A 72,089-nucleotide genomic window follows, 5' to 3' on the forward strand; every position below is an offset into this window, starting at 1 on the left:
GGGAAAAAAAGTGCTCCTTTATTTTTAGTCAAGGTGGTAGGGCGTGTGTGTGTGGGGAGGAGTGGTGTGGGGAGAGGTTGTAGCCTTCCTGGTGAGAGGCAGCAATGTCAGGGTGGTGCTCAGGGCCACGGTTGAGGGGTTGAGCTTTCTGCTAAGTTAGAGGACCGGGTCCTCTTCTCCTTCGAAGGTCTGAGACTGGACGGCTCCCAGTCCCATCTCCGAGGTGTCTGTGTGGATGGAGAAGGGCAGGTTGAAGTCGGGGTTCCGAAGTATGGGGCTGCGGATGAGGGATCATTTCAAGGCCTAGAACACTTGCTCTGTCTCATCAGTCAACCGCACCCAGTCCGGCTGGCCCCTTCTGATGAGATTTGAGAGGTGGGCAGCTAGAGAGGAGAAGTTAGCACGAAGCCCTGGTAATATTCCGCCAGCCCCAAAAAGGCACTTACCTGTTTTTTCAAGGCTGGTCTGGGGTAGTCCCTTATGGCCTCAGTCTTCTTCTCCTGAGGTTTCAGCAGCCCCGGCCGATGCGATATCCCAGGTACTGTGCCTTGGTCAAGCTCAGGTGGCACTTCTGTGGATTAGCAGTCAGCCCAGCTTCCCAGAGTCTTCACAGTACTTCCTGGAGGTAGTGGAGGTGATCAGCCCAGGTGGTGAAGTGAATGATAATGTCATCTAGATAGGCTGCGGCTTACTGTCAGTGGGGCCAGAGGACGATGTCCATCAGCCACTGGAATGTTGCTGGCACCCCATGCAGGCCAAATGGAAGAAACTGGTACTGCCAGTGGCCGCTGGTGGTGCTAAAGGCAGTTTTTGCCAGAACATACCAAGGTATTTTCTGCAGGCCTAGGGGACACAAAGGAAAAAGCAGAGACTAGTGATGCAGGCCATATCCATCTTTTTAACAGATTGATGTGATAAATCTGAGTGTCAGGGTGCTTACCGGGCTGTTGCAGGCAGTAGTTTACTGGTCCAACAATCTCCAGGATCGTGTAGGGATCATGCCAGTGGGCTAAGAACTTACAGGAGGTGGGATCAGGAGGAGCTCCTGGTCATGCGGGTGGAACTCCCGGGGCTGGGCCGGCCGGTTATAGACCTGCTGTTGCTCTTGCTACGATGCCTCCAGGTGCTCTTTTACAATGGGTGCGACCCTGTCGATCCCCTCCTGCATCTCTTGGACATACTCGACAAGGAAACGGTACGGAGAAGGCTGCTCCTCCCAAGCCTCCTGAGCCACACCTAGTAGGCTCCGGGGTTGCCTCACAAAGAGGAGCTTGAACAGCATAAAGCCAGTGGAGGCCTGTGGGGTCTTCCAGATGGCAAAGAGCATGGTGTGCAGGAGGTGGTCCCAGCTCCTCCCCTCCTTGTCTACCACCTGGTGCAGCATCCACTTTAGGGTCTGGTTGAAACGCTCCACTGGGCCATCCGTCTGGGGGTGGTAGACGGAGGTACATAGGTGTTTGACCTGCAACAGCTGAAACATATTGGTTATTAATGTTGAGCCAAAGGGGGTACCTTGGTCAGTGAGCAGGTCCTTGGGGATGCCGACACAGCTGAACAGCAGCATGAGCTCTTTCACAATGTTCTCGGAGGTGGCTTTTCATAGGGGGACCACCTTTGGGTAGCCGGTGGCATAGTCTAGGATGACCAAGATATATTCATGGCCACAGGCGGATATTGGGAGAGGCCCCACCAGGTCCATGCCTATCCACTCAAACGGGATGCCAATGATGTAAAGTGAGATGAGGGGCGCCAACGGGGGCTTCCGCAGTGCAGTGCGCTGGCACTGGGGACACTGCTGGCAGAAGGCCCATGTTTCTGCCTCCATGCCTGTCCCTCAATTTTTCCAGGGTTTTCGGGGCCCCAGGTTACCACCTAGCAGGTGTGAGTGGGCCAGGTGCAGCAGCAGTTGTGTCTTGGAGCAGGGTATCGCCAGTAGATCACAGACCTCTCTCTGACATTCCGTTCAGTGGTATAGGAGCCCATTTTTCATTAGGAAGAAGGAGGCAGGAAGTAACTGGTGGGGGTTCTGGTAGATTCCTTCTATCTGCCGCACCTGGCCCCAGCAGTGCGTCAGCCAGTTGTCCTCCTTCTGCTCGTGGCCTAGGTTCCCCTCTTATGTAACCTGCTGAAACACAGATGACACAAAGTTAGGAGGACGATCGGGCTCACCTGAGACTCTGGCATTGGCATTCTCTTCTCCTTGGGCCATGTAGGCCAGCCTGGGTCATCGTGGTGGGATGGTCGGTGGCATTGCTGTGGCCTCGTGGGGAACCCGGGCCAGTCCTGTCTAATGAGCAGGGGAATAGGGAGCTCAGGGATCAGTCCGACGAGGAGGGGCCACTCCCCAGTAGATGTATATAGGCGGATGTGGGCAGCGGGAACCTCCTGGATGTCTCAGTGGATGCAGGTCACGGGGAGGGTCCCCACAGACTGGCAGTCTCATGGTGGCCAGCCATGCTAGGGTTACAGTGCTACCAGAGTCTAGGAGGGCGGTTCAACCATTCAGCTTGACAGCCAGTGTCAAAGCAGGAGGCAGGTCACTTGGTGTAAGGTGCACCCCACTAACCATGGCTTTGGTTAGCAGATGGGCAGGCACCGGGTCAGGCTCTGTGGGCATCCGGTGCGGCGATCCGGCTGGCTCCTCTTGCTGGAGGAATTCGGTGTCAGGCCGACTGGGCCCCAGGGTTCGGCATGGTTTTGTAAAAACCGTAATGAACTTCCTTTTACTTTCACCCTATCCGCCACCGTTACCCAGATGAGGATGTGTTCCCTTCTGAGTCTGGTTCCTCTCAAGGTTTCTTTCTCACACCATCTTATGGAGTTTTTCCTTGCCACCGTCACCACCGGCTTTCTCAATAGGGATAAATTCACTTCCTGCCAGCGGCAGCAGTGTTGGTGACAGCAGTGTCGGGGTGGTGTCCAGGGGCACGGTAGAGGTGCATAGGTGCCGTTGAGTAGCACGAGGAGGCTGGAGAGCGTTTTCTTCTTCTTCATCATCATCTTCATCATTGGCAGCTTCTGTGTCGGACACAGAGAGATGGGATCAGTCACACATATAAGAGAGAACTCACTTCCCTTCCTATGGCTGCGGCATTCTTTTATACTCTGCCGGTGTGTACTAGACAGTGAGGAGCTGCTCCTGCAATTATCTCCTGCCAGCCATGTGTGCTTTGGCCATCCCGCCCTGTAGCCATTTGTGCTCTATTTGTTTACAACCTGCGTGGTTCTGAAGGGGCAGTTGCTGGCAGTTGTGTGAGGAACATCATGTGTCCAAGGTGTGCGTGCTGCAGGCCCGCCATCACACTGGTATTAAAGTCATTTATATTATTCACAAATGTGTTTAATTAATCATATAATGAAAAATAGGCTTGTTAGATTTCTAAATTTACATTAATGGTACCATATGAATATGCCTATTGCCTTAACTATCATGCCAATAATAGAGATTAAGGTATACTGGATTTCTAAATTGTTGACATTGTTTTCGAGCCTTCCCCCGTCCCCCTCCCACTGCTCCTCAACAAAGCAGACATCAAGGTTATACTTTTTTGTGCACTTCCAGCCTAACTTCTGCTGTGCAGAAGTTTGTTTTGTTTGGTATGTGGTGTGTACAAGAATGACATCATGCTCTCAAATATCTACTCTCTAACATTCACATTCTCAGACACTGCAGTGCTCAAAATGTGCCAGATATATTTCAGTAGCTGAGAGAGAAGACAATGACAATTTATTATGGTGACATCTTCCACATGGGAATCCATTTTTAGGAATGCAGCAGGCAAGTATGCATGAGGGAAGCACTAATCTAACAATCCAAAGTTCCAACATTGACATACAGTTCAAAGCTCTGTAGTTTGAAGTAATCTTTATGCTGTAATACTGAAAGCTGTTGTCATTATCTATTCATTTTGCCTCATTTGAGATGACAGGAAAAGGAAGTACAAAGCATTATAGTAAAAATAAATCTTAGCTTCCTATTAGTGACATTTGTGGCGCACACAGCCCTACCTTTTCACCATTATTCCTCTGCGTATACCTTCTGTGAGAATTATGACTTTTTTAATGAACCACTGCTGAATCTTACAAATGGGCTACATTTACTTTTTTGGATGTTCTTTCACTGATGTTGACAGGAGTAGAATATAAGTGTCAAAACTCATCATCTAATTTTCTCTTCTAATCCTTTTAATCAATTTATTAAATATACCATCAGTATGTGAATATCTCACAGCCTCCTCTCCTCTCACTCTCAGGTTAATTGTACTATAAAAAGAGGCATACTATTGCTTAGTATTTCACAGACTGATTTTTAATCATTGCTAGATTTTGGCATTACTTCACTCTAGTTAGTACAGGCTTTGTTTAGTAGTTACTTGATAAGAATGGCTGTTCCTCAACCATAATCCTTTATTCCCCTCTTCCCTGATTGATCAACTTTGTGATTTTGCCTCAGTGTATTCTCCCACCATTGTCTCCTTAGACTTTCTTCATTTATCATTCACACAACTTTAAGAAAGCCCCATTAGTGGGGCAGATGTTCCATTCTTGAAGGACTTGCTCGATAATATAAGTGTCGTAATGCAGATTTGGAGTTGGGAAGGTGGGGGGATTGTTGGAGAGAAGCTTCTTCATGTTTCCCAGCCTTTAGGATAATAAACATGTTCTAGGGGTCTTGCAATAGCCCCAAGTTACTTCTATTGACTCCATGAAGAGAGCACGGATGGGGAGTTGGTGTCAGGGTCAAGGTGGCAGACCGAAGCTAATGAATATGGATGCCTTAGCCCATCTGCTGCCTGCAGTGCATTTAAAAACCAACTTTCTGGCTGGGAGAGGGAAGCCACACTCCAGCAACGTGACCCTTATTGAACATGCTGGAGTGAGGATCACAACTTTCCCAGCCTTGGAAAAGAAGAGCACGTGATGAGGTATGAAAAGCAAATGCAAACTGCATGTGCACATTATTCAAGGAAGCCAGGTCTGCATTGTTTCAGCCCAGCTACACACTGCAGTATTGTCATTTTCTTTTTGTGTGATTGTTCTAGTAATGATAAATCTTTAAGAAATTTATTTTTTATATGTATACATTGATACCTAATCAATTTGAAAAGGTTTTGATCTGTGATCTTTGTATTGACAATCTACTACTGAAAATTTTTCCTGTGAGGTTGTTGTCCATAGAAAAAATCTACTGTTATGATGTTCCGATTTGAATAGTTTTTCAGTCTCAGAAAAGACTGCAGTGTACAATAAGTGGGTTTAGGTAACATATGCAAGAGAATTTGTCTGTACTTATAGTTGGTGGTTATTGCCATTCTTAATAACATTGCATATGTTTAGATAGCAGGTCTTATCTGTTTTCATATGCTGTGGGCAGACTGGACCTCATTACATATTTACATATATATATTTTTTTAATAAAAAAGTAGGACTGTGGATATTTAAAGGCTGTAATTATTTAAAAAAACATATTGCAAAAATATGAGTAATACAATTTAGCACTGAGAAATATGTCTTTTTAATATTACACACTGTTATAGAAAATACAGGGGCAGAGCACTATGTTGTCTTAATATTGTTTTGTTCTGCATTGTGGTCTGTGCAATGAGGCACATCGAAGGAATAACCAAGACAGCTCAGAAAAGCAGTCTCTCTCTCTCTCTATTTCTACATTCACATGAAATAAAATGATTAGGCTTGGTACAATTTAGATTAATTCTGTGTGGTGTGTGTGTGTGTATATATATATATATATATATATATATATATATATATATATATATATATATATATATATATACATATGGATGTGTGTGTGTTTGTGTGTGTGTGTATTAGTTGTTGGTTATTGTCTTTTCTCTACGCTCAAAATGTATGAGCATTGCAGTCTAATAAAATTCACTGAGTGCACATATGGAAGATCTGCTGAATATTTAAACTACATGTCTGGGCTTGCGTATGAGGAGCCATCAGTGATACAGCAAAAGAAGTAATCTCTCTGGAGAATAGATGATTCCTGATGTACATTGAAAAGCTCCTGTGTACAAACAGAACGGTTATCCATTTTTACATTGCTATGTACCATTATAATATATTATGTTTTAGTCCTTTTGTATCTTCATTTATAAATGTATTTTGATATTTACGTGAAATTTGACAGGAGGTTTTGGGACCATGTTTAAAAAAATAAATGGTTCCCACTATGTGTAAGCAAAATCACTCTGACAACTTCTACCTTTGGGAATTTGTTGATGAGATTATTGTGGGAAACGACTAGCCCTAGGTGGACTGTATTGATTTTCAAATGCTATTTTTTTTTTTTTTTTAAATATACAAAAAATAAGTAATACAAAAAGTTTTTGGTTTTTTTAAAGAATTTTTAAAAAAATATAATAAGGATTTTCGGTGTGATTTTCTTTCTTTCTTTCTTTCTTTTTTAAATGACTACAAAACATTTTCAATCAAGCATTCACAGTTCATCTGACTAAAGTGGTGTATTGCCAGATCTATAGGGTTTCTGGTTTGAATCTTTAGATACCCACAGTCATTTAGATTTATACTGTTAGTGGAGAACTGCTCTTAAAATAGAGGCTCCTTGTTAAAATGCTTACTTTTTTCCTTGGTTGTTTTGTTCAAACGTCATTAATGTAGCATTTACGCAGTTGTCCAGTCTGGTTAATGAGGCAAACATGCATGACTGCTCTGTATAGTTCATGTACATTCATATACATACAGCCATCTCACTTTAACAAGCATTAGTGATGAAGCAGGTCACCCCATGCTGCAGTCGCATATGGTAAGACAGAGAGAGAGAGAGAGAGAGAGAGAGAGAGAGAGAGAGATGTCCTAAATGTTTGAATATTTCATGATTAGGAAACACAAAATTCTTCCAGCTAATCATAATCAAGCCAGCCAATCGTCCTGGCAACAGATTCTGTCAGTTCAGTGCTCTGTGTGTGGCTATATATGCTATGTGTGAGAATTTCTCCCCCTGAAAGCATTTTCCCTAGCTCCTGTTTAACCCTGTGTCACCACCCTGCCCTATCGTCTATAGAAGAGGTCAGCACTCTCTTTTGACCCCAACACAAGAGACATTGCCCTTGTCCCCTATTCATTTCTATCTGCATCTTTTTGGGAGGTGTCTGAATGAACAGACACATACAGCTGAGTGGAACAACAGGGCACCTTTTAGAAATCTTTTTTTCACTACCTTCCTTATACCACAAAGAATTAATCTAAATTGTACCAAGCCGAATCATTTTATTTCATGTGAATGTAGAAAACATTATGGCTGTTAAACATGGGCCAAAACATTTATACATTTACATGCAAGTTGGTTCAGACATATTATTCTAAAATAGATATTATGAAGAATCTATGTTAAAATACTCATGAAAGTGAACTTTTTTTGCTTCATTTTTTTTTATTTGACTCTATTATTAATAGCAGTCAAGCACCCCCATTATTTAAGAGTGCTAGCTTTCCTGTAATTAATTATGGGCTGTATTTTACACCTAGAAAAACAATGTGCAACCATACAATTCCCAGATTGAACAAGGACTCCTGACCAGACACATTTATTACCCCCATTTTACCTGACACAGTGCCAGTGCTGTAGCCTAGAACTGTGTCCTGGTTTTAAACGTGGGGTGCTAAAGTAGGGGCAAGACCAAGACAAGTGGGGGCAAGAGGTGGAACAACATAATTAGAAGATTAATGATTTATAATCACACAATCGGGTGTTTTCCGGATACGGATAGTTTCCTTTTTGAGTCTGGTTCCTCTAGTGTTTTCCTCATGTCATCTTGGGGAGTTTTTTTCATTATTACTGTCACCTCTGTGTTGCTCCATATTGATAAATTTAAATGTGAATATTTGCTGTAGATCAGGATTTCTGTAAAGCTGTTTTGTGACAGTGTCCATTGTTAAAAGTGCGATAATGAATTATTAAACAAGGTTGCATTTTCAGTTTCTCGGTGCAAAATTAATGGACACAAAATGCCATTACTGTATTGGTTTCACAGTTCCACTTAATAGAAATCCTCCCTCAATGATGGTCTAGATCTGATCCATTAAGTCTGCATGAATTGCATAATATGTAATAGAGCTCTTAGACATGTGATCTGATGACCAAGTTGGGGTAGCATGGAGGGTAGCAAAGCTTGTGTCAAGGAGTCAGTTATCATGTGGTTATGCTCAGGGGAGCAGCAAACATTTTTAAGTGTCGTTTCACATTTTTTCCAGTTTAAAAGCCAAACCATTACCTTGTGATGTAAATTCCATCAACAACTATATACAGCATAATGATCAGTGCTCTTCTCTGTGCTGGCAAACAGGTGGTGGGACAAGCTTGCCCTGGCTGTCCGAACAGCAGACCCTAAGTACTAACTTCTCCCTAAAAGGATTTAGCTTGATGTTATTCGTAAACCCCGACTTATTGCACTAGCATTACAGTATATTTTTGATTACATAGCACTTCTGAGAGTCATTCTGGATAAAAGCGTCTGCTAAACTGTAATGGTGAAATGTTTCAGTTGCTTGAAGCTATTTATTTTGTATATTTAAACAATTAGCATGCATTTGATATTTGGTTTGTTCCAATTTCCAGTTACATGAGTTTCCTCTTCAGACCACTAATATTCGATTTTTTTTTCTCCAGAATAACAATATTTAAAAACATACAATAAACATCAAACATCAACAACCATATTCTTTGTGTGTTTTGTAATGGTGGTCATGTAAAATAAAAAATAAAAAATAAAAATAAATAAAAATTGAGTTGCTTTTCTCCCCAAGCCAGAATCTCTAACATCCATTGGTTCTGGAACCGAGATGGATTTTCTAGCCAAATTACTGCCCTGCTGAAAAAGCAATAGAAACCATTACAGAAATTTTAATGGTTTCCATTATAAATACTTTTAAAACCATATTCTATTAGGATTTAATGGTTCGTGTTGGTTTCCATTAGATGTAAACATGCCACCAATAGAACCCAACACATTACCAGTATAGACCCACATGGACCATTATAGATTCCAGTAAAACCAATATAATTCCCATTATAGCCATTAAAACCATTATAATTTCTTTAATGGTTCCTATTGGGTTTTTTCAGCAGGGTGGTCCTTTTGTGGTGGAGATTAGGAACTCGATCCAGTAACAGGACAGACACTGTGTAGCTTCAAAAAGGATATACAACTCATTATTAAAACTATCTTACCTGGCAAAAAAATATTTTTTGAATAAGCAAGTACCAAAGTTGTTGTTGTTGTTGTTTTTGTCTAAGACAGTATAACCCGATGCCTGCTTTAACACTGTTTTAAAAAACATTGCAAGAGTGTGTTTTTCACAGCCTTCAACTGGCACACAGAAGCATGACATTGAGCTTAATTTATGCACAGCTGGTTTTAAAGGTTATAGCGATGTTAACATTGTTTTCATGCCAAAAAAAAAAGAGTGAAGCAAAAACACTAAAGGACAAACATTTCCATCTTAACCTCCCACTTGGTCACTGTGAATTTGCTGTATTCTGAATGTCAGATCCACCATGCAGTTGCATGTGTTGCATTTGTAATTTTTACATAATGGTCAGGAGTTCTGAAGAAATACAAACCAGGAACTTTGTAGCTCTTGTTCAGGATAGTTCAGGAACCTTTAGTTCTGCCAAAGGGAATTTGCCTATAAATAAGCACTAAATCAATCTTGACCCAGTCATATTTAATCTTCTCATCTATCAACCTTGAGTGGAGGGCACAGATTCCCACACCTCTTAATCTATCTTCATTACAGATTGTGATGGACAGCAAGGGATGAGAGATCTGTGACTGCAGTTTCTGCTGTTTGGTCTATCTGTGCCACATGTCACAGAGAGAATAGCAACAGAGAACAAAAAGGGCTTTGTGTGGGTGTGTGTGTGTGTGTGTGTGTGTGTGTGTGTGTGTGTGTGTGTGTGTGTGAGTGAGTGTTTTGTGTGTGTGTGTGTGTGTGTGTGTGTGTGTGTGTGTGTGTGTGTGTGTGTGTGTGTGTGTGTTGGGGGTGGGGGTGTTTTGGCATTATGGAAATGATGCTGAAACAAGATGAGATCACAAGAAGATGGATTCCTGTGGTATGATGTGGTGGTCTAACAATTAAATAGATAATTATTTCAGGTATAAGATAAATCAACATTCTTTACTTTTTATTTTTAATTCTGCAAAAAAAAAATAATTATAATAATAATAAGTTTTGCACTAAGAACAGCATTTACACCTGACTTGCTTTCAGAGTTGAGAACTAAAGGAATTTTCATTTGGCTTTCCTTTATTCAAATCAATTACAAGGCAGAAACCATTTCAAATGTAGTATTGTTATACTGTTAAAGGAGCTAATGTGTTTTTGTTGTTGTTGTTGTTGTTGGTGGTGTTGTTTTTTTTAACCAGACCCGAGTAGTGGTAGGCATGAGGAGTAAAATACTACTCAAAATATAACAAAAAAGAGATAAATGAATGAGAATGAGAAATTAGCAGCACTGTCTAGCGGAAAAGTACAAATGGTGACTCAATTAATACTGTATGCTATTTCGCTGCTCTACTAACATTTGTCTGTTTAAAGAAGCATCAATTTGTGGGGAGTCCTCAATATATTCAAGTGCGGGGAAAAAAATTACGTTTACATTCTAGAAACCAGCAATTATTGCTGTGTAAATCTGACCTATCAGGAACATTCTGATTTGGCAAAGGAATCTGGTTTACTGATTACTTTCCACTATTTGACTAGTGGTTCTAAACCCCAGTGGCTCAAACTGTATTGAACTTTACTGAGGCCTTTTTTTTTTTTTTGTCTAGTCATGGTTAGAAAGAAATTAAACGACAGCACATCACTGTGAGAGATCCCTGTGGACTGATCAAGATGCAGTTTAACATTCACAAGGAAATCTTCTCTGCAGACGAGAAAGAGCTTGATAAACAGCACTGTTTAGCCCTCGTCTTATTGCAACCAATCAATATCTCCTATCAATATGCTTAAGTGTAATAACATGGGCATTAATGCTGGGCAGGCTTCCAGAAGAGTCCATCTCTGCTATTTCAGCTAGTTACAGGTGGCATAGTTATGTGAAGTATATACTATGTTTTATTGCTTTGTGTGTGGGTGTGTAATGGGAGACAGAAGCTGAAGGCATTTTTCCCAGAGCACCTGCACATTAAAGCTTTCAGGTTATGCAGACACCCACATTCACAGCAATATCTGACAGGCTGCCCATCTGTCTCACTGTTGTTTCAAGGCAAAATCATTGGTATGAGGAGATGAGATTCAGGTATTCATTTGCTTCTGAAAAAAAAGTAGATTATGGGTCAAATGAATACATCTTGAAACAGCCAATATAAACAGAATTGTGTTGAAGTGATCTGTGACTGTTGCATGTCTCCCACTTCATCCCTCTTAAACTCTAAGACTCAGATCTTATCATACTCATAAACTGCTCATGTATATCCTAGCTAATATGAGGATCCTGGGTGTGGCTCTACCTCTTCCATGTGCATACACTAGTGTGACAAAGGCAGTTTAATCTTGTAGGATTATTCACACCATATGCTTAAACATTCTTCATTTTCCACCACTAGATTGCTAATATTGGCGCAGCATGTCAGGTGCTTCTCATATAGTGTGCTGAGTAAAAGATGATTATGCCTCACCATCAGGACTGCCAAAGCTCTGGCTTCCTGCAGATTTACTATACAGTGTGTCATGGAGCAATACTGAGTTCTCACATGCTACACATAAAAACAGTGTAGTTTTTATTACTTATCTGAAAGCATGCTTAGATTGCATATACAAATTCATAAACAATGCCATCATCTGTACTTTTTTGTTTTGTTTCCTTAGCTAGCTGTATGATGGTGCCATTGTATTGAGATTTAGTTTTGTATATCAGCTTCATTTCTCCAAGTTGTAATATAAATTGATACAGATTGCAGTTTTTTTGTGTTCGCCATGTTTGTCAGTTTTCAGAAATAGCTGAAGGGGGACGTTTAGTGGTGGGGGGTGGTGTTGTTTGTGGGAATTCTTGTCTCCTACACTAGCTGGGAATCTCATGAATATTAATTAGGTAATGAACAGACTGAACATGTCATTGGCAGAGGCATTTCTGAGGCAACTGCTCCTCACTTAAGTTTGTTTTGTTGACTGACAGCAATCTCACAAGGGAAGGAAATGTGTTGCAGTGAAATAATCCAAAAGGAGAGTAGCACAAGGGCTTGTGTGAAAACTGAATAAGAAATATGAACAGCCAGTAAACAGTTTTCAGAGAAACAGATGGTGGAGCTGTGTGAGTTGCTCAATGGAACAATGATACAGAATGCACAAGCTGGCAAATAACATCAAAAGGTTGTTAACAGTAACAATAAAAGGGTGTCTAATCTCATCACACTGGATATACATAAAAGAATGATATTTTTCTACAGTAATCTGATGTGGAAACATCAGCAAATTTGTATGTTTGTATATTTGTATGTATTTGTTGTGCGAGCACATTATATGGTATATGCTCAATATACAGGTATGTGAAAAAATAACTACACTCCATGGAAATTGTTGGCTTTTTTCACATATTTGGACAAGCAAACATTTGATCATCTTTGAAAGAATACCTATTAATAAAGTTGATACACTATCAAATGACACATAAAAGTGACATTTTGTAGTAATTTTCACCATTTAAATTAACAAAAAAACAAAAAAAACCCGAATCAGTCACATGGAAAAGTAAGTACACCCCTACATTTATCACACCATCAAGTACATTAAATTAGAATCAGGTGTTGAAGATTGGGTGCCAGTGATTAGAACCTGCTTAGGGAGTGCAGGTGGATCCTGTCTTATTTATACCCATCTCATATCTAGTGTCTGGTGTTTCCTTTGCTATTGAGGTGTGTGGTGTCATCATGCCAAGATCTAAAGCGTTCTGTAAGTCCTTCAGAAAAAAAGGTTGTGGATGCCTGTGAGTCTGGCAAAGGATTTAAAAAGATCTCCAAATGATTTGAAATACATCATTCTACTGTAAGGAAAATAATCTATAAATGGCACAGATTTCAAACGACTGCCAATTCAGCCCAAGAGCAGACCATCTGATGCAAAAAGTAGTCTCCAAGAACCCCAAAATTTCATCACAGGATCTGGTAGTAAGTCTTGCAACTGTTGGAATCAGAAAGAGATTCCTCAAATTTGACTGGCATGGGAGATGTGCCAGGAAAAAGCCAAACAGCAAGACTGCAGTTTGCCAATGATCTTATAGGCAAAGACCAGGCCTTTTGGAATAATGTGGTGGAAATGTTATGGTTTGGGGTTGCTTTGCTGCCTGAGGGACTGGACAGCTTGCATTCGTTGATTGAACTATGAATTCTGCATCATATCAAAGAGTGCTTGAAGATAATGTTAGGCCATCTGTCCGAAAGTTGAAGTTGAACGGAAAGTGGACCTTTCAGCAGGATAATGATCCTAAGCACACTAGCAAATCCACCAAAGATTGGATCAAGAGAAGAAATTGAGGGTTATGGAATGGCCTAGTCAAAGCCCGGATTTGAATCCATTGAAATGTTGTGGGAAGATTTAAAATGGGCAGTACATGCAAGAAAACTTTCAAACAACTTGCAACTGAAAGAATATTTCATGGAAGAGTGGTCAAAAATTCCAGCAAGCCTGGTGGACAATTGTGCGAAACACCTACAAGAAGTTATTTGTGCTAAAGGTGACAATACTAGCTTCTGAGGCCAAGGGTGTACTTACTTTTTCCACAGAAGAATATCACATCTATTGACATTTCTGATGAACAAAATGATCGAAAAAGCAAATTTTCCTTGTGTTATTGTTCAAGTATATCAACTTTATTAATAGGCACTGTTTCAAAGATGATCAAATGTTTGCTTGCACAAATATGTCAAAAAAGCCAACAATTAACATGGGGTGTACTTATTTTTTCACAATAATGTATATTGTTAGAAAATACTGCAGAAAAATATTGTGTGTATTAAATTTAGTTTGAAAAGGGCGCTGTCTCGGAGGCTTTCCAACAACTCAGAGGTCTGCCAGATATTTCTCTGAAAAAACATCCAAGGCTGTTGGAGGAAGTATTTGTCTCTATATATTTAGTAGTTTCTCCAGTTCAGAGATGACAAAAAAGCTCTTTCTATTTTTACATGCGATTTTACACAGCCTTTATTTTCATCACACATAAGATTAACTGAAACACTAGAATAACTCACTGCGATTGGCTTGCTGCTGGAATCTAAACAGTACAAGTGAGTGCATTACAGAATAATTCTGTTATCTGTGATTGGCCTAGCATGGCCATCACCATATAGCATAACTGGCACTCAATTGGAAGAGCAGAGAATATCAATCTAAAACAATTTAATAAAAAATATAGAGTGTTTTATGAGTAAAAAAAATCACTTGTGTTTCACAGTCACCCAAGACTAATGGAAATGCCTATGATATAGGCTTTTATTGACTGGCTTGCCTCAAACAGAACCTCACTGATTATTCCCAGTTCATTTCAGACAATTATTTTTATCTACTCTTTGATGTCTTACTGAGTGTACAGTACAACATTTGTGAGAACACATCTAGATTGCTTCAGCAAATAAAGCACAGGATGCTGTGGATGCATATGCATAGTTCGCTTCTATGGATACACAGGATAGACTGAGCTTAATATAACCTTCCCACCTCCACTTGGAGTAACATCCTTGGCACCGAAGTCCCCCATTTTACTACTTCCAGGAATAAAGAAATGAACATTGTACCGTGAACAATGCACACCCCTGAATTTATAGCCTGAATTCTATTTATGGTATTTGGATTTTTAGATCAATACAATAAAGTATGCTATTATACATATATACATGTATGCTAAGTCCACTAAGAGTATGTGTTTATCATCAGTGGGCAGTTAATTTTCTTTTAACGTCAGCTTTGTTGTAGGACCATTTCTTTTTCATTTCTGCCACTGTGTGATTTCTTGAACTGACTGCATGTACTTCCACAAATCTTGGAGTGGACAGGCTCATGCATGTGCACAGAATTTCACATTGATTGAACAGCTTTGTGTATACATGCCTTTATAAATCCGATTTTTTTGTGTGAGTGTACTGAATATGTGGATGTTGACTAGCGAGCTAACACTGAAGCTGATTTTTGTGATCTGTGGTGCAGCAAGTAACTTTACTGCCTTACAGCTTTAAGATCCCTGATTCTATCCTGAGCTTAGGTTACTATCTATGCAGAGTTCTGCAGATACGGTGTACCCCCTCCGCCTATCACCTTCTTCCTCCTAACTCCCAGAAAATGCTTATAGGTAGATAGGTAGGCTATACTAAATTGCCTCTAGGTGTGATTGTCTGTGGTGCCCTGTAGTTGACTGGAGTATCATCCAGGGTGTATTCCTGCCTCAAGCGATCATGAGTCATTCCTTTCATTCTCCATACTCTTCTCTTTCCATCATTCCAGTACAAGTTAATCTGGCATCAGAACTGATCAGGCAGTTTTTAGCAAAGTCTTATCTGGCCTTTCTGTTCTTGAGTGTTACCAGTGCTTTACATCTTGAGGTAAACTGCCTGTATTTACATTCATGAAGGCGTCTCTGTGATTCTACACATTGTCAATGATACACTTACCTCAGGGTGTTCTTAATTTGACTAGGTGTTGTGAAGGGGTTTGTCTTCAACAAGAAAATAACTCTGCGATCATTCACTTTAGTTGTCTTCCGTGGTCTTCAATGATTTTTGGTGTTCCTGAGGTCACCAGTTCATTCCTTCTTTTCAAGAATGTACCAAATTTTTAATTTGGCCACTCCTAAAGTTTCTGCTGTCTTCATTTGAATCGACACCTCTTTGGACTGCATGATGAGAGTTCCCACGATCAGCTACCAAATGCAAATTCATCACTTGGAATTAACTCTAGAACTTTTATCTCTTTTTATTTGAAACTGAAACTGATTATCAGTCAACTGTCCAATTACGTTTAAGCCTGTGAAAATGGATTTTGTAAAACATGGCTTTTATTCCTAAACAGGTAATGCAACATTTTTGTTAAACCCCTTGAATTAAAGCTGAAAGTCTACACTTTAAACATGTATTGATTGCTACATATTGAAAGCACATATTGATTGATCTATTGTGGTGGTGTACAGAGACCAAATTACAAAAATTGTGTCAATGTTCAAATACCTATGAGCCTGACTGTACATAACCATCAATGTTTACACTAGATGTCAAGTTTAGAACTACCATAAACACTGTCATACCACAAGTATACAGAAATGATCTAATTATCTACAGTATAACTTCAGACTCTGAAGTTGAGATATGGATTTGTCTGATCGTAATGACCCAATCTGATAAATATTCCAAATTTGGCAAAGGTGACAGTGTGAGTTCATCTTACCTGACTTTATAACATTAATGCCAACGAGTATTCATATCAATACGGTCATTTATATGCTTAAACTGTTCATTAAGTGATGCTTGGAATAAATACATTTAAATGAATGAATGAATGAATGAATAAACAACTCCGACGATCAATAACAGGGTTAGGTTAGAGGACACCTTTCTGTAAAAAAAAAAAAAAAAGTGCTTTCAACGGTTAAACAAAGAGATGCTGTCTCATGGGGACTGGAACAGCACGCATAGTCTTCCATCACAGCGACAAGGAACAGAGGAGAGGAGAGGAGGGGAGGGGAGGAGGAGAGGAGGGGAAGGGGGGGCAGCGACAGAAGGCTTGGAGGACGCTTTCAGTAGCCTTATATTGCCCTTTTTTCGGCATTATCCCCTCCGCGCGTCTTTGTTCGAATCCCAGCGATTCTTGCGAAACAGATGGTGTCCCGCACGCGCTCCCTTCGTCCAATCTCTTGTGCCAGAATCAGCTGACTCGCGTGGACAGCGCCAGGTGCGCGAGCCCGTTATTTTCTCTGTGAAGCGCGTGCCGCTCCAGTGTGCAGACACCACCGGTGGCATATCGCCGTTCTCTCTAATCGGACCATGCGGAAAATCCGTGTGGACATAACTAAGGGGTACCCAAATAAAACATATGGCTGAAGGGTTCGCGTCGTATGGAGTTGAGGAGCAGCACGGTACTAACAAATAAGTCTCACATCGCCTTCTGGATTGTTCCCCTTGTTTATTCACGTTTCTCTCTGTAAGGACATTGCACGCACTGAGGGAGGAGGCCGGTGCAACTGAAACGTGCACGCCAAAGAGGTAATAACCTCTGTATTTTTTATTTTTTTTTAATGAATATAGACTAGTTCTTTGTACGCATATTATGTTAGATTTAATGTACCAAAATGCACCAAAATCCACATAATATGCATGCAAATATAAATCCTCAGAGGCTTAATTTCGATAACAGATAGATTCAGCTTACATTATGCTACCCTATTAAAATCAAATCTCTTATCGGTTTCAGATATCAGATAGGTCCATATGTTTTGGGGTTTTTACCCTTATCCATCTGCAGTTGAGGAATTGTTTTTCCCACGCAAGTTCACAGCCTTGCATTAATTGTAGTTACCTTTGATCTTCATCCGTAATGTGATTTGCATCCAAATATATGATGGCACTAGCAGATGCCTTGTTCGAAATTAGGAGATGCAAGAACTTTGGAAGAAAGAGAAGGACCACAGACCGTGTTAAACGTGGGAAGGCGTGTTTAAGTGCAAGGGAAGGATGCATAATAATAAGGAAGGACTGTGAGTTGTTTATATTGTCCTTGAGGGACGCCTCCGCCTAGTTGCAGCTGTTGCGTCTGCAGAGCTTGCACAACTTCTGGGAGGCGGTGACGAGCATATTAATGAAACTGGCGTCCCGAGCAGCTGGTCATATATAAACACTGCTGTGTAGACTGTATAAGAAAAGTGAGAAGTTGCACAAAGGAGGGCATCATTTATTTATTTATTTATTTTTCTTTCCTGAGCTATTTTTGATGACGTTGCTTAGTTTCTATACTTAACAGAAGCTAGTATGTGTGGAAGAAAATTCAAGAATGCGCACAACAATAGTAAGGCATAGAAATGCAATAGTCTTTCTACTAATACCAAATGACTGATAAACTGTGGTACACTATAAATAATCATAATTATTTGCGTAGACTGGGCTACAACAAATGGTTGATTTTCTTTTATAATAGATTACTTTATTTTGATGTTTAATGATGGATCTAACAATTATTCAATGTTCCAGTTACAATAACACATCTAAATCACAAATAGAATTTGACGAAATGATTGACAAAAAACAAACAAACAAAAAAACAAAAACAAAAACAAAAAAAAACAGATTTTCAGTATTCAAATGGATTGTGTTCATCTTTTTATGTAAATACTACCAAACCAATAGCTTACACATAGACATTGCCTTATCATTTGAGTATTTTTGAAAATTTATCGAGCAGCTTTCATGACACATTAGTATGAGCATAATGATGACGTGTTACTGTATTCACGTCACTTACAAAGCAGGTTTTTGGCGCATTCCTTTTAAATGTCCGTGCATCATGAATGTGGTGGTATGGAAGGAGTCTCCATGCAGTGCATCACAATAGATTTTTTTTTTTTTTTTGTAAAAAAAAACTTTCAGTAGTAAAGCTGTAACGTTTTAGATATTGCCATCTTTGACTGCTCTCTTGATGACACTTAAATTGCACATTCAGAGCGTATGATATTCTATTTTTTTTCTATGCTATGTACGTTTTTACGCTGATGGAAGTGGTCATAGCGCCTAGTGCTGCATGGAGAAAAGAAACAGCAGAAGCAGAGCCACCGCTGCTCCCAAAAGCTTCAGTATTGTATTACATTCTAACCAAAAATAGAGGCCTGTGTGGTTTTACACTATAACATGCAGGCTTAGTATAGACATAGTTAGAGTGTATTGATATCAGCACTATTGTACTGTAACCTCACAAGGATATGATATGATGTGGATTTATGTGTTTTTATGTATGATTGTCACATCTACACTTTTTTGGAAACCTAAGTACCTCATAAAGAAAAATCCACAAGATTTCAAACCCTAAGAGTACAAAATGAGGAGGTGACAGACTTCTAGTATCCTATTCTCTTCTTGTTTTCTCTCTCCCTCTTTTCTTCCAATATCCCCACCAAAGGTTAAAGGCAGGGTGTAGGAGGCAGCCAACAATCCGGGCTTTATTTTATTATTTACCTAAAAACATAGGGGGTGGGTGGGGGTCGCAGAGATAGTGAGTAGAACAGGCCAGGCAGCAGTCTGATTAATTCTGCCACCATAATGTGGTTGAGAAGTCTTCCTGCTAAGTGTAACTCAAAACACAATGGTTCTGGCAAGGACATGTCACTGCACAATCAACTCCAGAATAATTTGCACCATTTATTACAATGAGCTAACCAATTTAACATTCAATAAACATATTGTATTGTTAACATTGTAGTATTAGTTTAACACAATATGTTTGTGGGGAACCCGTAAAGGTTCTATATGTAGAATCCTACTACAGAATGTTTCCCTCTTAGGGTTAAAATGCTTCTAAGAGAGTAACAATACAGTATATCATCAAGATTCCAACAGTAAATATTTGGTCTTCATTGGACTGAAAACTCTCTTCCTTTAATGTCTAACAAAGTTAGAGGCAATTGTAGACGGATCTTGGAACCTCCTCCAGGCAAAACATTTTACATTGCTTCATATGTTTATGTTTGCACACATGGAGTGCCCTTAAAAAACAGTTAAAAAAAAAAAAAATAGGGTTTAAATCTAGAGACTGGGATGGCCATTCTAAAATGTTGATTCTTGCTGTTGGTCCTTCAGCTATTTCTGTATGATTTGTATTTTAGTTTGAGCTCATTATTTTATTGATATATTCATCTATGGACAAGTCTTAATCTGGAAAATCCAGGCAACCGTGTCCCAGAATTTTTATGTCCCGTCCCGTCCCGTCCCGTCCCCCACATTGTTAGCCCCAATTGTGCTTAATAAATGTTATGCATTCTGTACAGTACATTTTACCAGAATTGAAGGATGCCAGTAGTTCTGGAGTTAAGATCAGTTCTACTGGAATTAAATTACAAAATTCACTTTAGGAGATGAGGAGTTTACATTTCTCAAATTCCTCCAAATGACAATACAGGTTTTATACAGCCTAATCATACAATCCTGACTCCTTGCTTTTGGTAACATTTTCAGTATCTTATCATGTACAAAGTGTTTGAAGACTCCAGGGATAGTAATCAGATAGCTGATTTTGTAAAATAGCGAAACCCACATTGTGAAAAAGAAATCAGTTTCGGACATTTAGAGATCCTTGGGACCTGCCTGATCTCCACTTTACCCTCCAATTCTGATGGTCTCTTGTCATCTGTAATCAATAATGTTATGCAAATTCCTATACTCTCAATTAGCAAATGCACCATCTCACCAAACATAATTCTAGTATTTAATACTTTAAAGTGTTAATCAATGTTGTGCAGGCCTTGAGAATCACACATAGATACACTATCTGCTCTATTCCCCATGGCAAAGCCTCTGGGATGCTGAACAGATTTCCATTAACATTCATTTCACAAACTACACTTTTCTGGAATGCTGGTATCAGCTTCTACCGTGAATTCCTTTTTTGTTCAGGATGTGCTGTAGATCCTCCCTGGATTTCATTCTCTCTCACTCTTTTTTTTTTGCTTGCTTAGGCATTGTATCAGTGTTTTATTTTCAAAACATTTCTGCCTCCATGGATTAGTGTTTATACAGGCATGGAAAAAATACTGCTTCTTGGGAAAGGTGAAACGTGTGCTTTTAAACCTGTTCAACGTTATTTTTGGATCTGACTAGACCATGATTCCTCAGCACCTTTCTGCCCATAACTGCAGTGTAGTTTACAGCTCAATCTGCCATTCTATTCACAAGTGACTTACTAAAAATGTGCTTGGGGTGTGTTTTCATTACAGTTCTTCTCGCGCAAGCTGTTTCACTTGTGTGTTATAGTTGACAGATACAGATTATTTGAGCCCAGTGTAACAGAAATTCCATACATTTTACTTACCAGAGATAGTCTGTTAAGCATTGTCTGTATGCATTTCAAAATTGGGAAACATTCCATTCTGCTGAAGCTTTGCAATCTGGATGCATTGCATTTATACAATGTTTACAATTACATACACAGCACATTCGATTAAACAATTACTATGAAGTTAAAGTCCAGACTCTTCATTTTAATTGAAATGTATGTACATCTGTGCTGAGTTTAAACCATATCAGAATCAGAGGCCCGAATGCATATTTTTTTAGGAGCACCATAGGCGATTGCTCACAAGAGAGGTTCTAATGGATTTAGAGATGATTCTAGATGCATTTGGAGCCTGCTGCTGTTGTTTTAAAGATGTGGAAACAAGACTCATTGCCAGTTAAGTATTCATGAGTTTATCAGTCAGAAAACTCTGAATAAATCAGTCCTAGGCACATACCATGTCATGAGTTCAAAACAACAGTTCTGTACAGTCTATAGAACCAAGAACTTATTGGGATTTTGTTGATGCTACAGATCAAATCACAACCAGACTACAGTAGTGGGTGTCTTGACTACATTGCGCCAAAAAGGAGGGCTGTGACGGTGGCCATGACAAACTACCACCGCGGTGGTGGAGTTCCACCTGCAGTGGTGTCACATCTTAATGTTTCTGCTTGAGTGGGCACTATGACAAGTACAAAGTACAACATTTTGTATGCAAGTCTAATAATAATAACAGTTGCAAAATTAATTTGTATTTATAGCCTACCATATAGTGGGAGGTTTTATATTAATACACAAATTACATAATAATAATAAAACCTGGGGCTTAGTGGTTAGCACGTTCACCTCACACCTCCAGGGTCGGGGGTTAAATTCCCACCGTGGCCCTGTGTGTGCGGAGTTTGCATGTTCTCCCCGTGCTGCGAGGGTTTCCTCCGGGTACTCTGGTTTACTCCCCCAGTCCAAAGACATGCATGGTAGGCTGATTGGCATGTCCAAAGTGTCCTTATTGTATGAATGGGTGTGTGAATGTGTATGTGATTGAGCCCTGCGATGGATTGGCACCCTGTCCAGGGTGTACCCCGCCTTGTGCCCGATGCTCCCTGGGATAGGCTCCAGGTTTCCCCGTGACCCTGATATAAGGATAAGCAGTGTAGAAGATGGACGGAGAATAAAACCTTATATGGTGTTGTCAGTTAGTTTTGTAGCGGGTTTGTTTGAGCGCAGCAAAATCCAGTTAGGCGAATTCTGCTATCTCATTTTGGGTTCTGACACTGCAATTGATCTTGTTGGGTAACAATATGTTACATGGGCAATCTGGGAACATTTTGGATGCGTGCCTAATGAGAAAGGTGAACCAATAAATTTGGATGAATATTTTGGCTTTGTGGGAAAAAAATACGTGTTAAACAGGCAAACACTAGCCTACAAATCTCAGGAACCATCTCCAGGCATGTCACCCATTTTTTAAATTTTATTTAATATTTAGATTTTTAATATTTTATTTAGGTTACCGTCCTACTGGTATTTATTTAAAAGTTTTATAGGCTTGTGGTATACTACACTTGTAAAAGAAATAAAGTATTCATCAGAGAAATGTGCGACTGTGTTTCACTCACTTCTCCTTCTTCTCCCCTTGTGTGAAATCACAATACCGTATCCCACAGTACTATTTTTAGCTTGAATTAGCAGCATTGTTTAAATTGCCATTAAGGATGGGCATACAGTCATCATTAGAACACAGGCACTTGGACAGACGTTGTACTTGTGTTCTATTTAGTACTTAAATTTGGGACATGATTGAAAATGAAAATGCTAGTTACTAGAGAGAGAGAAAGAGCAGTACATATAGAGTGAGATTCTCTGACACAGCCTGGCAGTCATTTGGTATTTATGTGGTATACTAAACCACAAGTCTGACAGACACAAGGTGGATGATCCCTCACCACCCTCCTGAGGGAGACAGAGTTTTGTCTTACAATCAAATGGCAGATGGTGCCAGCAGATTTTTATGGCTGTCAATTATGATTTAAGGCAGAAAGATGCAAAGGAAAATGGACATTACAGCAGGCAGCCATGGTCTGAGTAAAAGACCAGCCTAATGAAGTGTGAAAAGTATAAACAATCAGCTGTTGACTGTATGATATGAACAGATATTTATGAAAAGTATAAACAATCAGCTGTTGACTGGATGATATGAACAGATATTTAAAGTGGCATTTTAGATATCCTCCCTTTATGAGGTGACCAGTGATACAGCAATATATTATACAGTACATATATTTTAGAGTTGCGTAGATATAACAGTGACCTTGTGATGTACTTTAGACTTTTGTCTTGTTACTTTAGGCTTTAACTACTTCACATCACCAAAATTCTATGTTCACATTGTCTACTAACAGGTTTGGATTGAAGTCCAAATAAATCAGTCAATAGTTCTTTCCAACAGAGCAGTAAAAGCTTTTTTTCCCTCTGGACTGCTGCCAGACAAGTCCAGCCTCCAGGCTCACACTACATAACTACAGATCTTAACTATATGTTTTATCATTACTATATATATATATATATATATATATATATATATATATATATATAAAAAACATCTCGGCCAAACCTCAGGACACACTGGGGGGAAGGGATCAATTTGCTTTCTTGTACCATTGCATAACATATTGTAATTTATTATGGTTTAAAAAACATATATTTATGCATTAGAGATCCAGAATAATCTAGAAACACTGAACATTTTCTGTTATTGTTTAACTGAGCTAGCAATGATTGGTGAAGGAGCGTCTTATTACCCATTAAACAGTGTCTTATTAACCACTGTTCCTATTTTTCTACTAAAAGTATTTGTAAATAATATTTGTTCTATTTAATTGTTTAATGGAATAATATTTTTGGTTAAAATATTCTGCATTATTAAGCTATGAACCAAAAAGTATGATCCTGTTCCAACCAAAATTGTGTGGGATGCATCGCTATTGTTTTCTCCTTCTGAGTGTGAAGGCTTTGTCCCATTTTGTAGTAAGCACCTGGGTCAAGTGCTGAATCTGAGGTTAACCTCACTATGAAGATACAGTATCATGATAAATTGTGAGAATAACAGACAGTGAAAAATAGATACTTTGAAGACAAACTTATGTCTATACAGTGGCTTGCAAAAGTATTCACCCCACTTGGCATTTTTCCTATTTTGTTGCATTACCACCTGTAATTTAAATGAATTTTTATTTGGACTTCATGTAATAGACAAAATAGTCCAAATTGGTGAAGTGAAATGAAAAAAATTACTTGTTTAAAAGAAATTCTAAAAAATAAAAAAACGGAAAAGTGGTGCATCCATATGTATTCATCCCCTTTGCTATGAAGCCCCTAAATAAGATCTGGTGCAACCAATTACCTTCAGAAGTCACATAATTAGTTCAATAAAGTCCACCTGTGTGCAATCTGTCACATGATCTCAGTATGTATACACCTGTTCTGAAAGGCCCCAGAGTCTGCAACACCACTGAGCATGGAGCACCACCAAGCAAGCAGCACCATGAAGACCAAGGAGCTCTCCAAACAGGTCAAGGACAAAGTTGTGGAGAAGTACCGATCAGGGTTGGGTTATAAAAAAATATCCGAAACTTTGATCATCCCATGGAGCACCATTAAATCCATCATTAAAAAATGGAAAGAATATGGCACCATAACAAACCTGCCAAGAGAGGGCCACCCACCAAAACTCATGTACCAGGAAAGGAGGGCATTAAACAGAGAGGCAACAAGGAGACCAAAGATAACCCTGAAGGAGCTGCAAAGCTCCACAGCGGAGATTGGAGTATCTGTCCATAGGAACATTTTAAGTTGTACACTCCACAGAGCTGGGCTTTATGAGAGAGTGGCCAGAAAAGAGCCACTGCTTAAAGAAAAAAATAAGCAAACACATTTGGAGTTCTCCAAAAGGTATGTGGGAGACTCCCCAAACATATGGAAGAAGGTACTCTGGTCAGATGATACTAAAATTGAGGTTTTTGGCCATCAAGGAAAACGCTATGTCTGGCACAAACCCAATACTTTGCATGACCCCGAGAATAACATCCCCACAGTGAAGCATGGTGGTGGCAGTATCATGCTGTAGGGATGTTTTTCATCGGCAGGGACTGGGAAACTGGTCAGAAATGAATGAATGATGGATGGTGCTAAGTGAAGGGAAATTCTTGAGGGAAACCTGTTTCAGTCTTCCAGAGATTTGAGACTGGGACGGAGATTGGAGACTGTTAAAGCAACACTCACATGGTTTAAGGGGAAACATTTAAATGTCTTGGAATGGCCTAGTCAAAGCCCAGACCTCAATCCAATTGAGAATCTATGGTATGACAAAGATTGCTGTACACTAGTGGAACCCATCCAACTTGAAGGAGCTGGAGCAGTTTTGCCTTGAAGAATGGGCAAAAATCCCAGTGGCTAGATGTGCCAAGCTTATAGAGACGTACCCCAAGAGAATTGTAGCTGTAATTGCTGCAAAAGGTGGCTCTACAAATTTATGAATTTGTGTGTGTTGGGGGGGATGGGGTTGGGAGGGTGAATAGTTATGGACACGCAAGTTTTCTGTTTTTTTTTTTTTTATGATACCCCGTTTTTTGAATTACACAGCTGTAGTCTAAAATTAGCCCAATTTCACAGGAAGATTGAGGACCTGGCAACACTGGCTACTGGTCAGACAGCATCAATCAGACAGTTGCTATGCTTGACCTGGCTATGATTATTTCATGATGTCCCCCACTTAGTGACACAACCAGATTTTGACAACTAGGGACCTGACAGCAGGTATATACTGTAGGTCGTTACTCTTTAAGGATACAGTTTGATAGGTTGCCCTACAGAGGGATCACATAGAGTATCATGTAAAGCATCTTGGGATTCTAAGAAAGCTTACTATTCAAAGAACATGAGTGACCTTTTTTCCCCTTGAAATATATTGCAAGTTGCAATATGTAAGCTTAGTTTATAACCACACTAGGGTTTGCTGGTTAAAGATGACCTCTTGCAGTCCGTTTCTGGCCTGATGTTTGGCCCATACTACAGTGAGATTCACCTTCCCAAAATTATTTGCACAGGTTTCTTTTCAAATGAGCTGAAAAAGGCATACTTGTTATCATTTGTGTCTGTTCAGGTGTGTCCCTACGTGTGTGCTTCATACAAATAAATATTAGAAAAGGAGGATCAAATCTTATTGTTTTAAAATTCTATTGTTTTCCACTGTCCTAAGGGACTCGCCCACAACTGTTGCACCATCTTACATCCACTCATTTGTATGAAAGTGTCTGTTAATCACTGTGTACTGTAAAAACATGGTGGTTAAGAGTTTAATAGGCAATTCAAGGGTGATAAAGCACAGTAATACATTGTAGCCAGAAGCTGGCTGGAAACTGCTGAAAGACAGTTTCTTTGTTTAAAAGTCTTAAACTTCAGTGGACACAAATTAGGAACCAAATCAGGATTTTTACAATAGTGATACTGTGTACATGGCAGGTCGAAACTACTCAGTGACACTTTTTACACTGTTTACTCCATACACTGCTTCCATGAAGCATTCATTTCTTGTTTTTTAATTCACCATCAGATTATTTAAACATGCATATATTAAGATTCGTGAAACGTTTGTTAATCTAATGAGATTTTCACTGCTAAGCAAAAGTGACAACATCTATGGTTTTGCGATAGTATTTATTTATTTGTTGTTGGTTTTTTTTTACTCCTTGTTTTGGCAACACATGAAAATAATTATTTTTTGCATTTTCAGCTAAAGCAAGGTTAAACTGGATGTGAATACAATTAGCACAGTGAAAAGTCAATCCACTGTCGGGGCAAAGGACATGGGACATGAACGATTCATTTGTGGTTGCCTTTGCTTTATGTCACCTGGATCTAAGTGAACTTTGACCTCTGAATTTGTGAATCTTGGTCTTGTGAGTCAGAAGAAAACTTAAGGATAGACATTTCACATTTCTGTGACAGTAAAAACAGGTTGTTCTATTAAAAAAAGCGCAGGGTAAAATGTGCAGAGTGTCAACATTTAATAGTTTCCTTTCAGTCTGTATTTTATACTTCCTAGTTTACTATAATATTCTATTGCTATAATATTCTATTCTATTCTATCTGTGCTTTTTTGTGGAAAGCTACACAAAAGTGTTTAGCATGGTCTTTCACAGTGATTTTTGTTGGTAAATGTGACCTTTTACCTGCACTCATTTTCAACAACGAGGAGGGCTTTGGCAGAATGCATGTTGTGATGACATCACATGATGTGTCTTGGCCCAGATCTGCAGTAATTTTGAAAAATTGCAAACTCCTCTGAATATTGCGATCTGAAAATCCTGCAGGGACTGTTTTAACAAGATTTCGAAATCATGTGACAGGGCTGCTTGTGGAAAAGTGAAACTGACACAGGTCTCTTTCAGAGACAGTAAGCTACTGCAGAACATAAACATGTACAGTATTGTGCTTAGGCACTCTAAACGTTTTGTACAAGTTTTGCCTTAGATGTTTAGTTTAGGACTTCTGCAAAATAGAGCACGTAAAAAAAAAAAACATTTTAATTTTATAGGAGATTTTTTTGTGAAATGTCTAATTTCAGTATTTTTGAAGGCATCTGTACTTTACAGTATTTGTTTAAAATACTTTTGCACAGTACTTTATGAACAGGAGACAATTATCTATGAACCACAGTACATTAGTGATGCACAAATTAATGCCTTGCCCAAATGACAAACATAAATACACCAAGTAAAAATTCTTGGAGTCTGTGACAAGCATTACATTCAAGTGAGTTTTCATAACAACAACAATTTTACACCATCACACTTGTCACCGATCCAGATTGTGAAAGTAACTAGATTTAAATATTTACATGGCAATTATTCTTTGATTTAACAGATTATGCAATGTTTTATACATCTTGTACATGTACTTGTAGATTGTTTCTCTGCTTAATATGCCTAAATAAATCTTGCCCGACTATGCTTGAAAAAAAACCCCAAGGTAAAATCTGATTCATCATTAACTGGCAAATTGTGTTTGGATATGATGTTCAATTCCGAGTAGGTCATTTTAAACTCGCTTGGGCTGTTTTGATCTTGAAAATGAAAGCGTCAGTGGAGAAAATATGCAAGCCTATATTTAAATTTGTAAGATAAAAACAGCCTGGGTGTTATCATGTGTTGGACAGACCAGGCACCTGGATGGTGAGCATGGACATTTGCTGTACCATATGGTGCTGATGCTGACACAATCATTTTAGCAGCAAGAGTATTAAAGCAGGAGTCCAGGAAGCATTAGAGAATGCCAAATGCGACTTGTGATATGAATAAACACAACTGTATTTCACCGAACACTGTCCCAAACCTTCTGCTTTTGCTGTGATCTAGATGCATGCATTATATTAACAGTTTATTCTGAATCTGCAATCAGAAATCATTCAGATCATTTTTGCATACTGTATAAACATAAGCACTGAGAGATTATTAGAATTCTCTAAAGTGAGATTTAGTTATCAGTCCGCACAGGATTTCACAGTTTGTTTGTGATTGTTGCAGCCAAAAATGCTTGATTTTGCTGCGGCATTTTTCTAAATTTGTGATGCAATTTGTGGAGTTTTTTTTTTTTTTGCAGAAAACTACTTGAATTGGTGAACTTGCAATTGCACAAAATTGTTTTGCACAGTCATTCGCAGTGATGTCTGTTGGTAAATGAGACCTTTTAGCTGAAGTCATGTTTGACGCATGTGAATCGAAGGGAACTTTGGCTGAATGTGCATTGCGATGACGTCACATGATGTGTCTTTGCCCATCTGCAGTAAAATCTGAAAATCTGCTGTAATTTTTTTTTAAAATTGCAAACTCCTTAGAATATTGCAGAGTTTCCTTGATTTTGCATTAATTTCTGCGATGTCAAAATCCTGCCAGAGTTATGTAATAATTAATCATTTTCATATTTAATGAGGTGATGTGTAATCATGACATTTAAAACCACTTGGATGTGATATTTCAATGAATAAGATGAACTGAGAACCTATTAGGAAAATAAGTATCCAATTTTTACAGCACAAAAATGGAAATACCCCTAACTGGGGTATTTTGCCTTATTTTGCCCTAGTTGGTCCCCCTTTTGTTGCTATAACAACCTCCACTCTTCTGGGAAGTCTTTCCACTAGATTTTGGTATGTGGCTGTGGGGATTTGTGCCGTTCAGAGACAAGAGCATTACTGAGGCCTGGTTCACAGTTCTCATTTCAGTTCATACAAAAAGTGTTCACTGGGGTTTAGGTCAGCGCTTTGTGCAGGTTACTTGAGTTCTTCTACATCAACCTTGGCAAACCATATTTTTATGGACATTGTCATGTTAAAACATAGTTGAGCCCTTTAGTTCCAGTAAAGGGTAAATTGTAATGCTACAATATACAAATACATTCTAGACAATTGTGTGCTCCCAACTTTGTGACAACAGTTTGGTGGTATTACCACATATGGGTGTGATGGGCAGGTGCCCACATACTTTTGGCCATATCATGTATATTTATTTGATTTGTTTTTGATACATAGATATATTAATATTTTGATTTGAAATATATAACATTTTCATTTCATTTAATCTGTCATATCATCTATGTTGTTGTATCCTGTATTTTGACAGAACTTTTTCTTTTGCTTCCAGACCCAGTTGCACTGACCTGATATCAGACTGTCTGAGTCTACAGGGAATCTTCTGGGGAAACTACCACTTTGAATTTCAGTGCCACTGTTACTCAAGTTTTTAAAGTATAAAAGGTTGATGCAGTTACACTTCTGAACACTTGATGAAAGTCTCACCATACAGCCCAAATCTTTTTGCTTCTTTGGGAATCCAACCCATTTTTGATCAGAATTGCTAAAATGGCTATAGGGAATGCATTCTGTGTTGCTCAGCCTTGTTTAATTTTTATATTGGCATTACTTACATTCTCTTCTGTTGATGCTACAGAGTGTCCGCAACTATGTGTATGTGAAATCCGGCCATGGTTCACACCCCAGTCTACTTACAGGGAAGCTATAACTGTAGACTGCAATGACCTTCGTCTTACACGCATCCCTGGAAATCTGTCAAGTGACACGCAGGTGTTGCTGTTGCAGAGTAACTACATTGCCAGGACAAGTGAGGAACTGGAGCAGTTGCTAAATCTGACTGAACTGGATCTTTCCCAGAACAACTTTACCAATATTCACGATATAGGCCTGACCAACATGTCCCAGCTCACCACACTACATCTGGAGGAGAACCAGATTGTTGAGATGCCTGACTTCAGCCTTCAGGACCTTACAAACCTTCAGGAGCTTTATATAAACCACAATCAAATTAGTTCCATTGCAGCTAATGCATTTGCTGGTTTGCGCAACTTGCTAAGGCTGCATCTGAACTCAAACAAACTCAAAGCTATTGATAGTCGTTGGTTTGAATCAACTCCTAACCTTGAGATCCTAATGATTGGGGAAAATCCTGTTGTTGGTATTCTGGATTTGAATTTTAAACCTCTTGTTAACCTTAGAAGTTTGGTATTAGCGGGGATGGAACTTACTGATATACCTGGCAATGCTTTTGTTGGACTGGACAATCTTGAGAGCCTCTCTTTCTATGATAATAAACTTGTGAATGTTCCTCAAAATGCTCTACAGAAACTAGCAAATCTGAAATTTCTGGATTTGAACAAAAACCCTATACACAAAATCCAGGAGGGGGACTTTAAAAACTTGTTAAAGCTTAAAGAACTTGGTATTAATAATATGGGGGAGCTTGTCTCTATTGATCGTTTTGCCCTGGATAATCTGCCAGAATTGACCAAACTTGAGGCCACCAATAACCCCAAGTTGTCGTACATTAGCCGAATAGCATTCCGTGACGTTCCATCTCTTGAGAGTCTCATGCTCAACAACAATGCCCTAAACTCTGTTTACCTGGCAACAGTAGAATCTTTACCCAACCTGCGGGAGATCAGCATTCACAGCAACCCATTGCGGTGTGATTGTGTTATCCAATGGATGAGTTCAAATAAAACAACCATACGATTTATGGAACCTCTTTCAATGTACTGTGCAATGCCACCTGAGGTCAGAGGCCAGCGCATGAGAGATGTACTTTCACATGAATCTGCTGAGCAATGTTTGCCAATGATATCCCATGATACCTTCCCTAACCATCTTAACCTGGATATTGGCATGGCCGTAGACCTTGACTGTCGTGCAATGGCAGAGCCTGAACCAGAGATATACTGGGTGACACCATTAGGTAACAAGGTCATGATGGATACTGTGTCTGATAAGTACCATCTGAACAGTGCCGGAACACTACATATATCAAACATTCAGGCTGACGATTCTGGCCGCTACACCTGTGTTGCTCAGAATACCGAGGGTGCTGACACCAGAGTGACTGCAATCCGGGTCAATGGTACTCTCCTGGACAGCACTCAGCTTATGAAAATATATGTAAAACAGACAGAGTCCCACTCAATACTGGTGTCCTGGAAGGTAAACTCCAATGTAATGACTTCTAACCTCAAGTGGTCTTCAGCCACCATGAAGATTGACAACCCCCACATCACCTACACAGCCAGAGTCCCTGTAGATGTTCATGAGTATAATCTGACACACCTTCAACCAGCTACTGAATATGAGGTCTGTCTCTCAGTTTCCAATATTCACCAACAGACTCAAAAGTCTTGTGTAAATGTCACAACAAAACATTCCACTTTTGCTGTAGAAATATCTGACCAAGGCACCAACACAGCTCTTGCTGCTGTCATGGGTACAATCCTGGCTATCATAAGCCTGGGGTTCATCTCTGTCTATATTGCCAAGAGATGGAAAAGGAAGAATTACCACCACTCCCTCAAAAAGTACATGCAGAAAACCTCTTCAATTCCTCTTAATGAGCTATACCCACCTCTCATCAATCTGTGGGATGTAGACACTGAAAAGGACAAAGATGGCTCCTCAGAGCCAAAGCCAAGCCAGGTTGACACAACAAGAAGCTATTACATGTGGTGAAGTCCATAAAACTGTTGTTTTGGAGCACAAAGACACGTTTTACTTATTTGTGCAAAAATGAAAGTGGATTTGTTCTCTGCATTGCTTATTTGCAACAACTACACTGCCAGTCAAAAGTTTTTGAACAAATGGAGTTTTTGTGTTATGTTTTATTACAGTGTTGCAAAATTAAACAAGTGCTTTTATTTTGCTTTGTTATAATGTTTTATTAAAGGCAAGTGCACTTGTTTGGTGAACCAGTTACTGCAAGACTGTAAGCCTATATAAGTGTGCACTGAGACTGTGATCCTGCAGGACTCAGCAAAAAAGGTGTGGGAGCAGGTGGTTTTTAATTTCATGTGGGTGGGAGCAGGCAATGAGATATGAAGGACAAAGCAAGGCCACATTCATTAACATGGGAGCATACAGAGTGCTCACGTGAAACAGGGTACATTTATGTTCAGTAACTGTTTTAATATTTAGGGTGACAATGGTTTAAATGACTAATTTGTATATATTTTAGGAAATAGAACCAGTTTAGATAACTAGAAAATATTGCGAGTCAGTACAAAAAATAATAATCATTATAACAGAAATAATTACAAAAACAGGCTGGATTGGTCTGTAGCAGCAGGCAGGATTAGCCACAAGTGTCTGCAGGATTGGTAAGAATTTCTTCAGGGGGAGATGGGGGAAAAAACAGTCCCCCAAACACCTCTACTACAAGTGCCTAATTAGAATTATCCAGGAGTTTCCAGTTAGATCTAAGTTTTTCCCAATAAAATAAAATATTATCAATGTTTCTCAGTTCATTTATAACTATTTCTTACTTAGATTTTCTAATTCTAGAGTATTTACCTTGAACCCATTTTTTTTTTATTATTATTATTATTTTTATTTTTTACTTTAACCAAGAGTTTGAATAGAGGGATTCAGAAACTTTTGATTGGCAGTGTAAATGGACTAATGATTCATATATTTTAGTAGAGCATATTACTTTTTCTTCTTAGCTCAATATTGCAGCTTTGTTTAGTTTCTGAGACACGTTAGTAGCTGTGCTTTTTATGTTCAGTATATTTTAATAGCACAGCATAGATAATGTCAAAGATTATTTTGGGGTCAGTTGATGCTGTAGCAGTTTGATGCAGTACTATACAAATGTCTTTGGCAGTATTCATATAGAATGTAAAGTTTCTTTTTCTCTTTTGTAAAACAGTTTATCTGTTGTGCACTGAAATATATTAAGAATTTTGTCCATGGACTACAGTGTAAGCTGACAAAATGATTTTAGACTTGAGATACTGTCTATTAAATGATGTTAGCAATTGTTCTGTAATGTTGTATCAACTATAATTTTAACTTTTTTTAATCAAACATTAAATTTTGATTTAGAACTTAAAGGTAATAGTTCTACATTTTGGATTTGTTTTTAAACATATTCAAGGTAATACTAATAAATTAATCAGTAGCATTTTCTACTTCTCTGCATGTGGTTTGATTGTCAGAGATGCCTAGTTCTACTTCCACCGGGGTGCTTTCTTTCCGAAACAAGTGTGCTCATTTCCTACAATACCAATAGAAAATTTGTCAATTTATAAAAAATTTATTTTTAACCTCAGTAGGGTACAGTATTAATAATTCGAGAGATTGTCATCCTCACTAAAGTACAGTACCAATGGATTAATTGAATGAGGGTTAGCATCACACTTACTGTCATCATTCATCCTAAAACAATGCAGCAGCACTTATTTTAAGCGCTGTCCAGGGAATAAATTTTCCATGGAACGCTTTCAGAAGTGTTATGTATGAACCATTGTGATGACATTGCTATGCGGTCTACACAAATTCCAGATGGAAACGCTTCTGGTTGTCTGAAACATTAGAACGTAGAATAGTACGTTACATGTTTAACCGTGGTTCTGTGACTAAATGGAGGACTGTCCAGCCATCTGAGTCAATCAGGTGAATAAGAATGGCCAGAGGATTTGCATGACGTAGCAGGGGCCTTTTATAGGCTACACAGGTGAGGTCACAGTTAGAGTCAGGAGTATATATATATATATATATATATATATATATATATATATATATATATATATATATATATATATATATATAATGATCATGTTTATATTGTTTGCTTGTATTTCCTTATTTGTAAGCAGATTTGGATAAAAGCGTCTGCTAAATTAACAAGCACACACAAACTCTACTAGTTCTGAAAGGAAGCTACCCTTGTGGAAAGCATGGTTACATTCATAACCTATTATTTGGCTTTTTAGCTTAGTTCCCCTCAAGTGTAGTTTAGTTTAGTTTGTAGCAAAGCAAAGAAGGAATTCATATTTTATAAGGATTTTTTAAATGCAGTTTTACAGTACAGGTTGTACTGACATTTCATAAACTTTGTCATAGTCACTACAGAAGTAGCAACACCAATAGTTGTTGCCGTAGTATTTATGATACAGGAAACACCTGAAAACTATGTTTTTCTTTTTTTGCTATGCTTTCTTTCTTTTTTTTTTCTTTTTTTTTATATAGCAAAAACTATAGTCAGATCAAACATGAATAATATCCAGCCAGTGAAAAAGGGCAATTCACTGAAGGGGAAAGAACAGAGGACACAGGAGAAAGGAAGTTTCTATTGGTTGTTACTTTGGCATCAATTTTATCTAGATGAACCTTTTTTTCATTTGAAATGGGATTGTTATCTCTCTAGTTGGCAAAATAAATAAATAAATTGAGCCTTCACTAATTATTAAGTAGCGGTCATACTGGACATTTGTCTTGTTATTTTCTTAATCTAAGTATCAAGTTGCACATTTATTGCCACATGCTCAACACGCATCTCTCTCTGGTTGATGTTGATTATATTACGTTGACGTGGATTTGGCCGAAAAAAGATTAACCTTCATGAAGGCATTGTCTTTTTGGCTAAATGCAATTTAGCAGCAGCACTCGTTTGCATAATGTTCAGCTTTGCTGAAGTTTTGCCACCACACAGTAGTAAGACAAGAGTCTCTGCAACATAACCATCATGTACCACACAAATTTGACATAACTCCACTGTAATGAATAGCATCCAGCTCAGCGAAGATGCACATGAACATGTGCCATTACAGTTGCATGGCACACATCCAGGAAAAATACAGCTAAATATAATTACCCCTACATTGCACTTGTGTATCAACAGACAGGTCATTCAATAATAAAATTACAGGGTAGGATGTGCCATGTGTCACCATTTAATATTTTCTTTCAATATGTAAGCCATCATAATTTTCCTGTTTGGGCAGGCAAGTTTGATATTTTTCTTTCATGCTGGTAATAAAAGTGTAAATACCAATTTTTATACTGTATCGGATGCTTAGATCTACAAATGTCTACAAAAAGTGAGTTTATGAACAGTAGAAATCTTTCACTACAGTTGTAGACAGTTTATTATTACGTGTAATATCTGACATGGACCGGACTGCAGATCGGACATGTACTTCTGTTAATTTTGTAACAATTGTATAAAGTCAGCATATACACTCAGCTGGTTGCTTATAAATCCAAACTTTTGTGGTAAACTTTTTTCTGTTTGCCTGCTAGGATTTTCTTGTTAGCAATGTTGGCACCTCTGCCAGTACCTAGTACTTATTACAGTTTTGCGTACACTGTAGCTGTTAAATAAAATAATTTGGTTATATTATTATCAGTTTATGCATTTAAATAACTGCACACAGACAGGAAGAAATAGTGTCGTATTTCAAAAGATTTATTGTAAAGAAATGTATCTGTTCATTAATGATTGCAGGTATGAATTGTAAAGCAGCAATAGAAAACTGACTGTTTAACAATTAGGTGAAAGTACTGCTTTTTACTTTTTTATTTGCTAGGGTTAGTTATTGGGCCCTTGATTTGCTGTGATTTATACATGCTTGCATATTAAGATGCAAACAAAAATAAAATACAGTTTTGTTCCAATATTTTCATACAAAAATGTTCAAATGAAGTGTCATTTTTCTTTTTTTCTTCTTCTTCTTCTTCTTTTTTTTTTTTTTTTTTTTTTTTACATCATATTACTCATTGGGAAAATGGTCCCACAGTCACCAGACCTCTCACCAGAGAAGCTGCTACTAGATGAATTTCACCACGTAATGAGACTCATAATGCCAGCAGCATACCTGCTGACACCTACTAAAGGAATGACTCAAAATTATCATCAAAATTCAAAGCGAATATCTTAAGAATAAGCTTTTAGGTGAATGTCAGTAACAGACACCTATTTTGTTCTGATATTTTTATACAAACAAAGAGTAATTTGAAGTGACATCTACAAAATGTTTCACGAATTTTTATGTTCTTTTAAGACTGTTTGGCCTGGCATGGACACACACTCTTGTGTCTGCTTGTTTTTATTACTAAAGTGGAAAATGTAATTAAAAAAATATATACCCAAATCAAAGAGAACAGCACAAAATTGACAGTGGAAAATGTAATTAAAAAAATATATACCCAAATCAAAGAGAACAGCACAAAATTGACACCCTGTACTGCTTTCCTAAAATAGCACGGCTCCTGTGTGCGCTCTGAAGGAAAACAGCATGCACAGTTTGCTTTAATGGATGTCAGTTTAATGCTTTTAATATATGTCAGTTAGCTGCTCATGAATTGCTCATGCAAATGAATTGTTCACATCACATGGTTGTAGAATGGAGCAATTTAAGCTTGATATGAGAAATAATGTAATACATCTATGGACAATGTCACTTAATTTATACAAACATCAGTGACCATACTTAAAGAATTCTCCCAGTGGAAACATCCAAGATCTTCATACAGGCATTGATGGCTTCAGATAGCTGCAATGCAGCACATCTATTTGAAGAAAGGCAAATCATTGGGGAAATACTAGGCAGGAACATGGAGCTCCCTTCTTGCTCTTTGAAACCTGAATACTTTAGTGAACGCATAATTAAGCACTAAAGAATTTCAAGAGTTCAATTACTTATAACCTGCTGAATGTACCAGATGTGCAGTAATATGATTTAAGGACTTGCGGTATAACTACATTGAAACTGAACACTAATGTAAATAATAAAAATCTAGACCAAGAAGAATTATTAAAAGACTGTGACCAAAATATTGCAAATATTGATAAACCTATCATTATTGCCATAATGAGGACTTATGAAAAAGTTTTCCCCTTTTTGTTTTGAATAGCAAGACATTAGTAATACTTTTGCACTTGTGCTGCTTTTGTGCCATTCTGCCTCACATGTGAGTGTCAAACTAGTGAAAGGTTCGAAATGTAGAAAGGTTCTACATTTGCCCAAGGGCTTTGTTAACATTTGAACTAACACCTGGCTGGGCCTGAGAGGTACACTAATTGACAGGTTATAGAGGCTGTTGTTTTGTAGTATTGCCAAAAGAAAAGGAAAATGAGTTCATTATACAGCTGGATGTGTAGGACATGACCTCACGGATTCTTGTTGATTTGTCTCAGCTCCACTGTTATGCTGATGTCAGTGTTCTGCAACACTAGATCATAGGCATAGGCATATCTTACCTTCACATCACATGTCCAAATCTTAATAAAAATAAATAATGAAACACACACACACACACACACATTATATAGATTATATAGCAAGCTCATTGTTCAGGGTAATGATATTGTGATCATAATTGTGGTCCTTTATGGTCATTACGGTCCTGAATCAGCATCATTGTGATGCGCATGGGTTTAGCTCATGGCCATCCCTGTGACAGCTGTTGATGTAGATGCAGGAGAAAAAGCTAGCTAGGTATCTGAATAGAAAAAAGACCTTTTATGCTCTCCAAAACAATTATTTTTAATTTTAAGCTTATCTATACAGTTAAAAAGGACATGATGTGTGTATATATACATGCATATATATATATATATATATATATATATATATATATATATAATGTATGTAAAAGCTGAAATGTAGTTTATAATTTCAACATTTTAACTATTGTTATGTATTTTGTTAGTGGTGCTATGGATATACTCATTCTTATTCTTTCACTTAATTGTAATTCTTATTCTTACTGCTTAAGACTAAAAAGGACATTGGCTTACAACAACAGTGTAATACCCATTAATGAAAACATTTCAGTCTGAATGTTAGAAAATTACTAGCCAGTGCACCGACCACTAAGAAAATCTCTTTAAGGCTCTTTAAGGCTGCCACCAGAGGTGGCAACTGTGACATTTGAGCACTACTTTATTTGATTATATAATGCATGTTAATAATAATGTGGCAGTCTAATATTTGCAACTCATACAGTATTTACTTCCCCACTGTGATAGAGCATAAAACTGAACACTCACATTTTTTTTTCATTGATACAAAATATACAACTGATTCGAATCACTCTGCCATTAAGAAGAGGTCAACAATCATAGCTAAATTAGCATGTACTGTATCCATTAAAGCAAAAATTAAATAAAACGCTCAGCCAGACACAGCCATTGGTTATACGTGTAAAGCAAAACATGCAACAGGCTACATTCATGCTTACACTTAGTGATGTTTTTGTACCTTATTTGAAGCCAATTTCTAAAATTAATGTAATTAGTTCCAAAAATGTGGGAAAAGTATTCTTCTTCTCAGTATTTTATTACTTGATATGTGAACAGCTTTAAATACATCTATTGATCTGTAATATGAAGTTTCTCACTAAAATGGTCTAAGAGACTTTTATTTAATATTGAAGCATGTACCAAACAACGAGTTTCAGATGTTTCTATTTAGCATTTAAGCATGTACCTCATGAAAAATTGACTCTGATAGCTCAACGGTTTATTTTAAACATGCAAGCAGTAACCTTTATAGTTGCTTGCCAGAGATTAATTTACTGTAAATTTCATGTCTAAAAGAACTTTATACTCAAATCACTATTGTTTCCTAAAAACAATGACTGAGTGTGCTGGGAAGAAATCAGTTAAACAAATTCATTATAATATACTGTTCATTCATTCATTCATTTATCTTCAGCAGCCACTTTATCCTGGTCAGCATCACAGTGGATCCAAAGCCTATTGTGTGAATGCTGGGGATACACCCTGGATGGGACAGCTTATTAAAAAACAAAAAAGCTTTGCCATGGTTTATCTTTACAATGGTATGCCTGAGAATGGTCTCTCTTAATTGGATTTGTCTTAACATATCATGGAAGCCTCTTTCAAACAATATAATATTTAGTAGGCTAATTACAGCTTTACATTTTCCATTTTCTTTGAAATACTGTATATCTGTCACATAACATTAGAGTTACGTCAACGTGCAGGAATGCTAGCACTAACAATGACCTGCCAGCAGGATTATTGTATATAACAGCTTATGATAATATTCTTTTGTCTACAGTGATAATGCTAATTTCTGCTAACATACCTATGGGATTATCAATGTTGCGTTAGCTTCACTACAGGGGGTGTAGCCAGTGAGGTGTCATTAAGTTAACAGTTTACTTATCACAAATGATCCACATTACAACACATGTGACAGAGTCGATGTAAATGAGAGAAGGAATTGTGAGAATAGTGAATGTTTATTACTGTTGGTAGGTCATAAAATGTAAGAATAAAATGTAAGAATAATTTATTAAAGCTTATTAACTATTAGGATGTTTGAAGTCATTGACTAATGTAAATCTATTTAAGTGGAATTTTTAAAAGTATATTTTACTAATGTTTTTCATTTTTGCTACGAGTTAACACACTACTCATGGAACTCGGGTGTATTATTTGGTGTCTGGTAATTTATTAAATAAAGCAGAATTTTGTTGCACTCAACTTAGAGACAGCAGGTTTTAAAATCTTTGACAAGGGCCAAATTGTGATGGTTAGATGACTGGGTCAGAGCATCTCCAAAATGGCAGGTCTTGTGGGGTGTTCCTGGTATGCAGTGGTTAGTACCTACCAAAAGTGGTCCAAGGAAGGACAACTGGTGAACTTGCTTGAGGGTCATGGGCACACAAGGCTTATTGATGTGCATGGGGACTGAAGGCTAGCCCATCTGGTCCGATTCCACAGAAAAGCTTGTGTAGATCAAATTGCTGAAAAGGTAGTGTCTTTTCCAACTAGGCTAGATTGGTGTCGTTGGCCAAGGGAAGGCACAACTAAGCTATGGGTTTAGCTGCTACAGTGTCATGAAAAGTACATTACCTTTCCTTATGCGCTGCTCATATCATGTTCACTTAACTGGAACTCATATAGACATTTACACACCTTGTTTTCCTGCTCAGCATGAGAGGATGTTAGTGTTTCAGTTTCAACCCCTTTACTAGTTTAAAAAATAAACAACAACAAAAAAAAAAAACAGCATGTATCCATTTTCCCTCACACTGACCATCTGAGCTAGCATTTGACAGAATTGAGAGCTGTCGGGCAATAAGAAATGAGTGTTTCCACGTATTTTCCTGTAAACCCTGTCTGATTGGCCTTGCCTCCGTTCACTGATGATATCAAATTATAACACTGCCTTCTTCTTTTACGTTCAGTTACGTAGTGACAAACCGCTCCAGGTGGATAATTATTCGCAGATAAAGAAAAAATCTTCGGGGCTATAGCCCCGAATGCCCAGGCCAGGTTACACCCATGGATGGCACCAGGATGCACACTGGGAAGAAGGCAAGCTGGTGGAGGAAGTGTGATGCTCTGGGCAATGTTCTACTGGGATCCCTTGGATCATGGGATTCATGTGGTTGTTACTTTGACACGTACCACCTCTTTAAACATTCTTACAGACCAAGTACACCGATTCATGGCAATGGTATTCCCTAATAACAGTGGCATTTTTCAGCAGGATAATGCACCCTGCCACACTGCAGAAATTGTTTAGGAATGGTTTGAAGAACATGACAAATAGCTCAATGCGTTGACTTGGCCTCCAAACTCCTCTGAAACACCCACCTCATAACTTACAGGACTTAAAGGATCTGCTGCTAACGTCTTGGTGCCAGATACCACAGCACACCTTCAGAGGTCTTATGGAGTCCATGCCTTGATGGGCCAGAGCTGTTTTGGTGGCACAAGAGGGGACGTACACTATATTAGACAGGTGATTTTAATGTTATGGCTGATCATTCCTTTAATTTTGATTAATCAAATAAAAAAGGATGCCAACGTTGTGGTTAATTTTAAGTATTCTCCTGTAAAGAAATTTTCACATTATAAAGATAAGCTAACCAAGCACTTATTTCTTATGGTTATAGCTCACTTTAAAGCTACGGTGTATATGGTTTCTTTCTTGTTTCAAAAGGAAAAAAATAGAAAGAAAACATCTGTGTTACGCATATAACCCTGTTCTAGCTCAGACCTAGCTTTATCTTGCTCAAAGTTGAAAGGATCGATCCTACACGTGTTAGGGATAGAAACGCCCTCATCGTAGTAGAATCCCATATAATCCCTAGAAAAGTTGTCCTCTGCACTGGAGAAAGCATACTTTTCTTGAGGTTCAACCTGAACCAAGCTCTTCATGTGGGCGAGAACATCTCGATGTTGAACCGCCAGTTCCCTGGATCGTGCTAGAATTAACCAGTCGTCCAGGTAGTTTAGAACACGGATGGGGGATAAAGCTAGCCCGAAGGGAAGAACCCGAAATTGATATGCGTTGTCTCCAAACGCAAACCTCAGGAACTTTCCGTGACTGGGCGATATTCCTATGTGGAAATATGCATCTTTCAGATCTATCGTCACAAACCAGTCCTCGAACTGAATCTGTGGCACGATAAGTTTGAGCGTCAGCATTTTGAACCTGTATGTCTGAAGAGTATGGTTCAGATGACGCAGATCTAAAATGGCCGCATAGTCCCATCTTTTTTGTGGACCAGGAAATAACGGCTGTAAAAACCTCCCTCCCTTAGGGAACGGGGTAGATGTTCTATGGCCCCTTTGACCAAAAGGGAACTTACTTCCTGAGCTAACATTGGGCTCAGCTCTGTGCTGACTACTGTGGTGAGCACACCTCTGAACCCGGGGGGGGGGGGGGGGGGGTCGAGCTCTGAACTGGACCCCGTAACCCTTTTCTATGTTAGACAGAACCCATGGAGACACATTTGGCAGTAGTTTCCACGCTGCCAAATGGTCTTTCAGTGATGTTAGCTTTTCCACATTCCGTTGGAGGGAAAGCATCAGAGAAGGCTGAAAATGTGGGATGGCCTTGGCCAGGGCAGGCCCTACAGAAGCACTGGGGGCTATCTACCCTAACAACCTCATGTCCCCTGATACGTTCCTCCGTGGCCCATCAGGACCGTTCCTTCTTTGCCTGCTTTGCCTTTATGATCATTCTTAGATCAGGCCTGTTATCAGGTTGTGGCTGTGGCTGCCCAGTCCCCCTGGCTCTCTGCGGGGGGAGGCTGGCTGCCACACTCGCCTTCTGTGCCTCCCTCGCACTAGCGCTGGCCCGGGCTCCACTCATGGATGCCTGGGTGAACTCGACACAACGGGGAAGGAACTGGCTGAATGCTACCGTTTGCTGTTTTGCCTCGTGAAACCTGTCGGCGATGGCATTAACCGCGCTGCCAAACAGGCCGGTAGGTTTAACAGGGGCATCCAGCAAGGAGACCTTATCTTTGTCCCCCATCCCTGAGAGGTTGAGCCATAGGTGCCTCTCCGCCACATCCAGGCTACCCATTGAACGGCCGATATGACGGGTCGTTTGTTTGGTCACCCGGAGAGATAAATCTGTGGCGCAGCACAGCTCTGCCACTGCCTTGGGCCCAATTCCCTCCCCAGTATCGAGCTCACTCAGCAGGTCTGCTTGGTAGGCCTGCAACACTGCCATTGTATGCAGTGACCCACAAGCAAGACCCGCTGCCGCATAGGCTTTGCCCACCAATGCCGAGATGGCCTTACATGGCTTAGAGGGTAAAGTTGGCCTCCCTAAATTACCTGCCGTTGATGGAGAGAGGTGGCTCGCAAGCGCCTCCTCCACCTTCGGCATCTCTAAATAACCGTACTCCTTGGAGTCAGCGAGGGTGTTTTGGCTTTCCATAGGGGACGCGAGCTCCAAAGTCAGGCGGAGAGCCGGACCTGGAAAACAGAGCAAGAGATAGAGCACCGCTCGTCTCCGGCTCCTCTTCCAAATCCATACTAGAACCCGATGACCTTAGCCGGCTGGCTGCCTCGGCAGCGGCCGGCCCAGATCTGCAAGGCTCTGAAACCCGACTCCCTTTGGACGATAAGAGAGCGAGCCGAGAGTGGAGCTGCCTAATTGTGAAATGTTAACAGTGCTGACAGACAGACCCCTCGAGTGCTGCTGTCGCATGCTCCACGCCCAAACACTTCACACAGAAAGCGTGTCCGTCTCCTCCCGTGATGAAATGGGAGCAAGGCGTAACACACTTCCTGAATCCTTTCTCGCTCATTCTTTCTTTCTCTTTTCTTTTCTTTTTAAAAAAGGATAGAAACGTTTAGAGATTTTGAGAAAATAAGAGTCAAAATGAAGTGTCTTTTGTCACACAAACAACAGACATGCAGTCTCGCTGAAGATAATAAGGCTGGCAGCGTGGTTCACAGGTGCCATATATATATATATATATATATATATATCATGCGACGCGCTTAATTGCCACCTTAATTGCGCTTAATTGTCACCTGATCACAGCAGGCATGATGTTACACAAGCTTCAGATGCCAGTCGCATGTGAGGGAGCTCCCATAGCATTATGCTAAACACAGCGTGGAGTTCCCTTTGAAAGAGAACATGATTATTGAGTCAGGAATGTCAGGAATTGCAAGAGTTCACATCTTCATGGAAATGTAGGTAGAAGACATGGGCAACACTAGCAAATAAAGAAAGACCTTCTAGGAAGTTAAGACATTATTTTTAGTGATCCTGTGGTATACTTTCAGCTATGTTGGTGACACTGACAACATCACTCTGTACAAAGTGGTATACTTGACATACTTTCAGCTATATGTTGACATTGAATGAAAAAATGAAGGCCTGATAAAATTAAGCTTTCCTAGACTACTTATTTATAAATGATACAAAAGTATATTTTTGCGTTTTAAAGTGATTTTGTCATGAGAGAACACAAAACAAGTTGCTTAGAATTTAATTCCATTTTTTTTCTGAAAATACTGTATTTTGAAAATACTGTATGTATTTCCAGGCAGCATGGAGGGAAAACGCCCTGATTTTCATATAACTTTTGGTACTGTCATTAAATCAGCGATATTCCTATGCAGTTCACAAGTATATAGTGTCAAAATAAAGCTGACTTTGCATTTTGACCTCATTGTTTCATTTAAATTTTAAGCCCTTTGAATACAGAGTTAAAAAGAAATGTTACTGTAGTATTTCTTGCGAACTGCACTGTTAAACAAAATATTATTAATTATTAGTTTATATTACTAACTCTGAAATTACCTAATTTTACAGACATTTCTGTGGATAAACGTCAATACTGTTTATACATATAAACATCAGTATTTGGTGCTGGACATATGCATATTTAAAGTCATTTAATAAACACATGGTAGCATGATTGCCATAACAGTTTTTGTTTACCTTTGAAAATGATGGAAGGTGTTTTGTGATTCCAAGTATCTGCTGCATGTCCCTTTTCCTGAGGCCCTGTTTCCAAGGCAACCCTTCATGTCTCCACTTGCCAGAACTGGCAGCAATGTCTGCAAGATGCCCCCAGGTGCACAGACAGAAATATCACTGACAAGGTCAACTTGAGCCAGGTAAGGAGCTGTGAAAAACACCATGTAGCCTTTCAAAACTGTGAAAAAAACCACATTCACTGAGGAGAGAGCCTGAATGTCAATACCAAAAGGCTAATTAGACATTCTAGCACATGTCAGGGCCCTATGAACAGTGAATGGAATTCCAGGGGGAATGTAGTATATGGTATAACTGACATTTTCTGGAGTTGGCAGGTGTGTTGGAATAGGAAAAGTTGAAATATGCACTGGGGTTGGGATTAAGAAACAAGATAAGAGTATACACATTCAAAAGTTATTACAGCCTATGAAAGCTGACATAACCAGGCAGCCTCCATGCCATAATGGACCATTAATTAATATAATTATTCCAGGAAACATTTCAACATCTTATGGAAGACCACACTGTCTGGGTGGACAATCATTTATCACATTTATTAGGCAAAAGCTTATCTCCACATGCCTCAGTATTTCCTCATATTGCATATATGAGACTTTCATAGACAAGCAGGGTTTAGTTGACCTCCTGACTCCTCTCTGGATTACAGCAATGCTATCACAATTCCTGACAGTAGGCTGGAGCCACTGGCTCAAGATGTCAGATATTAATCAAAATTTAATCTCTCTCTACATTGTGTGGGGGCATGTGGGATCGCGGGGGGGGGGGACTCTCATCTACAACCTGACACCTTCCATTAGGTCAACGTACTTATGCACACGCAAGAGAGGGAGAGAGACAGAGTGATAGAGACAGAAAGAGAGAGAGAGAGAGAGAGAGAGAGAGAGAGAGAGCGAAAGAGAGCTGCTCCCATGTCTTTCTCTGTCTCAGTGCAGTAAAGGTAGAGTGACCAAAGAATTTTATTATTTATGATGAATGTACTTTAATGATCCTCAAGGACTGGGGCACTGCTGTAGCTGAACAACCCAGGACATTAAATACACAGGATACATGCACCTAAATACATAATCTATACATAATTCCATGTATACACAGTGCAAATCATTAATGCACAACCAAGACAAAGTGCAAATGCACAACACTACAGCACACAGTCTATTTATGTTCAGTACTGGTCTTAGTGTTAGGCATGTTTCATTTTGGGGACCTAATTTTTCAAAGTGTGGAAATTCATATAATGACTGTAGCAGTGGAATATAAGTATGTCTGAGCATTCTGGAAAATTCCAACACAGAGATAATGAATGAAATAATAATATGGTTATGAAAACATGCGATTTGTTTAACCCGATGGCCATGTTTCAAGACCACAAGTAAATGTCATTAGGAAACAGGCTTTAAATGTCTCATGTGATTACTTTTATGGTTTGTAAACTTTGATCAATGTAATAATTAAATATTATTACTCTACTTACACACAGCTGTATTCCTAAACTAAAACTTATATGAAGAAAAAAACCCTTTATGTTACAAATGGCATTCTTATTATATGCAGTAGACAATTTAAATTTTTAGATATAGAATGAACTTATGCTAAAACACTGAAACAATAATACGCTAATATCAATAAATACCAGTATGTCCAATATTGTAGTGTCTCATGCTCTGATCCAAAGAATCAGCTACACCCATTTTAGAATTGTAATCACCAAGCTCGAGGAATGAATTTGAAGAATGGTTTTCCCATTTCCTGCCCAAAGTTTTAGATAAAATGAAGAAAACATTTCTCCTATCTCTCTACCTGCACACTGTAATGTTGTCACTGTCACACCATTTGATGTGCTCCCCTTTCTTCAGCTTTCCCCTTCTGATCAGGTAACTAACTACTTATTTGATCTGACGTTCCTGCAGTACTGCAATATGCATCAGCTTGCAGCAAATCATAACTCCATGAATGACTGCAAGTTTTCCTTTCTGGTGTAAACATTAAAGGTAAGACAGTTTAGAGAACATAAATTATACAGGAAGCATAGTTAGTTGATCTCGCATTGTACTGTTTAGGGGCTCAGATAAAGTTTTCATATGAAAATTTTATTTTCAAGCAAAGACAAAAAACGTCTGGATTACGCATGTAAACCTGATCCCTGAGAAGGGAATGAGATGTTGCATGAGCTGCACACTGTGGGAAGCGCCCTCATTCGTAACCGGCATCTGAAGCTTATGTAACATCATGCCTATTTATAGGCCTGCCATAATCAGGTGACGTAGCAATTAAGTGTGTCGCGTGATATAAAAACGGCACCTGTGAACTGCCCCGTCAGCCTCTATTATCTGACACGAAGACGCAATTCACAGACATGCCCCAGTATGACCAAGCTACGCAATGTCTCGTTCCCTTCTCAGGGAACAGGGTTAACCCAGAAGTTCCCTTTCAAATGTTACGTGAGCCCCACGCTGTGAGAACGACAATACCCACTCCATCATACTGAGGGTATGTATAAAAAGATCCGAGCCTGAGGGTCACTGCAGGACACTCGAGCCCGGGGTGGAATGTATATCCAGGCTGTAATATTCAATGAATGTGTGTGGCGTAGATCACCCCACTGCAGCCCACACATCCTGTAAGGGTACCCCTTTGGACAAAGCCTTTGAGGAGGCAACACCCCTAGTGGAATGAGCCATAGCGAGACCACGTGCCTCACAATTTATAGAGATTGCTTCCACTATCCAGTTAGAGATGCGCTGCTTCAACACAGCATCACCCCTACTGTCATCGCCAAAGCAGACCAGCAGCTGCTCTGACTTAAGCCACTGGCCAGAGCAGTGGACATAAGTACAGAGAGCCCTTACTGGACACAGTAGGTGCAATTTCTCTTGTCCTGGTGTGAGGAACAGAGGAGGGCAGAAAGCCTGCAACACTACTGGCTGGGCAGCAGACGTAGGCACTTTAGGAATATAATTTGGCCTAGGATATATGAAGGCGTTAACTAATCCAGGGGCAAAGATAAGGCAGGAAGAGGAAACAGAGAGAGCTTGTAGATCTCCTACTCACTTGAGAGATGCCAGGGCCAGCAGAGCTACATTTAGAGTCAGAAACTTCTCTAAGGCTGACTCTAAGGGCTCAAATGGGGTACCTGACAGACCTTCCGGGACCACAAAAAGGTTAAAGGATGTTGCCCCACAGAGGCTCCATCAATAGGGACATGGCTGACTGAAATGATGGCCACATAGACCCTGATTGTAAAAGGAGCCAACCCTGCTGAGAAATGTCCTCATGAGTCTTCCAGGACTGTAGCTATTGCACAGTTCACTGGGTCTAGCTGACATTCCTCACATCACGAGACAAAAAGTCACCACTCAAGAGCATACAATTTCCTTATGGATGGTGTTCTAGCGTTCAACATGGTCTCTACAATCTCAGTTTTGAGACCAGAATCTATGAGCTGGTGCCCCTCAAGGCCCAGACCCACAGTTTCCATAGTTCCGGCCGAGGTTGATAAATCAGTCCACCTGGCTTGAGACAGTAGATCCCCGAGGATGGGAATCTCCCAACGAGTGCCGTCCATCAAGGATATAATCTCTGAGAACCATATTCCAGCTGGCCAATAAGGTGCTTCTAGCAACAGACGTAGACAGTCTTGGCAAACTCTCGCTAGAACTTGTGGGAGCAGAGCAATCATGGGAAAAACGTACACCATGGTGTCCAGCCCCAGTGGTGTGGGAGAAGTGAGGACGAACCACAGTGGGCATACCTCCACCATATGGACTCCACCACTTGTGGATGGAGCCTCCAATCCCTGGGCCTCAGCCCCTGCCTCAACAGGATGCCTGCCCCCACATTCCAGTTGCCCAGAATGTACAATGCACTCACTTAAAAATCTTTCCCTCTGCCCAGAGAAGAATTAGTTGCGCCTGCCTGAACAGGAGACGCGAACATAATCCTCCCTGGTGGTTAATATATGAGCCCACCACTGTGTTGTCTGTCACAACTAACACATGGTGAACTCTCAATTGAGGAAGAAAGAATTTCAGTGCTAGAAATACGGCCCACATTTCTAGGCAATTTATATGCCACTCCAGATGAGGGTCGCTCCAGACACCACGAACTGGACAGACGTCTAAGACCGTGCCCCAGCCCATGAGGGAGGCGTCTGTCATTTTCGTTATGCAATAAGGAGATGCCCCTAGAATGTGACCCGAGGCTAGAGACTGGGGACACCTTCAAATTGTCAGAGCACGTAGGCATCGCCGCGTGACATTGATTACTCTCAGAGGTTTTGCCCTCAAACGAAACCCCAGACTTTTCAGCCACCACTGAAACGGTCTCTTGTGCAATAGGCCCAATGGTATGATGTTGGCTGCTGCTGCAATAATCCCCAACAATCTCTCATAGAGACTGAAGGGGATGCCCAGATCTAGCTTTATCTTGCTCAATGTTGATAGGATTGACCCTACGCATGTTGGGGATAGAAATGCCCTCATCATAGTAGAATATTTATAACCTCTAGAAAAGTTGTCCCTTGCACTGGAGAAAGCATTTACTTGAGGTTCAACCTGAGCCCCAAGCTCTTCCAGTTCCTTGGATTGTGCTAGATTTAACCAGCCATTCAGATAGGTTAGTACACGGATGCCCTGGATTCACAATGGAGCCAGAACGGCATCCATGCACTATGTGAAGGTGCAAGGGGATAAAGCTAGCCCAAAGGGAAGAACCTGATATTGGTATGCATTGCCTCCAAACGCAAACCTCAGGAACTTCCTGTTACTGGACAATATTTCTATGTGAAAATATGCATCTTTTAGATCTGTAAAAGCTGTAAAAACCTCCCTCCTTCAGGGAACGGGGTACATATTTTATTGTCCCTTTGCCCAAGAGGGATCTTACTTCCTGCGCTAACATCGGGCTCTGCTCTCTGCTGACTATTGTGGTGAGCACACCTCTGAAGTGGAGGGTCGAGCGCTGAACTGGACTCAGTAACCATTTTCTATATTAGAGAGAACCCATGGAGACACATTTAGCAGTAGTTTCCATACTGCCAGATGTTCTTTTAGTGATGTTGTCTTTAATAAGGCTGATGGCGCAGTTTACAGGTGCCATTTTTATATCGTGCAACGCGTTTAATTGCCACGTCATCTGATCACGGTAGGCCTATAAATAGGCATGATGTTGCACAAACTTCAGATGCCTGCCATGCGCGAGGGTACTTCTCATAGCATGGAGCTCGCACAAAGTTGAAAGGGAACACGTATTAGGCTACCTTACAGACACCACACCCCATTCACTATATGGTGCACAATTTAGGGTTTTTTTTTTTTTTGCCATTTTACAAATCAAGCGTGGTGTAGAATATCCTGCAATTGCATAGGAAACCACACAGTGCAATGCAGTGGGTTAGTTCCCAAATGACAGGACACCCTAGAAGCTGGGACATATGTTGCATTAAAGTATGATTAATGTGTGTAAAATTTTTAATGTAATATTAGAAAAGAAAAATCTGTAATGTAATATTCTGAAAAATTTAATGTCCAGTTGTCTAAAATATGGTTTGTGACCCGTTGCTGTTTTCTGTAAGAAATGACCTCAGTGTATTGTGGCTGGGTCAGTGAAATGCAGAGCGATCAGCGGAGGCCGCTGTGGGTTCTAAAAGGTTAAGGCTGCTTTCTTCCTGGTTATCACTATGGCCAGATAAGTCTGTGTATATTGCCCAGCTTATCTATAAGCACACACTGTCTGTGTGAAGACCAGAGTTCAATCATGTCACAGTGTGGCTAAGCTTTCCTGGCACTGCAGCATATTAATAAACCTATCAGCTTTGTCCAGGCCAGCCCTGAATCCAGCTAGGGCCAGCCAGAAGTGATTGCCAGATGGCGGTTCAAAAACCAGCTGTTTCTAAAGACAGGTTAGGCCACTGGGTAAAGTAAGTGGCAGTGCACACAAATGTGAACACAGCTCAAGAGGCAATTTTCCCATTCAATTCTATGTGCACTGTGGCACTACATTCAATTCTATGTGCCTTGGTGGCACTACATCTCCAAATTTTGCAGACTGAATGTTGCTTCATTGATTTGTGATGAGTTTGAGTGTTTCTCCTCCTCAAGAGTATCAGGACTTTGGACAATTTTTATCCTCAATAAAAAAAAAATAGTATCAGCACTTTGAGCAACATGTACTGAATGAAGAACAATATCAGAATTCTGAGCGATTTTTATCCTCAGTGGAAACAGTATCAGTGATTCTCATCCTCAGTAAAGCACAGTATCAACATTAGTTCTGAATGAAATGGCCCTAGTTTGTAACATAAGAAAAGCAGAACATAAAGTTTACACTTAGTCGTAGGAGCATGGTTAACCTTGTGATATATTTTGCACTAGCAATATGCAATGCATATGGAGCAAAGTGGAATATGTTTTGAGTTTAGTTTCATTTAAACTACAATGAACATGAAGTTAAAAGTGGATGCAAGTGCAAATATGGTTTAATTGGTGCAGTACAAAACACCCACAAAGTACATGAACAACAGGAACTCAAGAACATAATCTGAGCTCGATATACGTAAGACAAAGTATGCAACCAGAGACAGAACTTAAATAAAGACAGAGGGTTAGGGTTAGGTTTAGGGTTAGGGAGGTGGATGCAAGTGTAGATATGGTTTAATCAGTGCAATACAAAACACACACATCTTACATGAACAAGAACTAGGTTCATGTATGATGTCTGATGTTCAATGAATATCACCTATTAAATGTATTACACTTCTATAGAGAAACTGTTCCACATTCTGCTAATCTGCTAATCTTAAATTTGGTAAGAACAAAATGTAATATAGTGATGCGATAACCACATTTCATACAGTGAATGGATTTATAAAGTGGAACATTTTCCTTAACAATTGAAATGTTTAAATTTCCTAGTGTCTAAGATAAATGACAAACAAATGCTTAAATGTGCAAGGAATCATTATTGTGATTGTGCTTTTGAGGTAATCTCTCCAGGGGTCTAATTAAAAGTGCCTATGTGTTTTTCCTCTCCCTACCAGTACACTTAGATTAATCAAGCATTCATACTCAGCATGTGGTAAAACAGCCTAATTTATTCTCATCCAATGTGAAAAAGTCAAAATTTTGTGTTTTGTGACATGATAATTTAATACATTCATATTTCACAGCGTATATATGCCTGCAAAACACTCAAGGGCTCAAGGGCCCAAGAGCGGCTGCTTGTCAGGATTGTTCTGGGATTTAACTAACAACCTTGCAGCAGGCCAATGTCTTAACCACTGAGATAACACTGCCTAGTGTAAATAGGCAATCTTGCTATTTTTAAACTTAAAATGACAAATAGTATATAATCTGTCTTTTTATTTACTGCAAATAGATACTGTCTAAAGATCACTGTATAACTATTTAAAATTTGCTCCTCATAATATGCTGCCAAACCCTACATGTAATACATACAGTAAAGTAAAGTTGAAGTTTCCCCTCCATCGCATTATTCATGTCCCTTCATTAGCCTCAAAAATGCTGAAACCCTGGTTCGTGCATTTATATTCTCACGTGAATATATTGATTGTTGATTATTGCAATGCTCTCTTTATTGGTTTACCTGCTAATTGTATTGCTAGGTTGCAATATGTTCAAAACCCTGCCGCTAGACTTCTTACACATACCAAGCGCACAGCTCATATTACTCCAATCCTGTCTGAACTGCATTGGCTACCATTTTCATTTCACATTAAATATAAAATAATCCTGCTCACATTTAAATCACTTCACGGTTTGGCACCTTTCTATTTTAGTGAACTGTTTTTCCCCTACTACACGACCCTCTCTCTTAGGTCCACTGGGTTCAGACTCCTCTCTGTCCCTAGATCTCATCTCTCTACCATGGGTGGCAAATCTTTCAATGTAGTAGCAATCAAAATCTGGAATTCACTCCGTCTTACTCTTCGCACCATCACATCCATCTCAGAGTTCAAATCCCAACTTAAAACATATCTGTTTTCTCTGTGTTATTTGTCCTAATCTGTTGCTATGCATTTTTCTCAGTGACTATACTATCTGTACTTTGTTTTTTATTTTCTGTGTTTCATTGATCATTGTTTTTCACACTTTGTGTTTGTCCATGATTGTTCATCGTTTATGTATCATTGTATTGCTATTGGAAAGTGTCCTTGAGCTCTGGAAAGGAGCTATATAAATTAAACATATTATTATTATTATTATTATTATTAAGTAAGTTTCATCTTCAGTTTAGGCAGGTTTAACCTGGTTTGAAATTATACAGTGATTAGCAAATTTCTGTGATCTATGGCTGTGATACTTGTTCGGGAAGTTTCAGTAACAAAAATAATTTTCTGTAAGACCTCTCTTAAAATGAATATTGCTCCATGTTCAATCAAGTCATTTTGACAAAAGGCATAAACTCTGTATCAGACACAAACACTGTGTGCAAGGCAGAAATAAACACTGGATGGGTCACAGGGCCTGACGTACACACATCAGGTGTACATTGGCACCTAGAAATCATTTTAGAGTTGCCAAACATTTCTAGGAGGTAGGAGAATACTGGACAAACCAGGGGGGAACCCATGTGGATATGGGGAGAACATGAAATGCCACACAGAGTAGTGCAGAAACATTACTTGCTGTAGCACCAGTTAACTGGCTACTCAGTTATCCCCAGGATTATTTTTGAAGGTATAAATTATGATCCTAATTAGAGATTAGAGTGAGCAAGAAGGTCACAAGAGAAGTGATAGGTGGTTTCATATTTTGGAGTGATAGACTGTCTCACTAGTTGGAAAGAGTGATGTATTTAATTTATTTTATACCATATTTCTGATTCAATGATGATACAGATAATTTTTGGCTTTCTGTTTGGACTATTACTTTTGGAAATATTCAAGAACATTTACATGACTAAGGCATGTCGCAGAGCTTGATTATTGGATGGGGGAAGTGTGTGGGGAAACTGTTTTTTTTTTTTTTTTTCGCTTGTTATTGTTGTTATTGTTATTTTTGTTTTCCACAGGCCTTCTCTTGATGACAAAACTGCCAAAATGCAGGGGAGAGTCATAAATCCTCACCTCCCAGCTTCCTGTCACTCTCACCACTTCTTCTTACTGCACTGCAGTATTTATGGGCTAGAAGGCTGAATTGAGAGTTGGCTCCACTCCATTACATTTTGATACCCCAAATCCAAAGGGAATGCAGGAAACTTTTTAAGTCACTTTTGAAGGAGATGGGGAGAGATGTGTCTTCTTTATAGTCTCTCTTATCTCTCTTCTTCTTCTCTCAGTTTCTGAAATGTCTGTGTTTTCAATCACTGTATGTGCAGTGTCTGTGTGCCTTTAATAGCATATGTCAGGGTGTGGCTTTGAAAGAGACCATGGAGTGACTTGTTTGCCCTAGTTTTGCTTAATGAACTCAACTCTGCATTTGCATTCCAATTCAGAGAGCTTTCTGACAGATTACTTTGCCTTGCCGTAGATGCAACTGGTTGCAGTGAATAAAGGCAGGCAGTTCCAAACGATGATGAATATTGGGCAACAGCTAGCATCATTAATACCGCACTAGACGAATTGTCTAGTCCTCTGCCACAGTTGACCCCCATGTCTGTCAAACCATCCACTCCAAGCCACATAATCATGTCAACATGCCAAGTGAAGTGCCACATTTTCCCTGCAATTCTCATTATATTTCTCATAGCAAGATCTCATGACTGATCAAGATTGCACAAAAGATTAGGCTACTCACAGGCAGGGTGGTATTTTGGCTACTGCAGTGTGTTATGCTTTTCTGAAGTATGTCTGATCATCCTTTCAAGGGCATAGAAGCTGGTGAATGGATATTAACCCTCAAACAAGGTCAAAGCAGAGCACACCCTTGAGTTCCAAACACTAGCTGATGTGTATGGAACGAACTAGGTTTGGAAAGATGTCGTTTTTGAGTAAGCTTGCAGGGATAGCCATTTGTCACTACACTCTCTCATAAACCTGGCCATTTGTCTTGATTAAGTGTTAATAGAGAAAAGACATTGTGCCATTACTCAATGCTCCTCTGTCCAAGAAAAGAATCAGACTCAGAAAACCCATGCACATTGGTCACATTTGAATTATTCGATCTGAACACCTACAATGTCCAGAGAGGGGTCTATGCTTTTACAGTGGAGAATCAATCCATATCAAATCGCAGTGTCTTACATGCGGTATCCTACAATTTGAGAGGTTCAGTAGTGTGGACTGTGCTTGGTGGTTAAACCACCTTCTAATATGAGTCAATTTTAGTCTTCATCTGCTAAACCTTTTCTCCTTAATGTGGTATTGTATCATTCTTGGAGTAAGACATGGTTCAACAGTTTTGAATTACAACCACTGGAAACATTCAAGCCCGTGATTGTTGACCCACTCGAGCAATCTATATCAACTCGCAGTGTCATATCCTACAGTTCGAGAGGTTCATCAGTGTGGACTGTGCTTGGTGGTCAAACCACCTGCTAATGTAATAAGTCAAAAGTATTAGCAGGTAAACTACTTTGACTCTTAATTTCTAAACATCCGGTCACACATGGCCATGGATTTTGTCACAGACTTGCCCATGTCTTGTTCTCTAGTTGCTTATTATTCATTTCCCTTCCTACAGCATTTGAAACACCTGAACTCCTTTTCCAGCACATTTTCAGATACTGTTTCAGAGAGAGTAGTTGCAGGTTTGAAAGGCATTCATAGAGAACACCTTTGCAACAAATGACTCTCGTTGTCTCTAATTCATTTTCAATAAGAAGCATGCTGGATGAGAACTTTGGCAAGTTTATACAGAACCAACTACAGTGTAACATGCATTATTTAATACAATACAGTAGGTATTGACTTACTCAATGGAATACTTCAGTGTTCATGCATTTGTTCATTTATCTTCAATAACCACTTTATCCTGGTCATGGTCACAATGGATCTGGAGTGTATACCAGAAGCTCTGGACATGAAGCAGGAATACACCCTAGATGGGACAAGGGGCATCATAGAACACCCTGCATACATACATTTGCACACTCCTTCACACCTAGGGGCAGTTAAGAGTTAAACTAGTTTAGCTAATTAAACCTGGGAAACTTTGAGCTGTGAGGTGACATAGCTACACATTTCAAGGCCATGCCACCCATACTCCAAGGTTTTTCAAAGCTAATCTCTATGAACTGCATCAGTAGCATTTGAACAATTACCACGGACAGGAAATTTGAACATTTTACCTGTATTTACAAAAGATGAGAAGCAATTGTTTGTGGTAGTTGCCCATGCAATACAGATGACATAGATGTAGAGATTAGGTTGAAATATTATGGAGTATTCTTTTAATATTTTCAATGTGTTAACACCCTATTATGACCTTCACATTAAATGAAGCCACATTAACCGCATTAACATTACCTCAAAGTATATTCTGTGCTACTGCAATAGGAATAATAGAGAACAATGACAAGCAGGCTTACAATGCCCTCAAACCCTGCAGCTGTGTCCTACTGGTTTTGCTGACATCATCATGATAATTTACACACTAACCTTTGGGAATTCACACTTGCTTCAGCAAAATAACTTTTAGTGCTTAATTTCAGTGGTATACCAAAATATGAAATATCATATATCAATATCAATATTTTTTTATCATAAATGCATAAACGTGGACATGAAAGATCAAACTTGTAAAAGACTTTCACATGTTCTCCCTGAGTCTGTAGGGGTTTCATTCGGGTTCTCTCGTTTCCTCACAACTCCCCCGCACCAACTCCATGCACACAGGGCAGAGATGGACCCCAAACCCTGGAGGTGTGAGGCAAACGTGCTAACCACCAGACCACCATGCCCCCCACTTTGTACCTATTCATATTCAAAAAACCTTAGTCCACATATGTTTATGTGTTTTGGTACCTTTTTCCCCATGTAGGACAGTTGTAACACCATTGTAAGGGCTGTCATTTACAAGCTATTTTCGACAGTTCCTGCCATGGGTTTCTCTGCTGAGCAAAATAATGAATTTTTGAACCACTGCTGTAGATAAGAATATCTTGTACTCCAGCTGCTGAGAATGAAACTCTCTAGGGGACTTAACACCATGCACCGGCATAAAATACACTGTAGTGACCATAGGTTTAATTATGGATTGACACTGCGTATTTTACCCTTTAGAAACCCTACTGTCTCTTCAGATCAATATGAACAGTTGGTTACATTTACAGAGACCATGCCATGAAGGTCTGTACTGCTCCAGACATAATTTTGAGTTTCTCTGACTGCATTGAATGGGTTATAATTGCTTTTGACTGCTGAGTCATTAAAAGGTGTACTAAAGGACATTTTCCAGACTTCTAAGTAACACTAATACTGCCTGCGGTATTTGCTATATGAATAAATATAGCAATAATAATAATAAAAAATAATAATGAATAAATACAGTTCATTAAAAACAGACGAGGTCCCTTCTTCCCAAAAGTATCATAATGTTAAAATATTAAGATGATCTTATCTATTAGAGAGTGCTTAACTAATGCCATCTTCCCTCGTATGATTTACTGCTTTGTGTTATGGTAATTCTTGGAAACTATAATCACCCTAGAAATAACTACAGATGTTCTATCTTGGCAGAGAATGTGGGGCAACACCTTTTCCCAGTGCATACTGTAATTTTCAATTACTTGAAGTTCATTCATATTCATGGTGCCTATGCATCCTTTGAATACATTTTAAATAAACAGCTTCTAGATACTTGGCTCTCTTCATAGATGCATCATTTGATGTGAGTTTACATTGTAGCAATGTCAAGTAAACCTGCTATATAGGTCACTGTGACAAGGAGGAGGGAGAGCTGTGAGGACGTACGCCTGGTCTAATCAGTGGGAGAGAGCGATAAAAGGAGTGGCTAGAAGCACAAAAGAGAGAGAGAGAGATGCATGTGCACTTTGTGTTTGAGTTCAGTTTGTGTGTTTTATGTTGTTTGAGTTACGTTTATTATTAAACTTTATGTTGATGTTCAGCTGATTCACTCCTCCTCCTTGCCTGACTTTGAAGTTTGTTACAACCACTTTTTAGGTATATACATGTAATTAGTGACTGTAGCCAATGTGTTCCTATGAGAAGAGCACATAGAAAAGAGATCACTCATAGGAACATGGTCGTGTGTATTGTGATGGTACGCTAGTGCATTGTGCAGGAGCAACAGCTTTGCTGGTATTATTCAATATTGTGTTCTTTTTGGCCACTGTAGTAGACACAACTACTGTGGCAGTTAACCATTTAGGTTTATAGTTAAAGACTATAACTATTTTTTTTCCATGCAAAATTCCTGCTATTTCTAGCCCTTATCAGTGTCAGTTTCTGACTACAGTTGGCTGGATATTTTTTGTATGCAGACTGTTTATTGTCCCATCAGTGATGGTGTTTGAAGTGTTTAAAAATCCCATCAATGCTGCTCTGTATCAGTGTCATATTTATATTTATACACCAAGCAGCCATAACAATAAAACTACGGACAGGTGAAGTGAATAACCTTGATTATCTCATTACAGTGCTACCTGTCAAGGGGTGGGCTATGTTTGGCAGCAAGTGAACAGTCAGTTCTCAAAGTTGATGTGTTGGAAGGAAAAATGGGCACCATGTGGATCTCAGCGACTTTGACGAGGGCCAAATTGTGATGACTGGGTCAGAGAATCTCCAAAATGGCAGGTCTTGGATGAGCAAGGCTCATTAACATGTGTGCAGAGTGAAGGCTTGCCCATCTGGTCCATTCTCACAGAAGAGCTACTGTAGCACAAATTGCTTAAAAGTTAATTCTGGCCATTATAGAAAGGTGTCAGAACACACAGTGCATTTCAGCTTGCTCCGGATGGGTTTGCATAGCCACAGATTGGTCAGAGTGCCCATGCTGACCCCTGTCCACCACCAAAAGTGCCTACAATGGGCAAATGAGCATCAGATCTGGACCATGGAGAAATCAAACAAGGTGGCCTTTTTTACATCATGCGGGTGGCCAGGTGCACATGTGCCACTTACCTGGAGAAGAGATGGCACCAGGATGCACCAGGGAAGAAGGCAAGTCAGCAGAGGTAGTATGATGCTCTAGACAATGTTCTGCTGGGAAACCTTGGGTCCTGGCATTCATGTGGATGTTGCTTTGACACATACAATACTATCTACCTAAACATTGTTGCAGACCAAGTACATCCCTTTATGGCAACAGTATTCCCTAATGGCAGTAGCCTCTTTCAGCAGGATAATGCACCCGGCAACACTACAAAAAAATTTTCAGGAATGGTTTGAGGACCACGACAAAGAGTTCAAGGTGTTGACTTGGCCTCCAAATTCCCCAGATCTCAATCCAATTGAGCATCTGTGGGATTTGCTGGACAATATATGCAACGATAGATCAGAAATTCAGCTTTCATTTATGATATTTACATGTAGATTAGTTAAACAATTTAGAACATAATAATGATAATGAGTCTTTATTGATCACATATACATATGCACAGTGAAATTCTTTTCTTTGCATACCCCAGCATGAGAACATGGCACCTTTGGTGGCAGACCATCCACTTTTTAGGTGAGCAAAAGTATAGGAACAGATAGGCTTAAAGGAAATTAAAGTGAATAACACTTACAGTAATATTTGGTTGCATATACCTTGCTTGCAATAACTGCATCAAACCGGCAACCCATTGTGATTCTTTTCCAGGCTTGTACCACAGCTTCTTTTGGTTGTTGTTTGTTTCAGGGGGTTCTCCCTTCAGTCTTCTCTTCGGGAGTTTAAATGCTGTTCAACTGGGTTAAGGTCTGGTGATTGCCTTGGCCAGTTTAAAACCTTCCACATTTCCCTCATAATGAAGTCCTTTGTTATATTGGCAGTGTGTTTTGGATCATTGTCTTGCTGCTTGTTGAAGTTCTTCCCAATTAGATTGAATGCACTTCTCTGTAAATTGGCAGGCATAATGTTTCAGTAGACTTCTGAATTAATTCTGGTGCTATCATCATGAGTTACATCAACAATAAAGGTCAGGAAACCTATTCCAGAAGCAGCCATTCAAGCCCAAGCCATGACACTGCCTACACCGTGCCTGATCAGTGAGATTGTATGTTTTGGATCATTAGCAGATCCTTTCTTTCTCCAGACTTTGGCCTTTCTATCTACATTGGTAGAGGTTAATCTTGGTTCCAGAACTTTTGTGGCTCATCTCTGTATTTATTTGTGAATTCCAATCTGGCCTTCTGATTCTTACTACTGATAAATGGTTTACATCTTGTGGTATGGCTTCTATATTTCTGCTCTCAATGTCTTCTTCAAATGGTAGACTATGATACCTTCACCCCTGCCCTGTGGAGGATGTAGGTGACTGTTGGTTTTGGGTTTTTCTGTGATCAATTATGGTTGTTTTCCTTGGCTGACCTGTTCGATGACCTGCATTTCTCCCACAGACGGCTCTCAGGTCTTCATGTTGGTTTATCCCTTTTAACAACAAATGCAGTCTGCAGTCACAGGGGAAACCCAGGGCTCAAACTAAGAGTAGACATTCAGAGCTATTAATTGTTTAAACAATCAATTTAACATTACACAGCTGGGCAACAAGAAACACTTACTCACAATATTTGTTCCACTATTTCTGCTCATTTGTAAAAATGGTTGGGTGCTATGTTTTACGTTGTTTTACATTGTTTAACACATCTAGATGTAAATATCTGAAAATGAAAGCTTAAATTCTGATATATTGTCATATTTATCTTTTGATCACAAACCGAAATGTCTTCAGTGTATAGTCAAAAACAGTAGAATCGACATTGCCATTTCAATACTTTTGAAGGGGGACTACATAACAATATTCTTTTTATTCTATATTTCAACTACACAACTCGGAACTATAACTATTGTACTAAAGACACTAAAGGATTGACAAGAACAAATGAACATGCAAATCTTTGTCTCTTGTGGCTGTGGTGTCCTGATCATAGAAGCCACCATCGGACCACTTCTCTGTTGTGCTAATCCCAGCCTACAGACCACTTCTGAAACATGCCAAACCATTTCTGAACCTGGTCTGGGGGAGTCATCTCAGCACGTAAGGACTGTTTTAAGCACACTGACTAGAAAATGTTCAGAGATGCTGCTACATACAACCACAACACACACTTGGACGAATACATAGCATCAGTGACTGGCTACATCAACAAGCACATAGATGATGTGACTTCGTTCATTACCTCACATGCGAACCAGAAACTGTGGATGACTGCTGAAGTGCAGTCGGTACTGAAAACCCAAGACACTGTCTTCAGGTCTGACAACAAGTCAGCCCTCCTCGCAAGGAGGAGGAGGGAGGAGGTGAACCAGCTCACAGAATGGTGTAAAGACAACAATCTGTCTCTCAATCTTGATAAGATAAACGAGTTGATTGTTGAATTCAGAAGAACTCAAGTGGACCACTTATCACTGCACATCAACAGACCATCTGTGGAGAGAGTCAAAATCTCCAAGTTCTTTGGTGTGTACATGACAGAGGACATATCTTGGACTCTCAACGCCACCTGCCTAACCAAGAAGGACCAGCAGTACCTCCATTTCTTATGGAGGATGAAGAGAGTCAACCCCCCCCCCTCCCATCCTCATCATATTCTAGAGAGGGATGATAGAGCATTTATTGACCAGCTGCCTCACTGTTTAGTCCAAGAGCTGCACAATTTCTGACTGCAAGACCCTACAGCGGATTATGAGAACAACTGAAAAGGTCATTGGGGTCGATCTACCCACCATAGTCACCTCATACAATAAACGCTGCATCTGCAAAGCCACTAGCATTGCAGATGACCCCTCCCACCCCTCTCATGGACTCTTCACCCTCCTGCCATCTAGCAAAAGGTACCTGAGCATCCATTCCACTACCAGTAGAACCGCAACAGTTTCTTCCCTGAGGCAGTCAGATTACTCAACACCCTGCTACCTCCCAAAGCTCACCTGGGCTAGTCAAAGCTGTAACCCAGTATGACTCAATACCACTGCACACCTGCACCTTACAATGCTGTATCAGACACTTTCTATTTATGAGACTATTTTTTATTTATTATTTCTATTTTTTACTGCTAATATTGCTGCTACATTATTGCCGTTACACTATCAGTGGTTTACAGCCCATTGTTGCAATAGTTTTCCCACACAACACTGTTTCGTTGTCACTGTGTATCAGTTGTACTGTGTATTCACTGTTCTATGTATTTTGTACTTATTGTCTCGCACGTGTCTCACACTGTTGTGTATTTTCACGTTATGTAGTCTTTTGTACTGTACTACTGTACTGTTACACCGTGGTCCTGGAGAAACAACATTTCATTCTGATGTAGCTATATAGAGGAATAACAATAAAAACCCACTTGACTTGACTTGACTGAACATGAGCACAGGGCAACTCCTACTACGAAGAATAATGTGCATCATTCAAAGTCTGGAAAGCAAGTTTTTTGGTTATAAAGATCACTCAGTCCTCCATTAATACTCAGATAATCAAAATTACTGCTGTGATTGTAGTTGATTTGTAGTTGTTTTTGTTAGAGCCTGCTTAGTGTCAGTAAATGTCTGTCATTAGTGTCCTCTGTCTAGAAGACAGAAAAGTCAATTTAGTTGGTTTCAGAGAGTAAGATCTCTTAAACATTTATATGTACTGTGGTTGTGCTTGTGGATAAAAAAACAACGGGCAAACCGATTAAGGTAACTGCACTAAACAGAACCAAAATAAAGTTGAATTATGACCTATGAAGTGGCCCACTGAAAAACACTGTTTTATCACAGAATCTGATGTTTACACAGTAGTGTTAATATCAAAAATTGGTTAAATAGGTTCGGGTTTAGAACTATGATATCCTAAGGTTCTGTCTCCAGACTCACATAGCCGAGAAAATCTTAAGTCTTAAAGCCTCTGGCAATTTAAAATGTTAAAAAAAATCTTTGTGGTATTAAATATCTATCATTAAATGAGTATTTACCAATGGGAGATTCAAGAAATATGTATCCCTAACTACAATTTAATTATAACTAAAAGCTATAAAACACCTACATTTCTGCCTGATCAGGACTACGTGAGTGTCTTCATGGATCGCATACTGACTGACAAGCAGTGTCTTCTCAGCAAAGTAAACAACTTACAAAGTGCTCATGTTAGAAAGTTCTAGCACAAGCACCAGAAAAGCATGTAGGATTGACAGAGTGGAACTTCCATGTGGTGCTTTCAGAAAGCAGCAAAACATTGTGGTTTGTCTGCACTTTACAGTACAACTAGATTAAAAAAACAAGACTGATCAACAGACCATTGCACTGCAACGTGCAGAAGCAACATCTTTTTCGCTTCTGGTTTCATAAAATAAACTAAATGAGCTTTACCTCCCTTTCATTTAACATTTAAATGGTAATTCCACCAAAGGAGCTATAAATAACTGTACCAGGAGTATTATATAAATGAGTCAACATGGACTTTTTTTTGAAAAGTACATATCTCTTGAAGTGACTCAAGAGATTATACTAATTTCTTATAGTATACTAAATTACTCTAAATTCAGGTGATTATATGACAAAGTATCAAAATAGCAGACTCTATATCATTTCATTACCATTCATCTGGCACCTACTCCACATACCTTCAGCAAATCCTTTAGCCATATTCTGTTATCTTTTCTAACCCTCTCATTTCTCAGAAACAGCTAAATTCATGGATCTCATTTGGAAAACATTGGGGCATGTCCAACTTGTCCCAATTGCACAGTCTGAAAATGATGTCGTGTGAGAAATGATGCATTAGTTGCTTAGCAGCAGATCACCGGAGGCAACCACCTAGGCAGATATCAGCCTTGGGTGTTCCCTGTTGGCACTTATAAAGCAATGGAAAAATGTATCATGTGTTATGTTTATTTCTATTTTAAAACAATTTATTTTTTATGTTCTTGCTCTCTGTATACCTATATACCTATATCTACTCACCTACCTACCTTCCTTCCTAGCTACCTATCTTGTCTGGCTAGCATTTCTTTCCCTTGTTTCCTTTCTCATTGGCTGTTTCTGTCTTTCTTTCTTCTAATTTGTCTAAATCTGTTTGCTCTTAAAACAAAATACATTGTGACCAGCTTTAGAAAAGCTCAACAGACCTGATGCCCCCAATCTTCTCCTGCATGATCAAGGTGTGGAGCAAATGGAATCTTTAAAGTGCCTTTGAAGTACTTGAAGGAAAGGCTCCACAGGAGGCTAGGATACTAAGAAAAGCTAGAGTAATTAGCAAAGGGATAACCAATGTAATCAGCCTCTCGAGCTAATAAGGACAGACAGAGGAGGCTTTGAAAACCTGTTTGTTCTCCAATAGCTCTAAGATCACTGGAAACAGAGTGATTTTTTAGAGTGATTTTTAGAGAGTTTTGTAGACAGCGGGCCACTGGTAATTTGTGGTTGAGTCAATCAGCATGGGGAAATATCCTGGCTTCTGGGTGCTACCAGACTTTGATATCTGTCCATGGAGTTGAAAGTATTAATCCTCCTTTAGTGTTCAAATATAGATGTTGATTTTAACAAAGTATTAGTTATGAGGTGTGCACAATTATGCAACCAGTATATTGTAATTCCCACTTGAATTTTGTTGGTTTCTAAAGCACTATAAGTGGAAAAATAACTGATGTGATTTATCTTGGTTTCATTTTTCTACATCATAAAACCTGCATTTTTATATATATATATATATATATATATCCACTGTATCTTTTGAAACTCTGACAGAAACAATGTGGCAATCAGTAAATTCCCTCTTCCCTTAAGGCTCATGTAATTTATTTAAGAACAAAATGACTTTACATCTTGATAGCTATCACTAAAGTAGATGGAATTAGATGTTTCTGTGGCTGTCCTGGGCTCTGTAATCAGCTGTATTAAACAATCAGGAACTGTCTCTGCAGGGAGGTTGTCCTCTCTTCCTGTGAATAATTTTGTGCTTTGCGTTATTAAATATTTATTAGATTCACTAGATAGTTAGTATGGGCATTCCTACAGTAAAACAAAGTCTTAGATTAGACTGAATCCTGGTCCAAGCTGGTTGAGGCTGGTCTTGAACTGGTTTAATGGGTTAGTCAACATGGCCATAACCAAGCTAGTTTTGTTAGTTGCTTGCTTGCAACCAACAAGCATTTTGCTAGTATAAGGAACACTGGATTAGAAAAATTACCAGAAGAATGACACACTGAGGTTCATAGAGATTTATTGATTAATTGGTTTCCATACCAAACCAACCCCCACCCCTGGCTGTCCTCATTACTGTGGTCATCATTTTCTCAGTTTTGCTCTGTCCTCAGTTTTTGTTTCCTTAGCTTTAATACACCACATTGCAATTAATGTGAAAGAAGAAACTATGAAAAGGTGGCAAGAGCCAACATAAATAAAACTTTATATATGATGTATATTCTGCACAATGTGCTTATTAAAATAAATCACACCTAGAAGCTTTGGAATAGTCTTAACACAGCTAATAAGGGCACCAGTGGAGAGTATTATGAGATTGGACATTTTCTCTGTTATGCTGTAGGCTAATGGAATAACAAGAGCAAACTGGTACCATAGAGAAAAACACATGAAGATGAATCTTAACCTGAGCATGACAAAGTGCTAGCAGTGTCTAATTCTATTTCCATCCTTTCCAGTTACCATTATTCTCCATAGACGTTCTAATGAAAAAGAGAGGAGATCTAATTGAACGTAGGGAAGTGATACATCTTTGTCATTTATGGAGAACAAGCACTAAACCCTTGCAGAAGGAGAGCCAAGTATAGCCTCTTACTGATTTGGGGCCACTTTTTTTTTCTGAGAGTTCATGGCTCACAGCTCCATCTCTGCCAACACCAGCTGAAAATTAGTTGGCTCCTTGTCATATCTGTATCTGCACACCACAATCACTGCAGAGTCAATGCATTACTCAGCTTACAGTCAGAGAAGTCACCAAAGAGAAACTCATCACTCAACTAATCTTAAATCATAAAATACAAGCACCGTGTGAATCTGTGGCTCTGGTCACTGCTACTACAGTAGATCTATAACATTCAAGAACAAATTGGAGCATGTGAGAATGTGAGACTCTGTTGATGTAACATCCCCCCATCTCAATTATTGTATGTTATTTATCTATAAGTAAGAAACATAGCACAGCAAGGACACTGGCCTCAAACCCAGATTCAGTGTCAATCCAAACATGAACTTTTGCAGGCCTGCTTCATTCCAAATTAAATTATTATATAATACAATTAAGGTTATAGCTGAAACTCACATAAGATTGCTAAATCATGTTGCCCAAAATGTACTGTCTTAATCAGGGGCATTAGCTGGACTGTTAATCATCCGGGGTTGAGCCAAGATTCTTCTCCATCAAACATGGACCCTTTGCATGTATTTATTTCCTTGCATGTGAGGGCTAATTGCTTAAAAAAAATTTTAATTGGACAAAAAGTTGGATTTATCATAAAACTTGCCTCGGGGTTATGACTGTTTGCAGGACTACCAGACCAATAAAATGTCAAACTTTTTGGCTATCTAACATGAGACTAGGCTAGTTTGGTATTGCTAGCCAATGGGAGGCACAACTAAGCTATCACTGTATGGGTTTAGCTGCTACAATGCCATGCAAAGTACATTATCTGTCCTTATGCTCTGCTCATGTCATGTTCACATAACTTATACATATTCACAAACTCATATAGACATTTACACACCTTGTTTTCCTGCTCAGCATGAGAGGATGTTAGTGTTTCAGTTTAACCGCTTTACTGGTTTTAAAAAAAATCGTTGTATATCCACTTTTCCTCACACTGACTGTGAGCACTAGCGTTTGGCAGAATTGAGAGCTGTCAGCCAGTAAGACACGAGTATTTCCACGTATTTACCTGTAAACCCTGTCTGATTGGTCTCGCCTCCATTCACTGAAGGTACAAAATTATAGGCGGTCTTCTTTTATTGACGTTCAGTTACGTAGTGATAAACAGCTTCAAGTGGAGAATTATTCGGGGCTAAAGAAAAAATCTTTGGGGCTACAGCCCTGAACGCTCAGGACAGGTTATGCCCCTGGTTTTAATATATTTGAATTGATTTTCCAAGAAATTCCCACAAATTATCTAATTACTTTTATTGTCTGTAACTTTCATTCATTCTTTTATCATTTATCTTCAGTAACCACTTTATCCCGGTCAGGGTTGCAGTGGATTCAGAGCCTATCCTGGGAACACTGGGTGTGAGGTGGGAATGGAACACCAGTCCATCGCAGGGCACCATGCTCACACACATTTACATTCTTATTCACACCCAGAGGAAATTTAGCTTAGTCAGGAATAAACTGAGTACCATGGGGCTGTCAGGCACTATTGCAACCTGCTACATCATTGTGCTGCCCTGTCTGAGTATTGTAGCATATTATCTTTATTATAAATTATTTTGTGAATGTTTATTTTCTTACTTCGGCTATTCACAAGCCCTGGAAATTATTAACCAATTGATGTGTAATTGGTCTATACATATCTTGCTTTAATTTTAGAGAGCTGTGACAGCTACTAATTTTAATTTGTAAATGAATATTAAGGCTGTAACTAGCGGATATTCAAAATGCTTGATGATGATTACATCTGTTGTCAAAACATGACACTCCTTTCTTTGGGTTCCAAAGCTGCAAGATTGTAGATGAGCACTTTCTCACTATGTTACCTCACTTCATTGCTCCCACAACAACAGCTAGCAGTGCAAATAGAGATGTCATCATCAATTCAATTCAATTCAGTTTTATTTATATAGTACTTTTAACAGTAGACATTGTCACAAAGCAACTTTACAGAAATCGTGATATAGATCTAGATCCCTAAGGAGCAAACCACAGGAAACGGTGGCAAGGAAAGACTCTCTGAGACAACATGAGGAAGAAGCCTTGAGTGGAACCAGACTCAAAGGGGAACCCATCCTCATCTGGGTGACACCAGATTATTATACATATAATTTAATTGTGACTATAAATAATTTCCCTTCCATAACTGTATGCTATAAAGTTACACAGTACTGCTTGTCTCAAAAGGATCTTCATTACAAGCATCAGAGTTTAAAAAATATATATATTTTAAAAGAGTTTTTAGCTCTTAAATTTATAGTATTCAAGTGAAGTTACTGAATAATGTATGAGACTTGGGCATCAACTGTCTTCAGTAAGTGCAGTCTTTAGGCTATTCAAGTGAGCCCATCTACAGAATATCTGTGTGGTACCATCCACAGCAATCTCAGGGGGGTAAGATCAGATTATTAAGTGTGCTCTTGTTCTAAAGTGGTTGTACAGATGATGTAGTGTACTGTGCAAAAGTCTTGGGCAAAAGGCTTAAGTCAAATTTACCACAGAATTCCTAAAACTGTACAAATTGTACCTGAGACTACTGATGTTTAGGGTTGTCACAACAAATACTGACTTTGTTTAGTTTTTATATAGAAACATTTAATTTGATTATTTCTGAGGGTATCTCTGCTCTATATCATTTCTTTGCATGTGCCTAAGACTTTTGCAAAGTACTGTACATTGTGCACAAAGTGTAAGCAGGGATTTCAGCTGTTGAAGTGTCTCCCCACTGGAAAGGGCAATTCTGTCATTCTTAAGGTAGCAAAGTGACACTGGGCTAGCAATGTACAGGGAGGGACAACACAGCCATCCAAAATAGATGTTGGGCAATAAAAGGTGCTCAAGAGAAAAGAAAAAAAAGAAAGAAAGAATAGAAAAAGATATTCAGCCAGTAGCAGTACCTCATTGCATCTGTTACAGAAAATACAATAAAGAACTCCTGTGATGCATGAGGAGACAAAAACTGATCATTAAAGGCCTGTGATTTTTTTTGTAATTATTATTTTGTCTGTTTTAATTAATTTGCATGTGGACAATCTTTAATGGCTGAAACTTTGTTTAATGTACTGCTGGTCTTTAATGTTCAACATTTAAGCAGGTCTTTAATTCAGATGTGTCAAGGCTTCTTTAAAAGGAAAGCAGTCTTAGGATTGTCCTGAAGAATTTTGAAGTTTTAAGTATGATTTAAGCCACTTAGTATTAGTAGGTTCATAGGTGAGAAGCAAAGGAATTCACTCTCTGTCCTAGCAGTGAATTGTATAGAGGTCAGCACATCCATTCTCTCAGTAGTGCTAAAAGGGCCATGTTATGATCTTTGTAGGAAATCCACAATTATACATCCATCTATTTTCTGTACTGCTTATCTGGTTGTGGGGAGCCCGGAGCCTATCCCAGGGGACTTGTGGCACAAGGTGGGGTGCCAACCCATCGCACGGCACAATGAGACACTCATTTGCTCACATACTACAGACAATTTGGACATGACAATCAGCCTACAACACATGTCTTTGGACTTGAGGAGGAAACCAGAGTAACCCCCGAAGCACGGGGAGAACATGCAGACTCTGGACACACACAGCGCAGAGGCGGGAATCAAACCCCAACCCTGGAGGTGTGAGGCAAAAATGATAACCACTAAGCCACTGTGCCTCCAGCCACAATTACAAAATGTAATAGTAATGTCCAGTTACTTTTCCAAAAAAGTGTCCACTCTCAATGCAAATGCATTTCCAGTCTTAAGTAGCTAAATGAAGTGAGCTGGGAATGGAAATCCATCCATCCCTCCATCTAAAGTCAAGTCAGCTTTATTGACATATGTTTTTAGAACACGGAGTATATGGAAATAAATAAATTCAATTCTGTTACAGTAACATACACGTATAGCTAACAGCTAATAGAGCAAATGACAATGTACGGAGACAACTTACAAGACAACAACATAAGGAGACACATATGCTTCACATATGTGGGGGGGGGGGGGTATTGTGCAATTTTGAGATTATAGTGTAGTTCATACAGTGATATGGAGGTACATTGATCATGTTAAACATTCCTGAACAGTCAAAAGGTTGCATTAAGTAATATGTATAGTAAAAATATCTGTTTCTATCTATAACAAGTTGAAATACCATAGGTAATGGACGTTAATAATGGGCACGCAATACTTTCAGGTGTCACTTAAGAATGATATATTATCCATCCATCCATCCATCTTCTACCGCTTACTCCTTTTCATGGTCACGGGGAACCTGGAGCCTATCCCAGGGAGCAACGGGCACAAGGCGGGGTACACCCTGGACAGGGTGCCAATCCATCGCAGGGCACAATCACATACACACTCACACACCCATTCATACACTATGGACACTTTGGACATGCCAATCAGCCTACCATGCATGTCTTTGGACTGGGGGAGGAAACCGGAGTACCCGGAGGAAACCCCCGGTGGCACGGAGAGAACATGCAAACTCCGCACACACACATGGCCCCGGACTTGAACCCCGGACCCTGGAGGTGTGAGGCGAACGTGCTAACCACTAAGCCTCTTTTTTCATTATCTGAAAATTATTTTGTACTTAATACATACAAATCGCGCCAGTATTTAGAGGACAAGTTTAAACTGAGTGTTATAACAGTGCCACCTTATGGTCAATATGTGTTGCTGTTCAACATGGATATAACACTTTCCTCAACACTGGTATGTTCATATAAGTTTAGGTCCTTTCCATATTTATTTTTTAACGTAATTATAGTCCCTAAATCCGATGCAAAACCCGTTCCAGTCTGTCCTCTACCCTTCCGAATGTCAAAACTTTTATTTTGACAGTGGGTGAGTAATTCCGGAAGTGACGTCTGTTTACAAATCGTTATAGTGCAAACAGATGAACGGATGAAATCCCACAGGTCAGTTTATAGAGCGTTTGCTTTTCTGCTTAAATGTACATCACAAAGCGGAAAATAGTTAACACACACGTGGCTGTATACGCAAATATAAGTGTAGTAAGTTAGTTTTGTTTTCGATATTCGTCACATATTCGGCGATAAATGGCATTGACTCCAAATGACTTGCCCCCAAAATAAATCTAAACAGTATAACCAGTAAAAGGGCAAAGCTAATAATGTTTCACAAGCTTCCTTTTCATTATTTCCGCTCGATATAATGAGCGCTGTTTCTTAAAAGCCCTCGTAATGTGAGTTACACCGGGAAGGCTCGCTCTTGGTGAAGCTGTAAGTAAGGGACCGTGGGGAAAGTGCATGTTTTCTTCGTTTTTGCTGTAACCTCGTGGGCGGTGTTTTTATAATAGCCTTTTTGTTAAAGGGTGTATAGACATGAAACCAGTGTCTTCAGTATAGAAGGACAGTGGACATCTTTCACAACTTCTCTTTTCAACAATACTGGTGGAAAAGGGGATTACATGTCCAACATTCATTTTCTTTTTGTAATGGCGATAGAGACATGAAACCAGTGTCATTCAGTAGAGGTGGACAGTGGACATCTTTCACAATCTCTCTTTTTACGCCTACTTGTGGAAAAGGGAACTGCATATTTAAAATTAATTTTGTTTTTGTAATAGCTCTTTCTATCAGGGATATAGAGACATGAAACCAGTGTTATTCAGTAGAGAAAGTTAATGGACATATTTCATAACCTCTCTTTTTACCCCTACTGGCTGAAAAGGGAGCTGCATGTCTGAAATTAATCACATCCTTGTAATAGCTTTGTCCTTCAGGGAGACAGAGATATGAAACCAGTGTCATTCAGTAGAGAGGGACAGTGGACATCTTTCACAACCTCTCTTTTCATCCCTACTGGCTGAAAAGGGAACTGCATGCTCAAAATTAAATTAACTTTCATTTTTATTACAAAAAATGTGATTGATTAATTTTGGACATGCAGGTCTGCATTCCACTAGTATTGGTGAAAAGAGAGGTTGTGAAATATGTACACGGTCCTCCTCTAGTGAATGACACTGGTTTCATGACTATACGCCCTTTAACAACAACAAAAAAAGGTTATTACAAAAACACCGCCCACGATGTTAAAGAAAAAATGAAGAAAACTTGCACTTTCCCAACAGTCCCTTACTTACAGCTTCACCTAGAGCGAGCCTTCCGGTGTAACTCACATTGCAATGGCTTTTGCGGGCCAGTGCTCATTATATCGAGTGAAAATAATGAAAAGCAGTGTTGTGCAACATTATTAGCTTTTCCCTTTTGGTGGTAATACTGTTTTGATTTTTTGGGAGGCAAGTTGTTTTGGAGTTAATGCCATTTATCGCCGAATATGTGACGAATATCGAAAACAAAACTAACTTAACTCCGCTTATAGCGCCATACTCTTATTGCGAGATCATACGGTTTACAATACTTCCAACACGGCTTGGGAATCGACGTCATGTTGCGCTGCATCATGGGAACATTCCGCCATTTTAATTTAATTTCCTACACAGACACACACACTACGAGAGATTAAAGAGTGTTATTGTGCATTTTTTCAGACATATGTGATAGTACAGTGTTGTTGTTGTTGTTTTTTGTTA

General features: G+C 39.3%; 2 protein-coding genes across 3 annotated transcripts in view; both read left to right on the plus strand.

The window, feature by feature from the left end:
* The first annotated feature begins 16,194 nt into the window (after positions 1-16,194).
* On the plus strand, positions 16,195-34,083 carry lrrn1 (leucine rich repeat neuronal 1). Its single transcript, XM_053636875.1, has 2 exons — positions 16,195-17,231; positions 29,706-34,083. Exon 2 carries the CDS (start codon positions 29,924-29,926, stop codon positions 32,069-32,071), a length of 2,148 nt encoding a protein of 715 aa, XP_053492850.1. The 5' UTR covers positions 16,195-17,231; positions 29,706-29,923; the 3' UTR covers positions 32,072-34,083.
* A 36,330-nt stretch (positions 34,084-70,413) lies between these two features.
* Positions 70,414-72,089, plus strand: part of glyctk (glycerate kinase) — a 10,544-nt gene continuing 8,868 nt past the window's right edge. The window contains exon 1 of one of the 2 annotated variants that reach the window (XM_053636880.1): positions 70,414-70,452. The gene's annotated coding sequence lies outside the window, so the exon portion shown is untranslated. The remainder of the gene's footprint in view (positions 70,453-72,089) is intronic. The other variant, XM_053636881.1, reaches the window with a different exon arrangement.

The sequence above is a fragment of the Ictalurus furcatus genome, chromosome 11 (genome assembly GCF_023375685.1).
Source record: "Ictalurus furcatus strain D&B chromosome 11, Billie_1.0, whole genome shotgun sequence".
In the NCBI taxonomy this organism is placed as follows: domain Eukaryota; kingdom Metazoa; phylum Chordata; class Actinopteri; order Siluriformes; family Ictaluridae; genus Ictalurus; species Ictalurus furcatus.

Coding starts and splice junctions, on each gene's coding strand:
- lrrn1 (XM_053636875.1), top strand. CDS start 29,924: ATGGCTATAGGGAATGCATTCTGTGTTGCTCAGCCTTGTTTAATTTTT.